This window comes from Trachypithecus francoisi, unplaced genomic scaffold, assembly GCF_009764315.1.
Source record: "Trachypithecus francoisi isolate TF-2019V2 unplaced genomic scaffold, Tfra_2.0 Contig00168, whole genome shotgun sequence".
Taxonomy (NCBI): Eukaryota; Metazoa; Chordata; class Mammalia; order Primates; family Cercopithecidae; genus Trachypithecus; species Trachypithecus francoisi.
The window spans coordinates 291,670-363,758 of NW_022680498.1; the positions used below are offsets into that span (position 1 = coordinate 291,670).

General features: G+C 44.3%; 1 pseudogene and 6 gene segments (V, D, J or C); all 7 read right to left on the reverse strand.

Moving 5' to 3' along the window:
* Window positions 1-16,411: 16,411 nt before the first annotated feature.
* On the reverse strand, window positions 16,412-17,075 carry LOC117074494. The segment is given in 2 exon segments: window positions 16,412-16,809; window positions 16,920-17,075. Coding segments are annotated over 2 exon segments (429 nt in total).
* A 5,442-nt stretch (window positions 17,076-22,517) lies between these two features.
* LOC117073106 lies at window positions 22,518-23,294 on the reverse strand. The segment is given in 2 exon segments: window positions 22,518-23,059; window positions 23,183-23,294. Coding segments are annotated over 2 exon segments (588 nt in total).
* A 2,537-nt stretch (window positions 23,295-25,831) lies between these two features.
* Window positions 25,832-28,360, reverse strand: LOC117073878. The segment is given in 3 exon segments: window positions 25,832-26,061; window positions 27,722-28,091; window positions 28,202-28,360. Coding segments are annotated over 3 exon segments (623 nt in total).
* Window positions 28,361-33,280: 4,920 nt separating this feature from the next.
* LOC117074612 lies at window positions 33,281-33,826 on the reverse strand. The segment is given in 2 exon segments: window positions 33,281-33,614; window positions 33,724-33,826. Coding segments are annotated over 2 exon segments (345 nt in total).
* Window positions 33,827-44,180: 10,354 nt separating this feature from the next.
* Window positions 44,181-44,883, reverse strand: LOC117074213. The segment is given in 2 exon segments: window positions 44,181-44,608; window positions 44,732-44,883. Coding segments are annotated over 2 exon segments (459 nt in total).
* A 6,759-nt stretch (window positions 44,884-51,642) lies between these two features.
* On the reverse strand, window positions 51,643-52,226 carry LOC117074548. The segment is given in 2 exon segments: window positions 51,643-52,034; window positions 52,122-52,226. Coding segments are annotated over 2 exon segments (426 nt in total).
* Window positions 52,227-53,610: 1,384 nt separating this feature from the next.
* LOC117073163 lies at window positions 53,611-55,243 on the reverse strand (annotated as a pseudogene).
* Between the last annotated feature and the right edge of the window lie 16,846 nt (window positions 55,244-72,089).

Sequence of the window (72,089 nt, forward strand, 5' to 3'; positions counted from 1 at the left end):
TTCAGCTCAGAAAGCCCATCCTTTGAAGATGCTACTGAGATCCCTGCATGAAGGGGGTGTGTCGTGTGGTGCTTTATGCAAATCTTTACCACATTCACCACCTTGAGCACCACCCAGGTTCTCAGCCCTGCGAGCAGCTACACTCTAAGGGGACAGCTCATAGTGGCTGTGTGTTGCCAGAGGAAACAGCTGCTCTAACATTTTACATGACCCAGTGAGCAACTGTGCAGGGTTCATTCAGTTTGAACCCCTTGAGCTTCTTATGATGCAGAAGACCTAGACCACCCCCGGTGGCTTTCCTGGACTGAGCATGTATTGTCAAATAACTATTGATTTATCTTTTTGACACTGCCACTGTAAATTTCCCAGGTCAATTCACACCCATTACTTGTCTATTTTTTGCTCATCCCTATGTGTACTACTTTCTCTTCCTGTTGTTGAAATCCAACCCCAGTGACTATAATTTGAGTTTAGTGTTACATGGTGTTAATTTTTATCTGAATGTCTTGAATGACTAAAGGAATTGTTTTAATGACCCATTGGCTTTTTGACACTATTTATGTTGAGTCTCATATTGGATAAGCAGCTGGCTAAAGTGAGCATTTCCAAGATAATTTATTTTAAAGAATTTATTAAAAAGAAAAAGACCAAATATTTACGGTTGAAGTTTTATTGTCAGTTCAGTGGAAATTCAAGTCAGCCATAAGGATGATCAACAAGGTCTACATAAGCAACCTCATCTCCAACTCACACCCCCAAAAAAACATGCCTGGACACCAAGCTTCGGTGAGCTTTTCTGGCTGGCAATAATTCATGCATAGAATCACACATTGCTGCCAGGAGAATGCAGCATTGTCTATTACTTTACTGGGAGGGGACAACTGGATGCTTGTGCTTGGAATTCTCCTGAACTCTGCCCATGTGCCTCTTCCCTTGAATTATTTTAATCTGCATTCTTTTGTTGTAAAAAATCATATCAACAAACAACACAAGTTTCAGTGAGTGATGTGAGTCCTTCTTGGGAATCATAAGAAGTGAAGTGTTGTTGGGGGAGTCCCTAGCTTACAATTAGCATCAGAATTGACAGTGCTGTTGGGAACTCTTAGATTTTGCAGGTTCTAATGTCACATTATTTTTAACTTCAAAACAGGTTTTATTTGGGAAGAGTTTCTCATTTTGTTAAAGCTGCAAGCAACCTTCTTTCACAAGTGCTCTTCTAGAGATCTAGTAGTTTCAGAGATCTCAGTGTTCAAAGATATATTTCAAAATTAATAACAAAGCCAAACCCACCCCAAAAAGAAATCCCTTTTAGAATGATTTGGAATGTACATTGATTTCTGGTATTCTCAGAAACAAGCTCACCAATTCCTTGGAAAACGGGTGTCATAGAGTCAGTGCCCACCGAAGGAAATGTCTTTAAATAAGTTAGTTACATGGACAAGATTATTCACTCCTTAGAAAATACATCAATGTAAGAAGTCCCAGCTGGCAGGGCATGCAGTACAGCACCAATTTCCCAGAGGGCTTAGTGGATCTTGGGATGATCAGTTGTTGGTTTAAGGCCCACAGAAGAAGAGCAGTCACTGAAAGTGAAGAAAGAATGTCGGCAGGCAGGGAACCTCTTGCAGTCGTACCCAGACTTTTAATTTGCTCAAAGGAGAGGCTGTGTTCCGTAGCATCTTTGGGAGAACATTTGAGACAGTTAAAAGCAACAGCAACAAAAGCCGTACAGTATTATTCCCCAGAAAGTCTGTATCTGAAAAGAAAGAGGGACCCATTTGAGATTCCTATGGAGGACTGTGTTTCCCATCCATTTCTGTCTCTAGCAGGTACAAGACATCAGCCAGAGTGTGCTCTACCACAGCATCCCATCCCATGTCACTCAGGGCGGTAAGTGATATCATTTTGAGGATACTTGAAGCACAGTCCACAGTTAATGAAAACCATGCAGTTCTTGTCCAGTGTGATGGCTGGAAAGTAGACACCCTCAAAAGTATTTTTGTAAGCCACACCTTGATTGATACCTTTTTATAAAATATTATCTCACTACCAGGAGTCTGTTTTAGGTTCTTCTCTGCTTTAGCAACAATGTCTTTTTCCTCAAAATACAAATGGTTCTTGAACTTTACCAGAGCCTTATGTTCATAAGTATTAGGTATGACTTGGCTGTTTCCGTGTCTTCAGAAGGAGTAGTACAAAATTTCAGATGTCTCCCTTCCATAGCTTGAAAAGTAGTGTTTGCCAAGGGACTGGTGAAACTTGAATCTTTTTTGCTCTGCAAAGAATAACTAAATTTACTCATTGTTTAAACAATGTTATTTAGCCAAGTAATTATTCCAAGTGCCTGAATGGTCATCATGCACTCCCCGTATTTATCAATAAATGGTATAATATCTTTATCTTTAGAGAACACTGCCTTTAAACATTCATCCCATGTTTGGGACTACCATGTCAGGTTGGACAAAGCAGTAAAACACACTTCCTTCATGTTTGCTTGCTACTGGAGGAAATAGATACTACTGCTATGATAGCATACATTGCAATGAAAACTGTAGTTGGTCAGAGGTAAACAGGATGAGGTATCTATGCAAGACTTATCAACTGTGAGCCATTTTGTGCAGAAGCAGATGCCCGTCTCCAGCTGGAGGGGCTGCTACCTTGCCACCAGCTTCATCTCCCCTTCTTTGGCCACTTTTGCATTTGTGGCTGCTCCTGGGCTGGGTTGGGCACCCACGGCTAACATCATGGCCACCCCTAGACTTTCTCATATTATTCTGAGTCACCTGTAATGAGGCACCTCTGACTGTCTTAACTTGTTAGGATGCTGCAGGGCTGGCATAAAAGGAAGGGTCTTCTGTGTGCTGTGGGGCTGGAATAAAAGGGAAGCCTGTCTTTCCTTATTGTACCTCAGTCTCATGAGTAGCTGCAATCACCGAGTGTGCCACCCACCCAGCTAATTTTTTTATCTTTTTTTTTTTTTTTAGTAGAGACAGTGTTTCACCACGTTGGCCAGGCTGTTCTCTAACAACTCCTGACCTCAGATGATCCGCCGTCTCAGCCTCCCAAAGTGCTGGGATTATGGGCGCGAATACCATGCCAGCCATATTTTACTTATTCTAATTATAAAATTGGAATTTTTTTTAATGTATAAGACTGTTCATAGTAGTTTTAATCCTGATAGCCAAAAAAAAAAAAAAAAAAAAAAACTGGAAATAATCTACATGTTCCTCAACTGGTGAATGGTTAAACAAGCTTGATACAACTGTACCATGAAACATTACTCAGCAATAAAAAGAAACAAACTATATAATTGATACAACACAACTCAGATATATCTCAAGGAAACTGCTCCGTGAAAAAAACCCAATGTTGAAAGGCTACATAATATATGATTCCATTGTTATAATACTCTTTTATTGCCATAAGTTATTGGGAAGATGGTATTTGGTTACATGTGTAAGTTCTTTAGTGGTGATTTGTGAGACCCCAGTGCACCCATCACCAAGCAGTATACACTGCACCATGTTTGTTGTCTTTTACTCCTCGCCGCTCTCCTATTCTTCCCCCAAGGCCCCAAAGTCCACTGTGTCATTCTAATGCCTTTACGTTCTCATAGCTCAGCTCCCACATATCAGTGGAAACATACGATGCTTGGTCTTCCATTCCTGAGTTACCTCACTTAGAATACAGAATAGTCTCCAGTCTCATGCAGGTCGCTGCAAATGCTGTTAATTCATTCATTTTTATGGCTAAGTACTATTCCATAATATATACATACCACAGTTTCTTTATCCACTCATTGATGGGCATTTGGGTTGGTTCCATGATTTTGCAATTGTGCTGCTACACACATGCGTGTGCAAGTATCTTTCTCAAATAATGACTTCTTTTCCTCTGGGTAGATACCCAGTAGTGGCATTGCTGGATCAAATGTTAGTTCTACTTTTAGTTCTTTAAGGAATCTCCATGCTGTTTTCCATAGTGGCTGTACAAGTTTACATTCTCACCAGCAGCGTAGATGTGTTCCCTGACAGCCACATCCACAGTAACATCTACTGTTTTTTGATTCTCCAATTATGGCAGTTCTCGCAGGAGTGAGGTGGTATCCCATTGTGGTTTTGATTTTTATTTCCCTGATCATTGGTGATATTGAACATTTTTTTCAGTTTGTTGGTCATTTGAATATCTTTTTTGAGAATTGTCTATTCATGTCCTTAGCCCACTTTTTGATGAGATTGTTTTTTTCTTACTGGTTTGTTTGAGTGCATTGTAGATTCTGGATATTAGTCCTTGGTCAGATGTATAGATTGTGAAGATTTTCTCCCATGCTGTGGGTTGTCTGTTTATTCTTCTGACTGTTCCTTTTGCCATGCAAAAGCTTTTTGGTTTAATTAGGTCCCAGCTCTTTGTATTTGTTTTTATTGCATTTGATTTTGGGTTTTTGGTCATGAAATCCTTGCCTAAGCTAATGTCTAGAAGCATTTTTCCAATGTTATCTTCTAGAATTTTTATAGTTTCAGGGGTCTTATGTTTAAGTCTTTAATCAATCATAAGTTGATTTTTGTGTAAGGTGAGAGATGAGGATCCAGTTTCATTCTCCTACATATGGCTAGCTAATTACCCCAGCACCATTTGTTGAAAAGGGTGTCCTTTCCCCATTTTATGTTTTTGCTTGCTTTGTCGAAGATCAGTTGGCTATAAGTATTCAGGTTTATTTCTGGGTTCTCTATTCTGTTCCATAGGTATATGTGCCTATTTTTATACCAGTACCACACTGTTCTGGTGACTATGGCCTTATAGTATAGTTTGAAAGTAGTGTGTGATGACTCCAGATTTGTTCTTTTTGCTTTGTCTTGCTTCGGCTCTGCGGGTTCTTTTTTTTTTTTTTTTTTTTTGGTTTCATGTGAATTTTAGAATTGTTTTTTCTAACTCTGTGAAGAATGATGGTGGTATTTTGATAGAGATTGCAGTGAATTTGTAGATTGCTTTTAACAGTATGGTCATTTTCACAATACTGATTCTATCCATCTATGAGCATGGAATTTGGTTCCATTTGTTTGTGTCGTCTAGGATTTCTTTCAGCACTGTTTTGTAGTTTTCCTTGTAGAGGTCTTTCAACTCCTTTGTTAGGTATATTCCTAAGTATTTTATTATTTATTTATTTTTTTGCAGCTATTGTAAACGGAGATGAGTTCTTAATTTGATTCTCCAATTGGTCGCTGTTGGTGTATAAAGAGCTACTGATTTGTGTACCTTAATCTTGTATCCGGAAACTTTGCTGAATTCCTTTATCAGTTCTAGGAGCTTTCTGGAGGAGTCCTTAGGGTTTTCTAGATAAACGATCATATTATCAGCAAACAGGGACAGTTACACTTCCGCTTTACTAATTTGGATGCCCTTGATTTCTTTCTCTTGTCTGATTGCTCTGGCTAGGACTTCCAGTACTATGTTGAAGAGAAGTGGTGAGAGTGGGCATTTTTGTCTTGTTCCCATTCTCAGAGGGAATGCTTTTGACTTTTCCCCATTCAGTATTATGTTGGCTGTGGGTTTGTCATAGATGGCTTTTATTACATTAAGCAAAGACCCTTGTATGCTGATTTTGCTGTGGGTTTTAATCATAAAGCAATGATGAATTGTGTCAAATGCTTTTTCTTCATCTATTTAGATTTTTGTTTTTAATTCTGTTATCTGGTGTATCACATTTATTGACTTGCTTATGTTAAACCATCCCTGAAACCCACTTGACCCTGGTGGATTATCTTTTTGATATGTTGTTGGGTTTGGCTAGCTAGTATTTTCTTAAAGATTTTATCATCTATGTTCATCAAGGATATTGGTCTGTAGTTTTCTTTATTGGTTGTGTCCTTTCCTGGTTTTGGTATTAGGGTGATGCTGGCTTCATAGAATGAATTAGGGAAGGTTCCTTCTTTTCCTATCTTGCGGAATAGTGCCACAAAGATTGGCACCAATTCTTCTTTGAATGTCTGGTAGAATTCTGCTGTGAATCCGTCTGGTCCTGAATTTTTCTTGCTGTTGTTGTTCTTGGTAATTTTTAAATTACTATTTCAATCTCACTGCTTGTTATTGGTCTGTTCAGGGTATCTAATTTTTCCTGATTTAAGCTGGGAGGATTGTATTTTTTCAGGAATTTATCCATCTCTTCTAGGTTTTCTAGTGTTCACAGTAGCCTTGAATGATATTTTGTATTTCAGTGGTGTTAGTTTTACTATCACCTATTTTGTTTCTCAGTGAGGTTATATGGATTTTCTGTCTTCTTTTCTTGGTTACTCTTGCTAATGGTTTATCAATTTTATTTATCTTTTCAAAGAACCAGCTTTTTGTTTCATTTACCTTTTGTATTGTTTTGGCTTCAATTGCATTTAGCTCTGTTCTGATCTTGGTTATTTCCTTTCTTCTGCTCTGTTTGGGTTTGGTTGTTCTTGTTTCTCTAGTTCCTTGAGGTATGACCTTAGATTGCGCTCTTTCAGACTTTTTGATGTAAGTGTTTAGGGCTATGAACTGTCCTCTTAGCACCACTTTAGCTGTATCCCAGAGGTTTTGATAGGTTGTGTCATTATTGTTGTTCAGTTTAAAGCATTTTAAAATTTTTATCTTGATTTCATTTTTGACCCAGTGCTCATTCAGGAGCAGGTTACTTAATTTTCATGTGTTTGTATGGTTTTGAAGGTTCTTTTCAGAGTTGATTTCTAGTTTTTCCACTGTGGTCTGAGAGAGTACTTGATATAATTTCAATTTTCATAAATTTATTGAGACTCATTTTATGGCCTGTCATATGGTCTATCCTGGAGAAAGTTTTGTGTGCTGTTGAATAGAATGTGTATTCTGTGGTTATTGGATAAAATGTTCTATATATATCTGTTAAGTCCATTTGTTTCAATGTATAGTTTAAATCCATTGTTTCTTTGTTGACTTTCTGTCTTGATGACCTGTCTAGTGCTATCAGTGGAGAATTGAAGTCCCCCAATATTATTGTGTTGCTGTCTATCTCATTTCTTAGGTCTATTGGTAATCATTTTATCAATTTTGGAGCTCCAGTGCTAGGTGCACTTGTGTTAGCATTGTGATATCATCCTGTTGGAAAAGGCCTTTTACCATTAAATAATGTCCCTTTTTGTCTCTTTTAATCACTGTTGCTTTAAAGTTTGTTTTGTCTGACATATGAATAGCTACTCCTGCTCGCTTTTGGTGTCCACTTGCCTGAAATGCCTTTTACCACCCCTTTAAGTTTATGTGAGTGTTTATGTGTTAGGTGAGTCTCCTGAAGGCAGCAGCTAGTTGGTTGGTGAGTTCTTATCCATTCTGCTTTTCTGTATCTTTTAAGTGGAGCATTAAAGCCATGTACATTCAATGTTTGTATTGAAATGTGAGGTACCCTTGCATTCATTATGTTCTTTGTCGCCTGCATACTTTGTCTTTTCTTTGTTTTTCTTTTTTGCATTTTGCTTTTAACTTGTAATTTTGCCGTATAGGGTCTGTGTGATTTATGCTGTAAAGAGATTCTGTTTTGATGTTTTCAGGATTTGTTTCAAGATTTAGAGCTCCTTTTAGCAGTTCCTTTGCTGGTAGCTGGGTAATGACAAATACTCTCAGCATTTGTTTGTCTGAAAATTGCTATATCTTTCCTTCATATATGATGCTTAGTTTCACTGGATACAAAATTGTTGGCTGACAATTGTTTTGTTTAAGGAGGCTGAAGATAGGGCCCCAATCCCTTCTAGCCTGTGGGGTTTTTGCTGAGAAACCTGTTAATCTAACAGGTTTTCCTTTATAGGTTACCTGGTGCTTCTGCCTCACAGCTTTTAAGATTCTTTCCTTCATCTTAATTTTGGGTAACCTGATGACAATGTGCCCAGTTGAAGATCTTTTTGCGATGAATTTCCCAGGTGTTCTTTGTGCTTCTTGTATTTGCATGTGTAGGTCTCTAGCAAGGCCAGGGAAGTTTTCCTTGATTACTCCCCCAAATATGTTTTCCAAGCTTTTAGAATTGTCTTCTTTTTCAGAAACACTGATTATTCTTAGGTTTGGTTGTTTAACGTAATCTCAAACTTCTTGGAGACTTTTTTCACATTTTCTTAATCTTTTTCTTTGTCTTTCTTGGGTTGGATTAATTCAAAGACCTTGTCTTCAAGCTCTTAATTTCTTTTTTTTTACTTTTCAATTCTATTGCTGAAACTTTTCAGAGCATTTCTCATTTCTAAAAGTGTGTACAGAGTTTCATGGATTCTTGATTGTTTTTTCTTTAAGCGATCTATTTTCTTGAATATTTCTCCCTTTACTTCTTGTATCATTTTTTTTGGATTTCTTTGCATTGGACTTCGCCTTTCTCTGATCCCTCCCTGATTAGCTCAATAACTAACCTCTTGAATTCTTTTTCAGGTACATTAGAGATTTCTTCTTGGTTTGGATCCATTTCTGGTGAACTAGTGAGTGTGTTGTGGGTGGGGTGTGGGGGGCGGTGTTGATGAGCCTTGTTTTGTCACATTACCAGGGTTGGTTTTCTGGTTATTTCTCATTTTGGTAGGCTCTGTCAGAGGAAAAGTCTAGCGCTAAAGGCTGTTCAGACTTTTTTGTTCCGTGGGGTGTTCCCTTGATGTAGTACTCTCCCCCTTTTCCTGTGGATGTGTCTTCCTGTAAGCTGAACTGCAGTGATTGTTGTTTCTCTTCTGGATCTAGCCACCCAGCAAGTATACCCGGCTGATACTGGGGGTTTCTGCACAGAGTCCTGTGATGTGAACTATCTATGAGTCTCTCAGCCATGGATACTAGTGCCTGTTCTGGTGGAGGCGGCGGAGGGTGCAATCGACTCTGTGATGGTTCTTAGCTTTTGTGGTTTAATGCTCTATTTTGTGCTGGTTGGCCCCCTGCCAGGAGATGGTGCTTTCTTGAAAGCATCAGCTGTAGTATTGTGGAGAGGGACAGGTGGTGGGTGGGGCCCTAGAACTCCCAAGATTATGTTCTTTATCTTCTGCTACTACAGTGGGTAGGGAAGGACCATCGGATGGGGGCGGGGCTAGGCGTGTCTGACCTCAGACTCTCCTCAGGAGGGTCTTGCTGCAGCTGCTGTGAAGGATGGGGGTGAGATTCCCAGGTCCCCGGAGTTGTATACTTAGGAGGGCTCCTTACGGTTGCCTCTGCTGAATCATGCAAGTTGTCAGGGAAGCAGGGGAAAGCCAGCCATCACAGGTCTTACCCAGCTCCATGCAAACCAAAGGGCCGGTCTCACTCCCACTGTGCCCCTGACAATAGCCCTGAGTCTGTTTCCAGCCTGAGGGCGAGTAGGGCTTGAAAACTTGCCTGAGGCTTTCTGCTTCCCAGCTGTGAAAGAAAAAGGCTTTAGTTTTTTTTTCCTGCTGTGAAATCTGCAAGCCGGATTCGTGCCCTACCCCAGGTTCCACCAGGAGGTCTCTCACTCCACTCAAATTGTTGCAAAGTTCAGCTAGGAAGTCCTCCTTGTGGAGTTTTACCTGCTGCTCCTCTGCCCTCCCTCCTGATGCTGCCAGGCAGGAATGGGTTGCTTGGGGATTCAGCAAGTCCCCAGGGCCTCTCTGCTACCTCCTACACCCGTGTATTTCACTGAGCTTGGCTGTCTAACTTAACTCCGCTCCAGGTAAAGTTGAGAACTTCTCCCGCAAACAGACCTTCAGATTCTCCAGTAGGGGTGTGTGTTTGGCAGAGGAGGGTCTCCCTTTCCCACTTCCGCAGTTGAGGCACTCACAGTATTTGGGGTGTCTCCCAGGTCCTGTGGGTGCAGTTCCCTTCCTTCAGAGGGTCTGTGGGTCCTCCTGAATTGTTTTCTTAGTTTCATTTTGGGTGATTTCCTGTTTGGTTGTTTAAGTACAGAAATATAAGTGACTTTCCTTCCTTTTTATTTTTTATATTTTATTTTTGGTAGAGGCAGGTTCTTGCTTCATTGCTCATGCTGTTCTTGACCTGTTGACCCCAAGCAATTCTCCCACCTCAGCCTCCCTGGTGTCAGGATTATAGGCATCAGCCACCATGTCTAGCCATGAGATGTTCTTAAATCATTCTTTCAGAATTATTTTCTGGGTCTTTTAATGGCATTCTACATATGACATTATGTCATCTGAAAGCAGAGATAATTTTATACTTTTATTTCTAGTTTTTATTCTGTTTATTTCTTTTTCTAGGCTAAATGCTCTGCCTAGGTCTTCCAATAATATTTGCAATTGAAGATGTGAAAGTGTGCATCTTTGGTTTGTTCCTGATATTACAGAAAATACCTTTGGTTATTCAGATTTTATATGATGTTAGCTATGGGAGTTTCATAGATGGTCTTTACTATGTTGAGGTAGTTTCCTTCTATTTATAGTTCATCGAGTGCTTTTGTCATGAAAGGGTGTGGACTTCTGTGAAATAATTTTTCTGTAGTCAGGGTCTTACTGCTTTGCATCCGGATGAGCCACTCTGCGCTACACCAACCCATACCATGTCTATTACATGACTGGTTTTAGAGAGGAAGGGATACCTTGTGTACTCCATAGGCCACTACACCAGACTCACAACAGTAGTAACCTGCATGAGTGGGGAAGGGAACAGAAGAGGCCCTCTGTAGATGCTGACTGGGATGGAGGTATCTCTGCCACCCTGGACTCAGACATGGGCAACGTGTTTAGGGACAAGAGGGGAATGGGCCAGAATCAGAAGCAATAGAATTAGGGGACTGGCTCAGGCTCCTGTGGGTAATTTGGGGTGACAGTTATAGGGAGTCACCCCATTTGTCCCAGAGTTGGTGGCTGTGTTGATGAATCTCTCAAAAAAGTCAGTTCCTTTCTCACTGTGACCACCACCTGCTGATAGCCTCTCTTCCTTTAGATTGATCAGGCCTCAATCAGGCATTAATCCTTTATGCCCCCCAAATGTAGGAGACCAGTTGGACTTCTATGAATGGCCCCAAAGTTTCTATTAATGGCTTTTAGATGAAAGCAAAGGAGTGAAAGTGTTCTTTCATGCAGATCAGCCCCCTCCCCATATCTCCCAAGCCCTTAGTAGAACCTCACCCCAGACAGTCACCTGAATACATTTCCCAGGTGGGGTGGAAAAGGCAGGCTGGCTGCAGCCAGCTTTCCTGTGAGGACACAGCGGCTGATCCAGTGAGCAGATGAAACAAGGTCACAGCAGGGGCTGGCTTCCCAGCTGTCCTCATCTGCAGACTGCTCCAGGACAAACCCGAGGCACCCAGTGCTACCTCAGTGCCAGACCCATGGAGTCCCTCAGTTTCTCCATACCTTTGTCTATTTCCTTTTTCACCACAGATAGAACTGTGGGAGCACTTGTTAAGATGCATCTGCACGTATTGCTGTGAACACAATTCCTGTACCGTGATATGCCTGTCTGGTCCACTTTGCTAATTTTAGTAAAGTCCTGGGATCTTGGCCTCCCTGAAGGAGATTCCCTGACAAACATCAGAGCCCTGAAGTTTCATCTGTCATTGGACAGAAGGAGAGCCAGTCTGAGCTCTGCTAATTTTACATGTTATTTATGCCCTCCTGGCTGAAGCCATTCTGTGTGGGGACTGAAGAGCCCCATTGCATCTAGTTGTGACAGGACATGAGGTCCCAGGTCCAGACCTCAGGCTGTAGCAATTTCTGGGAAGGCCCTGAGTCTGCAAACTTAAAGGATAATGGAAAGAATTAGGGAAGTGAGTAGGGATCATTGATTGGGGATCATATCACATGTGTTTAGTGCCAACTGACATGCTCACTTGAGGGTAGCTGTCTTAGAGAAGCTCTGTCTTTGAGGTTAAGCACCTAGACCTGGCATCAAGAAGGGCAGGCCTGTCCCAGCTCTGCCTCTTTCAAGCTGTGAACCCTGTGTGGAGTTTCCAGATAAAATGCAGGGCACCCAGTTGTTTGTATTTCAGTTGAGCAATATTGTGTGGGAGATACACATCCTGATTCTTTATCATTGTTTTTACTGAATTCAAATGTAACTGTCCTCCAGTGTTTATATCAGGGTGGTGCTCAAGTCCTTGTGGGTTTTGCCATTACTTTTATTTGTAAAACCTGCAATTACTTGTGCACCAATTTAATATTTGATAAATTTTAGAATCTTACCTCCAGGCTACAAGCACTACCTCTTCACTCAGGGCCTACTGCCTGAAAAGCAATAATAAAGCTTGTCTGGATTAAATGAGGTCACACCCTCAGGAATTAAAAAGCTGTTGACTGATAGTAAGATTGCAGTTATTCTAAATCTTAATGCAACTGATCAAAAGCTCTGGCATACAGCAACAGTGGTGCCAAGAGGAAAGTTTATAGCATTAAATACCTACATCAAAAAGTCTGAAAGAGCACAAATAGACAATCTAAGGTCACACTTCACAGAACTGGAGAAACCACAACAATCCAAACCCAAACCCAGGAAAAGAAAAGAAATAACGAAGATCAGAGCAGAACTAAATGAAATCAAAATAAAAAAAATACAAAAGATAAATGAAACAAAAAGCTGGTTCTTTGAAAAGATAAATAAAATTGGCAGACCATTAGCGAGATTAACCAAGAAAAGAAAAGAGAAGATCCACATAAGCTCAATTAGAAATGAAATAGGAGATATTACTATTGATACCACAGAAATACAAAAGATTATTTAAGGCTACTATGAACTCCTTTATGTACATAAACTAGAATTTTAAAGGAGATAGATGAACTCCTGGAAATATACAACACTGTTAGGTTAAACCAGGAAGATGTAGAAACTCTAAATGGACCAATAACAAGTTGCTAGATTGAAATGGTAATTTAAAAAATTGCAAAGAACAAAAAATCCAGGACCAGGTGGATTCACAGCTGAATTCTATTAGATGTTCAAAGAAGAACTGGTACCAATCCTATTGACACTAACAGGATAGAGAAAAAGGGAATCCTTTCTAAATCATTCTGTGAAGCTAGTATCACTCTAATACCAAAACCAGGGAGGACATCACAGAAAAATAAACTGCAGACCAATATTTCTGATGTACCTAGATGCAAAAATCCTCAACAAAACACTAGCTACCCAAATCCAACAGCTGTCATAAAGACAATCCACCATGATCAAGTTGCTTTTATACCAGAAATGCAGAGATGGTTTAACATCCACAAGTTGATAAATGTGATGCACCACATAAACAGAATTAAAACCCAAAGTCACATGATTATCTCAATAGATGCAGAAAAGGCATCTGACAAAATCCAGCATCCTTTATGATTCAAACCCTCAGCAAAATCAGCATAGAAGGGACCATACCTTATGGCAACAAAAGCCATCTATGGCAAACCCACAGTCAACATTATACTCAATGGGGGAAAGTTAAAATCATTTCCCCTGAGAAATGGAACAAGAAAAGGATGCCCACTTTCTCCACTTCTATTCAACATAGTACTGGAAGTCTTAACCGGAGCAATCAGAAAAGAGAAAGAAATCAGGGGTATCCAAATTGATAAGAAGGAAGTCAAACTGTCACTGTTTGCTGATAATATGATTGTATACCTAGAAAACCCTGAAGACTCACCCTGAAGAACTAGTGAAGTAATTCAGCAAGTTTTTGGATACAAAATTAAGGGACACAAATCAGTAGCAGTGCTATAGAACAACAGCAACCAAGCTGAGAATCAAAGCAAGAACTCAACCCCTTTTGCAATAGCTGCCAAAACAAAACAAAACAAACAAACAAACAAAAAACTTAGAAATATACCTAACCAAGAAAGTGAAAGACCTCTACAAGGAAAACTGCAAAACACTGCTGAAAGAAATCACAGATGACACAAATGGAAATACATTTTATGCTCACAGATGTATAGAATGAATATTGTGAAAATGACCATACCACCAAAACAATCTACAAGTTTAATGCAATTTCCATCAAAATACATCCATCATCCTTCACAGAGCTTCATAGAACTAAAATTCTTATGGAACCAAGAAAGAGCCCACATAGCCAAAACAAGTCTATGCAAAAATAACAAATCTGAAAGCATCACATTACCTGACTTCAAACTATACTATAAAGCCATAATGATCAAAACAGCATGATACTGGTATAAAAATAGGCACATAGACAAATGTAACAGAATAGAGAATGCAGAAATGAAGCAAAATAATTAGAGCCAACTGATCTTTGACAAAGCAAACAAAAACATAAAGTGGGAAAAGGAGATGCTATTCAACAAATGGTGCTGAAATAATAGACAAGCCACATGTAGAAGAATGAAAATGGATCCTCATCTCTCATCTTATACAAAACTAACACAAGATTGGTAAAAGACTTAAATCTAAGACCTGAAACCTTAGAAATTCTAGAAGATAACATTGAAAAAAAACCCTCTAGACATTAGCTTAAGCAAACACTTTATAACCGAGAATCCAACATCAAATGCATTAAAAACAAAAATAGATGGGACTGAATTAAATGAAATAGCTTCTGCAGAGCAAAATAAACAATCAGCAGAGTTAACTGACAACCCACAGAGTGAAAGAAAATCTTCACAATCTATACATCTAATTAAGTATTAATATCCAGAATCTGCAAAGAACTCAAACTAATCAGCAATAAAAAAACAAATGATCCCATCAAAAAGTGGGCTAAGGCCATGAATAGACAATTCTCAAAAGAAGATATGGCTAACAAGCATATGGAAAAAATGCTCAAGATCACTAATGATTAGAGAAATGAAAATCAAAGCCACAATGCAATACCACCTTACTCCCTCAAGAATGGGCATAATAAAAAATTTAAAACAACTGATGTTGGCATGGATGTGGTGAAAAGGGAACACTTTTACACTATTGCTGGGAATGTAAACTAGTACAACCACTATGGAAAAGAGTGTGGAGGTTCATTAAAGAACTAAAAGCAGATCTACCATTTGATCCAGCAATCTCACTACTAGGGATCTACCAAGGGGAAAAGAAGTCATTACATGAAAAAGATAGTTGAACACTCATGTTTATAGCAGCACACTTGCAATTGCAAAAACATAGAACCAACCCAAATGCCCATCAATCAACAAGTGGATAAAGCAAATGTGATATATATATATACACAGACATACATACTGTGGACTACTACTCAGCCATAAAAAGGAATGAAATAATGGCATTAACAGAAACCTGGATGGAATTGGAGACTATTATTGTAAGTGAATTAACTCAGAAATGAAAAAGCAAACATCATATGTTTTCACTCGTAAATGGGAGCTAAGCTATGAGGACACAAAGACATAAGAATGACACAACGGACTTTAGGGACTCAGGAGAAAGGGTGGGATGGGGTGAGGGATAAAAGACTACACATTGGGTGCAGTGTTCCCTGCTTGGGTGATGAGGGTACCAAAATCCCAGAAATCACCACTAAAAAACTTATTTATGTAGCAAAACACCATCTGTTCCCCAAAAACCTATTGAAATAAAAAATTTAAAAAACACTAAAAGCCTTAAAAGCCAAAATAAAATAATAAATATAAAAACGTAAAAAAGATGAGAAACTCTCCCATTATAGAGAGAATCAGAGGCAAGAGATGAAGAAGCAGGAATCCAGACAAGCCCTCACTGACTCCTGTCACCTTAGATGAACATCACCCGTAGAGTTTGATTTGACGGACAACAAATTTAAACATTAAAATAAATAAGTAAATAAACAGAATCAGAAAAAAAAAGTCCTAGGACCCTCCAAGGTTGTAATGAGCCCTCTGCAGAATAGGATGCAATTCAGCAACAACAGGGAGAATCTCAAAAGAAGCGTGCAGAGTGAAAGAAGCTCGAACAAATGGGAAGATAGTGTTTGATAACACTAGTGAGTTTCAGAAAATGGAAACCATACAGTAGTGGCAAAGGCAGATTCCTGGCTGCCCAGGCGGGCATTCGGGGAGCAAAGGAGAAGACAAAGTGTCCTGAAGAGCTGCTGTGGTTGGTCACAGGTTGTATAGCTCAGGGGTGGTGATATTTTCAACGATCCAGAAAAATGTCAAAATGGGCCTAATTTAAGGCTATAAATTCAGCTGGTTTACTAGATGTGCATTTTTCCTTCATAAAAGGAGTTTTGTTAAGAAAACCAATAGGCTCAAGAGAAAAGAAATACAGGGACTCACAATGAGGAGCAGGGAGAGGAAGACACAGCCCCGGAAACTCCTGGAATTGGGGGAAGGAGAATAATGAATACATGGGTTCCCCATCAGAGGTGGGTCTGAGATGACACAACTGGACCTGCCACCTGAGCCCAGGACTTCAGTGTAGAGACGCTGTGTCCCAAGTTAAGGGAGAGGGACATTCTGTTTCCTGGATTCCCTGTTTCTGACTCTGAGGACAGAAGGGGAGGAGGAGCCTCCACTCCCAGGCAGGGCTTTGGATGCCCCTGGGACCATGAAGGAAGCAGCAGCCACAGAAGCCACATACCAGGCCTGAACAGCAGCTACCGTGCCCTCACCCTCCTGGAAGAGGAGGAAGTGGGTTCTTGTCTCAGTTCCCTCCTGGCCTGGAGCACTGTGTGAGCACTCAGGCTGCTGTCATAGGACTGGCAGTAATAATCAGCCTCATCCTCAGTCTGGAGCCCAGTGATGGCCAGGGAGGCTGAGGTACCAGACTTGAAGCCAGAGAATCGGTCAGAAATCCCTGAGGGTCGCTTATTATTGTCATAGATGAGGAGTTTGGGGGCTGTTCCTGGGAGCTGCTGATACCAGTGTACATCATAACCTCCAATGTTGGAGCTGCTCCCAGTGCAGGAGATGGTGACCTTCTGCCCGGGCGCCCCAGACACTGAGGGCGGCTGTGTCAGCACAGACTGGGCCCAGGAGCCTGGAAGTGGGAGAGACACAGGAATCATGATTCTGCTTCTAGAGACAAGAGGAGAAACCAGTCATTCACGGACTTCCCAGGGCCCCTCCCCTGGACCTGTATCCAGTCACCTGTGCAGTGAATGAGAAGGGTGAGGAGGAGAGGAGACCAGGCCATGCTGGAGACTGTCCTGAGTGCTGCCTCCTGTGCCCACAGCTGAAGTAGAGCTTTCCAAATCTCTCCCTGCCCCTCTTCATACTCTGAGAGTGGGAGGGTCCATCCATGCAAATCAGGCCCCCAGCTTTCTAATCCCACCCTGGGTCCTGGTCAGGCCTCTATGCCTGAGGATGTCAGGGGGTGGCAGAGGTGGGGTTGTGTGTTCCCAGGGGGTGGGGAAGACGCAGCTGTGAGCCCTGAGCAGAGGACACTAGACAGCGCAGGTGGCTGATTCTGCTCTGATCACCCCACTCTTCTCAGGAATGGTCCCCAAGCGCCCCCTGGTGTCCAGACCAAGACAAACCATTGTATGACAAGGTGACCAGAACCTCCAGAGACACTGCTGCCTCCCCGCTGTTCTGTCCACTGACCCTTCTCAGGGCCAGGCCAGGTGGTGCTTGTGTCTTCTGCCTGTGACCTCAGGGCAGTTCTCCCACTTTACTGGGCTCCTCACAAGTGAATCTGTCTGTGGCGCTCTCACTGTTTATTGTACTCAGGTGGTGACTACACAATGTCCTCATACGTCAGATTCAGACCCACACCAGGACCAACTTTGATGGACTCACTTTCCCACGTGTGGGGACACCGTGTCCTCTCATGTGGTCCTCCCTGTGGCCAGAGCTCTCCTTCCTCTGTGGATCCCGCAGCACTGAGTAGGAGGGTAGCTCTTCCCTCTAGGATGCCCAGGGCACATTCCCAGAGGGTTATTCTGGTCAATCTTCATTCTCTACTTCCCCAGAATTGCAGTCATAGTCATCTGGATCTTGTGACTGGGCTGAGCCGTGCCTCACACACAGGACAAGGCTGCCCATGACCCCCTCCCTGCCCAGGAATGCTCTTTCTGGTGGATGCCCCATCAGCTCTTAGGGTGAGGACAGAGTGAGGAGCAGGTCCACAGCTACCTCTTCCAGTTCAGCCCCATCCTGGGACCAGTATAATGTGGCCCATGTGATAAGAGGTAGGTCTCTGTCAAATAGTTACTGAGCATAGAGCGCAGGGTTAGAAATGCCATGTTGATCTAGGCAGCCTAATCCCTACCTTGTGCAGCTGCCCTGATGAAAACACAGGCATAGGAGGAGCACAGGAGTCCTCAATTCCACCCCCTTAATCCCTGGGGCAGAGACCAGAGAAGTCCCTGCTGCACTCCAGGGTCTGAGAAGAGACCTCGACTTGGTGGGATCACAGGGGAAGAAGGAAGAAGGGAGTACAGGAGAACCAAGGGCATATGGGCATGACCTGAAGATTCCTGGGGTTCAGGTGAAGATGTAGGGAAGTCCACCAAGTAGATACAGGTAAATAACATCAGATAAACAACAGGATCTAGGAGAAGTGTGTTCCCAGGAAAGAGCAATTGTGATTGAGAAAGACACCCTGGCAGGCCAATTCTTCAGAAATCCAAGAAGATGCACTTTTGTTCCCCAAGTCCAGGAGCTTGTTCACTGGATGAGCCTGATCTGCTGGGGCTACTGGAGAGGAAGGCAGGGAGGAGCCACGTAGGAGAGTCATGGAGATAGGGAGAACGTGGGCAGAAAAAGAGGAGACTCCACGTTGGGAGAGCCTGGATGGGAGGGGTGCGGTGGGAATGTCCACATGTACAGGTATATTTCTGGATATTTCATACAAATGGGATCATGTTAATTTTTAGATTGCTGTGAGAGAAGAAAACAAATTCAAATTATCTTGCTATTTTTCTAAAAGACAGTGCATCTTCAGCAAAGAAAATTTGCTTCACAGGTGCTATCCTGGTGGATAAGCACTGTGTTTTTAAAAGGCTTTTTTACATTTCTTTTACCATCATACTGCTTTTTTTTTTCCAGAAATATGTATACCAATTAAAATTGTTGACATAAGTTAATACTACATTCTTGTGAAAGTTATGCACTTAACTTTTTGACACATATACTCTCGACCTTTCAGAGGTTATTCATTGAGAAGACCAAGAACATTCACTACCTAATGTATTCACGCTGTTGTTTCTGAGGAGTAAACTCTTTCTTTTTTTTTTTGAGACGGAGTCTCGCTCTGTCACCCAGGCTTCAGTGCAGTGGCCGGATCTTAGCTCACTGCAAGCTCCGCCTCCTGGGTTTACGCCATTCTGCTGCCTCAGCCTCCTAGTAAACTCTTGAATCTCTGGAATTAATTTTCTTAGATCTTGGAGTAACTCCTAAGAGGTAATGAAACTTTTCTTGCTAACTCTCTATTTATTTAAGAACCCTCCCATCTCTCTTTTTTGTGACAATGGGCTATAGATACATGGTTGGCATCATTAGCTGCTGAGTGGAAATGAGCCATGACAGGGAATGAGAACAGAAGTGTGAATATAGAATTTTGGAAATCAAATAGCTCTAGACCTGAGAAAACAACATGAAATTACTTAATAGAGACAGCACTTTCTAGAAGGACACTGAGAAGGAGAATCTAAGGTTTAAGTAAACTAGGAGAGTTCAGTTATGGCTTTAATAGTTGGCTTTGGCCGGGCGTGGTGGCTCAAGCCTGTAATCCCAGCACTTTGGGAGGCTGAGACGGGCGGGTCACAAGGTCAGGAGATCGAGACCATCCTGGCTAACACGGTGAAACCCCGTCTCTACTAAAAAAATACAAAAAAAAAACTAGCCGGGCGAGGTGGCGGGTGCCTGTAGTCCCAGCTACTTGGGAGGCTGAGGCAGGAGAATGGCGTGAACCCGGGAGGCGGAGCTTGTAGTGAGCTGAGATCCGCCACTGCCTCCAGCCTGGGCGACAGAGCGAGACTCCGTCTCAAAAAAAAAAAAAAAAAAAAAATAGTTGGCTTTGTGTCCTAAAGGGGCAGGGTCACGGCTGAGTCAAAGCCAGGTTGCTGCTGATCCCAGACCCTGGGACCAGGACTGAGGGAAGACTCTCAGCAGTGACATGGTTGACCTGGTGGAGCAGCGCCTTGAGATGAGAGCAGAAGGAGGCACCCTGTGCAGTGTGTGGACAGAGGGGGAGGTGCAGGTGCTGTCCCCTGAGTCTGGTCCTCACTTGAAAGAGGGGCAGATGGAGGACCAGTGCTGAGGTGATGGTGATCAGTGGCTTCTAGTGTGGCTTCTTGAACTTCTTTCCCTTTCTTTTTTCTCCTCTGTCCTAGGAGGCCAACATGAGGGCGTTTATCTGCTTCTTGTCTCTCCTGAAGCTGCCTGATTCTCCTATCAATGCCTCCTTGATGAGCATGGATGTGTCTTGGCTCGAAATTGATCTGTGAAAAGAATATCAGAAAGGCCAGAGAGCCCAAGATGGACTTTTGTGGGTCAGCAACTCTCTTGCTTATGTCTCTGCCCAGCTGTCAGTTTTCACAAGACAACACCCATCACGAGCTAAAGATGAGGCTGGAGGGTGCAGTGATTCACACAGTGGGGCTACTTAGGCAGAGCTCCTGGTCTTTTTCCTTTTACTGTCATGTCTGGACCCCAGATCTCCCAGTCATGAGTCAGCATGTAAGTGTCCCCAGCTGCAATGTTAGGGACAGGCAGTGTGTGACCCAAACCCATAAGATAAGCTGCCTGGTCACCATGACACTGTCATGGGAGATGGCATGAATGATTTAGTCCGATTGTTTTGAAGGCTGAGATTCCTCACCAGTGGGTCAGGGAGGGCAGATCTTTCTCATTCGGGAACTTTTTTGTAGTGGGGATGTCATATGTAAAACTGGAGTCATTTTGTTTCCAAATAGGAATTCAGCCAGGGGACAGGAGAGGTTATGGAGAACTAACATCTTACATATCTCAGAGATAAGTTTTCATCTCCCTGTTGCCATGTGGAGAGGAGAAAGGCCTGTGATGACTTTGAACAAGGCTGGGGAGCTGTTGTCTAAGTTTCCATCGTGACAATGAGCTCCAGCCTTCCTGCAGCCCCCTTGCACTTGAAGGACCCCCCAGCAGTGTGATCACTGCGCCCCACTCAGGTGATAAGGCCCGCCTTGTGGTCTCCCCTCCCCTAGGCTTCAGTCCCTCCTCCCCAGATACCGGTGCTGAATCTGACCACTCTCTCCCGGTGACCAGAGCTGGTCCCATGGCCTTCACACTGCCTACCTCCTTGACCATCTTCACTGAAGCATCTGGAGTTTTCCTCACAAACTTACCTCAGATTCTGTGTCCTCCTTGTCCAACCACCTAATGGCTCCTCTACCCTCCCCCACCCAAGCTGTCTTCTCCTCACTATGCAATGTCACCTTATCACCTCAATATTTTAACTTGATTCTCTTTTCCACAAGTTGGTGTCAGCTAGAATATTCTAGGATTATCTATCAGCCTTCATCAATTTTGGTGTCAGTGCTGGGCTCTGCTACGAGGGCATAAGTCTTAAATGTCAGAGTCTGGGAGCTTCGGTACAATCAAATTCCCTGAAAGCCCCCAATTCTTTTGGCCTGAGAGTGAGGCTCAGTCTCCCCTCCATGCATGAGTGGGCAAGAATCCTCTAAGAATTCTTATCTGAGGAAAGGAACCTCTTCAAAGACTGTATTTTATCCTATTCTTACCCAAACTGGAACACACAAAAAAATGAGTAGATGGCTCAGGAGATCTGGTCCACCATCTGAGCCTCAGTTTATGCCACCCTTCCTCACTTTAGTAAGAGGGTCCTCATTTTTTGGTGTGGGGGGCATGGAGTCTCGCACTGTTCCCCAGGCTGGGGTGCAGTGGCACGATCTCGGCTCACTGCAACCTCCACCTCCCAGTTTCATGCCATTCTCCTGCCTCAGCTTCCTGAGTAACTGGGACTACAGGCGCCCACCACCACGCCTGGCTAATTTTTTGTATTTTTAGTGGAGATGGGGTTCCACCATGTTAGCCAGGATGGTGTTGATCTCCTGACCTCGTGATCCGACTGCCTTGGCCTCACAAAGTGCTGGGATTACACAAGTGAGCCACCGTACCCAGCCAGGTCCTAACTATTTTGTGGTCTCAGACACCTCCATCACCTCCCACCATCATCTGGGAAGAATGCCTCACTCTGCTGCCTAGTATAATGCCTGGGCCTCTCCTCGCCCTCTGTGGCTGCCTCCTCTTTATTTCTGTGGAAGGAGGAAGCCAGGGGGTGGCTGGGAGAAAGGAGAGAGGGGAGCCTTGGGTAGGCTTCTGATTTCTGACTCTTTCTTCTCTTCATTAGGGCATGGAGAGGTGATGTGCAGTTTGCAATGGGTGAGGTTGGTTCCCTCTAACCCTGTCCTGGGCACATAAAAAGAAATGTTTCTACAGATTCAGAGACAGCGCTTACAGAGTTTGGAAACAATGCCTGCGATGGAGGCCCTGGGCTGAGCAAGGTTTTCAGGTAGCCTTGAGCCCTCACCTGGCCATAGCTACAGTGAGGAGAGCAATGGGAGGAGGGTGAGAGGAGGAGTCCAGGTCTTGGGGAGAAGCTCTGCTCCCTCAGGCCTCTAGTGAAGTGAAAGGCCCACACCTCCTCACCCCCTCCCCACACCATGGGCAGGCACAGGAAGGTCCGTGAAGACACAGCTGGACCTGCCACCTAGGCCCAGGATTTCAGTGCAGGGACCCTGTGCCTCAAACTGTGGGAGCAGGATATTCTGTTTCCTGGAGGCCCTGTTCCTGACTCTGAGGACAAAGGTGGGGGAGCTTCCACTCCTTGGCAGGGCCCTGGCTGCCCCTAGGCCCATGGGGGAAGCTACAGCAGCAGAAGCTACAGGTCAGGCGTGAGCAGCAGCTGCAGGCACTCACCCTCCTGGAAGATGAGGAAGGGCGTTCTTGTCTCAGTTTCCCCTGGGCCTGGAGCACTGTGTGAGCACTCAGGCTGCTGTCATAAGACTGGCAGTAATAATCAGCCTCATCCCCAGGCTGGAGCCCAGTGATGGCCAGGGAGGCTGAGGTACCAGATTTGGAGCCAGAGAATTGGTCAGAAACCCCTGAGGGTCGCTTACTACTGTCATAGATGAGCAGTTTGGGGGCCGTTCCTGGGAGCTGCTGGTACCACTGCACATCATAACTCCCAATGTTGGAGCTGCTCCCAGTGCACGAGATGGTGACCCTCTGCCCAGGGGCCGCAGACACTGAGGGCGGCTGCATCAGCACAGACTGGGCCCAGGACCCTGGAAGTGGGAGAGACACAGGAATCATGATTCTGCTTCTAGAGACAAGAGAAGAAACCAGTCCATGAAACCAGTCATTCATGGACTGGCTAGGGCCCCTCCCCTGGACCTGTATCCAGTCACCTATGCAGTGAGCCAGGAGAGTGAGGAGGAGAGGAGACCAGGCCATGCTGGAGACTGTCCTGAGTGCTGCCTCCTGTGCCCACAGCTGAAGCAGAGTTTCCCCAAATCTCTCCCTGCCTCTCTTCATACCCTGAGAGTGGGAGGGTCCATCCATGCAAATCAGACCCCAAGCTTTCTAATCCCACCCTGAGTCCTGAGTCAGGTCCCTATGCCTGAGGATGTCAGGGGGTGACAGGGGCGGGGCTGTGTGGTCCCAGTGGGTGGGGAGGACGCAGCTGTGAGCCCTGAGCAGAGGACACCAGGCAGGGCAGCTGGCTGGTTCTGCTCTGATCACCCCCAGTCTTCTCAGGAATGGTCCCCAAGGACCTCCTGGTGTCCAGACCAAGACAAACCATTGTATGACAAGGTGACCAGAACCTCCAGAGACACCGCTGCTTCCCTGCTGTTCTGTCCACTGACCCTGCTCAGGGCCAGGCTAGGTGGTGCTCGTGTCTTCTCCCTGTGACCTCAGGGCAGTTCTCCCACTTTACTGGACTTCTCAGGAGAGTGAAACTGTCTGCAACACGCTCACTGTTTATTATAGAAGACTCAGGTGGTGACTACACAATGTCCTCATAGGACAGAATCAAACCCAGACCAAGGATCGACTTTCATGGATCACTTTCCCACATGTGGGGACACTGGGTCCTCTCATCTCATGTGGTCCTCCCTGGTGGCCAGAGCTCTCCTTCCTCTGTGGCTCCTGCAGCACTGAGTAGGAGGGAAGCTCTTCCCTCTAGGATGCCCAGGGCACATTCCCAGAGGGTTATTCTGGTCAATCTTCACTCTCTGCTTCCCCAGAATTGCAGTCATAGTCATCTGGATCTTGTGACCGGCTGAGCCGTGCCTCACATACAGGACAAGGCTGCCCATGACCCGCTCCCTGCCCAGGAATGCTCTTTCTGGTGGATGCCCCATCAGTTCTTAGGGTGAGGGCAGAGTGAGGAGCAGGTCCACAGCTACCTCTCCCAGGTCAGCACCATCCTGGGTCCAGTATAACGTGGCCCATGTGATAAGAGCTAGATTTCTGTCAAATAGTTTTGAGCACGTATCTTTTGCAGAGCATAGAGCCCTGGGTTGGAAAGGCCATGTTGATCTAGGCAGACTAATCCCTACCTTGTGCAGCTATGCTGATGAAAACACAGGCATAGGAGGGGCACTGGAGTCCTCTCTTCCACCCCCTTAATCCCTGGGGCAGAGATCAGAGAAGTCCCTGCTGCACTCCAGGGTCTGAGAAGAGAGCTTGACTAGGTGTGATCACAGGGGAAGAAGGAAGAAGGGACTACAGGAGAACAAAGGGAATGTGGACATGACCTGAAGGTTTCTGGGGTTCAGGTGAAGATGTAGGGACGTCCACCAAGTAGATACAGATGAATAACATTAGATAAATAACAGGATCTAGGAGAAGTGGACTCCCAAGAAGGAGTGACTGTGATTGAGAAAGACACCCTGGCAGGGCAAGTCCTCAGAAATCCAAGAAGATGCACTTTTGTTCCCCAAGTCCAGGAGCTTGTTCACTGGTTGGCCCTGATCTGCTGGGGCTACTGGAGAGGAAGACAGGGAGGAGCCACGTGTCAGCAGGAGAGAGGTGGAGAGGGGGAGAACATGGGCAGAAAAAGAGGAGATTCCACTTTAGGAGAGCCTAGATGGGAGGTATGCAATGGGAATGTCCACATGTAGGGGTATATTTCTAGATATTTCATATAAATGGGATCATGTTAACTTTCAGAGTGTTGTGAGAGAAGAAGACAAATTTAAACTATCTTGCTATTTTCTAAAGGACAGTGTATCTTCAGCAAAAAAAAAATTTGCTTCACAGGTGCTATCCTGGTGGACTATAATCACTGTGGTTTTAAAAGGCTTTTTACATTTCTTTTACCATCATACTGCTTTTTTTTCAGAAATATATATACCAATTAAAATTGTTGACATAAATTAATACTACATTATTATGAGAGTTACGCACTTACCTTTTTGACACATATACTCTGGACCTTTCAGAGGTTATTCATTGAGAAGACCAAGAACATTCACTACCTGATGTATTCATGCTGTTGTTTCTGAGGAGTAAACTCTTGAAGCTCTGGAATTAATTTTCTTGGCTCTTGGAGTAATTCCTAAGAGGTAATGAAACTTTTCTTGCTAACCTTCCATTTATTTAAGAACCCACCCATCTCTCTTTTTTGTGACAATGGGCAGTAGATACATGGTTGGCATCATTAGCTGCTGAGTGGAAAATGAGCCATGACGGGAAATGAGAACATAAGTGTAAGTATAGAATTTTGGAAATCAAATGGCTCTAGACCTGAGGAAATAACATGTTATTATTTAGTATAGACAGCACTTTCTAGAAGGACACTGAGAAGGAGAATCCAAAGTTTGGGTAAACTAGGAAGTTCAGTTATGACTTTAATAGTTTAATCGGCTTTGTGTCCTGAAGGGGCAGGGTCAAAGCTGAGTCAACACCAGGTTGCCGTTGATCCCTGACCCTGGGACCAGGACCAAGGGAAGACTCTCGGCAGTGACAAAGGTGACCTCGTGGAGCAGCTGCTTTGAGATGAGAGCAGAAGGAGGCTCCCTATGCAGTGCAGGGACAGAGGGGGAGGTGCAGGTGCTGTCCCCGAGTCTGGTCCTCTCTTGAAAGAGGGATAGATGGAGGACCAGTGCTGAAGTGATGGTGATCAGTGACATCTAGTGTGGCTTCTTGAGCTTCTTTCCCCTTTGTTTCTCCTCTGAACTTAGGAGGTCAACCTGAGGGTGTTTATCTTCTTCTTGTCTCTCCTGATTCCCCTATCAATGCCTCCTTGATGGGCATGGATGTGTCTTGGCCTGGAATTCATCTGTGAAAAGAATATCAGAAAAGTCAGAGAGCCCAAGATGGAGTTTTTTGAGACAGAGACATTCTTCCCTGTGTCTCACCCCAGCTGTCAGTTTTCACAAGACAACACCCATCACGAACTAAAGATGAGGGTGGAGGGTGCAGTGATTCACACAGTAGGGCTACTTAGGCAGAGCTCCTGGTCTTTTTCCTTTTACTGTCATGTCTGGACCCCAGATCTCCCAGCCATGGGTTCAGCATGTTAAGTGTCCCCAGCTGCAATGTTAGGGACAGGCAGTTTGTGGCTGGTCAGATAGTCTCCCTGGTCACCATGATGCTGTCATGGGAGATGGCATGAATGATTTAGTCTGGTTGTCTTGAAGGCTGAGATTCCTCACCAGTGGGTCAGGGAGGGGAGATCTTTCTCATTCTGGAACTAAAAAGTGAAGATGTCTTACATAAAACTGGAGAGTCATTTTGTATCCAAATAGGAATTCAGCCAGGGGACAGGAGAGGTTATGGAGAACTAACATCTTACATATCTCAGAGATAAGTTTTCCTCTGCCTGTTGCCATGTGGAGAGGAGAAAGGCCTGTGATGATTTTGAACAAGGCTGGGAAGCTGTTGTCTAAGTTTTCATTGTGACAATGACCTCCAGCCTTCCTGCAGCCCCCTTGTGCTTGAAGGACCCCTCAGCAGTGTGATCACTGCGCCCCACTCGGGTCCTAAGGCCCGCCTTGCGCTCTCCCCTCACCCAGGCTTCAGTCCCTCCTCCCCAGACACGGGTGCTGAATCTGACCACTCTCTCCCAGTGGCCCCATCTGGTCCCATGGCCTTCATACTTCCTACCCCCTTGTTCATCTTCTCTGAAACATCTGGAATTGTCCTCAAAAACTTACCTCAGATCCTGTGTCCTCCTTGTCCAACCCTCTAATGGCTCCTCTACCCTCCCCCACCCAAGCTCACACCTCCTCACTGTACGATGCCATCTTATTGCATCCATATTTTTACTTGTCTTTTCCACAAGTCGGTGTCAGCTAGAATATTCTAGGCTTATCTATTAGCCTTGATCCATTTTGGTATCAGTGCTGGGCTCCGTTAAGAGGGCATAAGTCTTAGATGGCAGAGTCTGGGAACTTCAGTACAATCAAATTCCCTTGAAATCCCGCAATTCTTTTGGCCTGAGAGTGAGACTCAGCCTCCCCTCAAAGCCTGAGTGGGCAATGGTTTTCTAAGTATTCTTATCTGATGCCCTGAGCTGAGCAAGGTCCTCAAGTATCCCTGAGCCCTCACCTGGCCATAGCTACAGTGAGGAGAATGATGGGTGGAGGGTGAGGGAAGGAGTCAAGGTCTTGGGGAGCACCTCTGCTCCCTCAGGCCTCTAGTAAAGCTCAAAGGCCCACACCTCCTCACCCCCTCCTCACACCATGGGTAGGCACAGGAAGGTCTGTGAAGACACAGCTGGATCTGCCACCTCAGCTCAGGATTTCAGTGCAGAGACCCTGTGCCCCAAGCTGCAGCAGCTGGATATTCTGTTTCCTGGAGGCCCTGATCCTAACTGTGAGGACAAAAGTGTGGGAGCCTCCACTCCTAGGCAGGGCCCTGGCTCCCCCTAGGCCCATGGGGAAGCTGCAGCAGCAGAAGCTACAGGTCAGGCATGAGCAGCAGGTGCAGGCACTCACCCTCCTGGAAGAGGAGGAAGGGGGTTCTTGTCTCAGTTCCCTATTGGCCTGGAGCACTGTGGGACCATTCAGACTGCTATCCCATGTTCCGCAGTAATAATAACCTCATCCTCAGACTGGAGTCCAGTGATGGTCAGGGAGGCTGAGGTACCAGACTTGGAGCCAGAGAATCGGTCAGAAACCCCTGAGGGTCGCTTATTATTGTCATAGATGAGGAGTTTGGGGGCCGTTCCTGGGAGCTGCTGGTACCAGTATACATAATAACCCGCCCCGATGTTGGAGCTGCTCCCAGTGCAGGAGATGGTGACCCTCTGCCCGGGGGTCCCAGACACTGAGGGCGGCTGTGTCAGCACACACTGGGCCCAGGACCCTGGAAGTGGGAGAGACACAGGCATCATGATTCTGCTTCTAGAGACAACAGGAGAAACCAATCATCAATAGGCTTCCCAGGGCCCCTCCCCTGGACCTGTATCCAGTCACCTGTGCAGTGAACCAGCAGAGTGAGAAGGAGAGACCAGGCCATGCTGGAGACTGTCCTGAGTGCTGCCTCCTGTGCCCACAGCTGAAGTAGAGCTTCCCCAAATCTCTCCCTGCCCCTCTTCATACTCTGAGAGTGAGAGGGTTCATCCATGCAAATCAGACCCCCAGCTTTCTAATTCCACCCTGGGCCCTGGGTCAGGCCCCTATGCCCTGAGGATGTCAGGGGATGGCAGGGATGGGGCTATGTGGTATCAAGGGGTGTAAAGGACACAGTTTTGAGCCCTGAGCAGAGGACATTAGGGAGGGCAGGTGGCTGGTTCTGCTCTGATCACCCCACCCTTCTCAGGAATGGTCTCCAAGCGCCCCCTGGTGTCCAGACCAAGACAAACCATTATAAGACAAGGTGACCAGAACCTCCAGAGACACCTCTGCCTCCCCGCTGTTCTGTCCAATGCCCCAGCTCAGGGCCAGGCCAGGAGGTGCTTGTATCTTCTCCCTGTGACCTCAGGGCAGTTCTCCCACTTTACTGGGCTCCTCACAAGTGAATCTGTCTGTGGCGCTCTCACTGTTTGTTGTACTCAGGTGGTGACTACACAATGTCCTCATACGTCAGATTCAGACCCACACCAGGGACCAACTTTGATGGACTCACTTTCCCACGTGTGGGGACACCGTGTCCTCTCATGTGGTCCTCCCTGGTGGCCAGAGCTCTCCTTCCTCTGTGGCTCCCGCAGCACTGAGTAGGAGGGTAGCTCTTCCCTCTAGGATGCCCAGGGCACATTCCCAGAGGGTTATTCTGGTCAATCTTCATTCTCTACTTCCCCAGAATTGCAGTCATAGTCATCTGGATCTTGTGACCGCGCTGAGCCGTGCCTCACACACAGGACAAGGCTGCCCATGACCCCCTCCCTGCCCAGGAATGCTCTTTCTGGTGGATGCCCCATCAGCTCTTAGGGTGAGGACAGAGTGAGGAGCAGGTCCACAGCTACCTCTCCCAGTTCAGCCCCACCCTGGGTCCAGCATAATGTGGCCCATGTGATAAAAGGTAGGTCTCTCTCAAATAGTTACTGAACACGTATCTTTTGCTGAGCATAGAGCGCAGGGTTAGAAATGCCATGTTGATCTAGGCAGCCTAATCCCTACCTTGTGCAGCTAACCCTGATGAAAACACAGGCATAGGAGGGGCACTGGAGTCCTCAATTCCACCCCCTTAATCCCTGGGGCAGAGACCAGAGAAGTCCCTGCTGCACTCCAGGGTCTGAGAAGAGACCTCGACTTGGTGGGATCACAGGGGAAGAAGGAAGAAGGGAGTACAGGAGAACCAAGGGCATATGGGCATGACCTGAAGATTCCTGGGGTTCAGGTGAAGATGTAGGGAAGTCCACCAAGTAGATACAGGTAAATAACATCAGATAAACAACAGGATCTAGGAGAAGTGTGTTCCCAGGAAAGAGCAATTGTGATTGAGAAAGACACCCTGGCAGGCCAATTCTTCAGAAATCCAAGAAGATGCACTTTTGTTCCCCAAGTCCAGGAGCTTGTTCACTGGATGGGCGTGATCTGCTGGGGCTACTGGAGAGGAAGGCAGAGAGGAGCCACGTGTCAGTAGGAGAGTCATGGAGATAGGGAGAACGTGGGCAGAAAAAGAGGAGACTCCACGTTGGGAGAGCCTGGATGGGAGGGGTGCGATGGGAATGTCCACATGTACAGGTATATTTCTAGATATTTCATATAAATGGGATCATGTTAATTTTTAGATTGCTGTGAGAGAAGAAGACAAATTCAAACTATCTTGCTATTTTTCTAAAAGACAGTGCATCTTCAGCAAAGAAAATTTGCTTCACAGGTGCTATCCTGGTGGACTATAAGCACTGTGTTTTTAAAAGGCTTTTTTACATTTCTTTTGCCATTATACTGCTTTTTTTCAGAAATATATATATGAATTAAAATTGTTGACATAAGTTAATACTACATTCTTATGAAAGTTATGCACTTAACTTTTTGAAACATATACTCTGGACCTTTCAGAGGTTATTCGTTGAGAAGACCAAGAACATTCACTACCTAATGTATTCATGCTGTCGTTTCTGAGGAGTAAATTCTTGAATCTCTGGAATTAATTTTCTGAGATCTTGGAGTAATTCCTAAGAGGTAATGACACTTTTCTTTCCTAACCCTGTATTTGTCTAAGGAACCCTCCCATCTCTCTTTTTTGTGACAATGGGCTGTAGATACATGGCTGGCATCATTAGCTGCTGAGTGGAAAATGAGCCATGACAGGTAATGAGAACAGAAGAGTGAGTATAGAATTTTGGAAATCAAATAGCTCTAGACCTGAGAAAACAACATGAAATTTTTAAATAGAGATGGCACTTTCTAGAAGGACAGTGAGAAGGAGAATCTAAGGTTTGAATAATCTAGGAGAGTTCAATTATGCCTTTAATAGTTGGCTTTGTGTCCTGAAGGGGCAGGGTCACAGCTGAATCAAAGCCAGGTTGCTGCTGATCCCAGACCCTGTGACCAGGACCAAGGGGAGACTCTCAGCAGTGACACAGCTGGCCTGGCAAAGCAGCGCCTTGAGATGAGATCAGAAGGAGGCACCCTAAGGAGTGCATGGGGAGAGGGGTAGGTCCAGATGCTGTCCCGTGAATCTGGTCCTTACTTGAAAGAGGAGCAGATGGATGACAGGGGCCACGGTGATGGTGATCAGTGGGTGCTAGTGTGGCTTCTTGAACTTCTTTCCCTTTCTTTTTTCTCCTCTGTGCTTAGGAGGCCAACAGGAGGGTGTTTATCTGCTTCTTGTCTCTCCTGAGGTTACCTGATTCTCCTGTCAATGCCTCTTTGATGAGAATGGATGTGTCTTGGCCCAGTATTGATCTGTGAATAGAATATCAGAAAGGCCAGAGAGCCCAAGGTGGAGATTTGTGAGTCAGAGACTCTCCTGCTTGTGTCCCAGCCCAGCTGTCAGTTTTCACAAGCCAACACCCACCACAAACTGAAGATGAGGCTCGAGGGTGCAGCGATTCACACAGTGGGGCTACTTAGGCAGAGCTCCTGGTCTTTTTCCTTTTACTGTCATATCTGGACCCCAGATCTCCCAGCCATGAGTTTAGCATGTAAGTGTCCCCAGCCACAATGTTGGGGACAGGCAGTGTGTGACCGAAACCCATAAGATAAGCTGCCTGGTCACCATGACGCTGTCATGGGAGAGGGCATGAATGATTTAGTCCGTTGGTCCTGCAGGTTGAGATTCCTCACCAGTGGGTCAGGGAGGGCAGATCTTTCTCATTCGGGAACTTTTTTGTAGTGAGGATGTCATATGTAAAACTGGAGAGTCATTTTGTTTCCAAGTAGGAATTCAGCCAGGGGACAGGAGAGGTTATGGAGAACTAACATCTCATATATCTCAGAGTTAAGTTTTCCTCCCATTGCCATGTAGAGAGGAGAAAGGCCTGTGATACCTTTGAACAAGGCTGGGGAGCTGTTGTCTAAGTTTCCATTGTGACAATGAGCTCCAGTCTTCCTGCAGCCCCCTTGCACTTGAAGGACCCCCCAGCAGTGTGATCACTGCGCCCCCCTCAGGTCCTAAGGCCCGCCTTGCACTCTCCCTTCACCCAGGCTTCAGTCCCTCCTCCCCAGATACCGGAGCTGAATCTGCCCACTCTCTCCTGGTGACCAGAGCTGGTCCCACGGCCTTCACACCGCCTACCTCCTTGTCCATCTTCACTGAAGCATCTGGAGTTTTCCTCACAAACTTACCTCAGATTCTGTGTCCTCCTTGTCCAACCCTCTAATGGCTCCTCTACCCTCCCCCACCCAACCTCTCTTCTCCTCACTGTGGGATGCCACCTTATTACTTCAATATTTTAACTTGATTCTGTTTTCCACAAGTTGGTGTCAGCTAGAATATTCTGGGATTATCTATCAGCCTTCATCCATTTTGGTGTCAGTGCTGGGCTCTGCTCCGAGGGCATAAGTCTTAAATGTCAGAGTCTGGGAGCTTCAGTACAATCAAATTCCCTGAAAGCCCCCGATTCTATTGGCCTGAGAGTGTGGCTCAGCCTCCCTTCAATGCCTGAGTGGGCAAGAATCCTCAACAAATTCTTATCTGAGGAAAGGAACCTCTTCAGACTTTTAAAAAATTATATTCTTACCCAAACTGGAACACAAGAAAAAATGAGTAGATGGCTCAGGAGATCTGGTCCACCATCTGAGCCTCAGTTTATGCCCCTCCTCCTCACTTTAGCAAGAGTGTCCTCACTATTTTCTGGTTCCAGACACGTCCACCACCTCCCTCCATCATCTGAAGGACTGGCTTGAGCTGCTGCCTAGTATAATGTCTGCACCTCCCCATGCCCTCTGTGGCTGTCTCCTCTTTTTTTCTGTGGAAGGAGGAAGCCAGGGGGTGGCTGGGAGAGAGAAGAGAGGGGAGCCCTGAGTAGATTCCTGATTTCTAACTGTTTCTTCTCCTCATTGTGGCACTGAGAGGTGAGGAGCAATTTGCAAGGGGTGGGGTTGGTGCCCTCTAACCCTGTCCTGGGCACATAGAAATAAATGTTTTCTACAGATTCAGAGACCGCCCTTACAGAGTTTGGAAACAATGCCCGGGATGGAGGCCCTGCACTGAACAAGGTCCTCAGGTAGCCCTAAGCCTTCACCTGGCCATAGCTATAGTGATCAGAGTGATGGGAGGAGGGTGACGGAAGGAGTCCAGGTCTTGTGGAGCACCTCTACACCCTCAGGTCTCTAGTGAAGCTCAAAGGCCCACACCTCCTCACCCCTCCCCCGACCATGGGCAGGTACAGGGAGGTCTGTGAAGACACAGCTGAACCTGCCACCTTGGCCCATGATATCAGTACAGAGACCCTGTGTCCCAAGCTGCGGGAAGAGGATATTCTGTTTCTTGGGGTCCCTGTCCCTGACTCTGAGGACAAAAGTGGGGGAGCCTCCACTCCTAGGCATGGCCATGGCTGTCTCTAGGCCCATGGGGGAGCTGCAGCAGCAGAAGCTACAGGTCAGGCGTGAGCAGCAGCTGCAAGCACTCACCCTCCTGGCAGAGGAGGAAGGGGGTTCTTGTCTCAGTTCCCCATTGGCCTGGAGCACCGTGTGAGCACTCAGGCTGTTATCCATGCTGAGCAGTAATAATCAGCCTCATCTCCAGTCTGGAGCCCAGTGATGCCCAGGGAGGCTGAAGTGCCAGACTTGGAGCCAGAGAATCGGTCAGAAATCCCTGAGGGTCGCTTATTACTTTCATAGATGAGGAGTTTGGGGGCTGTTCCTGGGAGCTGCTGGTACCAGGATACATAACTTCTCCCGATGTTGGAGCTGCTTCCAGAGCAGGAGATGGTGATCTTCTGCCCTGGGTCCGCAGACACTGAGGGCAGCTGCGTCAGCACACACTGGGCCCAGGACCCTGGAAGTGGGAGAGACACAGACATGGTGATTCTTGGTCTAGAGAGAGAAGGAGAAAGCAGGGCCTCATGGGCTTCCAGGACCCCTCCCCCGACCCTGTGTCTGGGCACCTGTGCAGTGAATGAGAAGGGTGAAGAGGAGAGGGGACCAGGTCATGATGAAGATTGTCCCGAGTCCTGCCTTCTGTGCTCACAGCTGAAGCAGAGCTTCCCCAAATCTCTCCCTGCCCCTCTTTATACTCTGAGAGAAGGAGGGTCCATCCATGCAAATCAGACCCTCCAGCTTTCTGATCCCACCCTGGGCCCTGGGTCAAGCTCCTCTGCCTGAGAATGTCAGGGAGTGGCAGGGGTGGGGCCGTGTGGTCCCAGGGGGTGGAGAGTTCACATCTATGAGCCCTAAGCATAGGGTACCAAGCAGGACAGGTGGTTGGTCCTGCTCTCATCACGCCCAGTCTTCTCAGGAATGGTACGCTGGCCCCCCCTTCGTGTTCATTGTGCGACATTGTACACCACCATTGTATGACAAAGTGACCAGAGCCTCTCAGAGACACCCCTCCCTCCCTGTTGTTCTGTCCATGGCCCTCTCCATCAGGTCCAGGTCAGGCAGCTCCCTGAGTCTTTTTTTCGTCACCTCAGGGCAGACTTCAAATTCTACTGGGTTCCTCAGGGGTGAATCTGTCCATGGCTCCCTGGCTATTCACTGTATAGGACTCAGGTGGTGACTACACAAAGTCCTCTTATGTCAGAATGAAATCGAGAGCCCTGACCAGCCCCATGGACTCATTTCCTCACCTGTGGGGTCACCGGGTTCTCTGTTCTCGTGTCACTCCTCCCTGGTGGCCAGAGCTCTCCTTTCTCTGTGGATTCTGCAGTGCTGGGTAGTCAGCAGCTCTTCCCTCTAGGATGGCCGGGACACATTCTCAAAGGGTTATGCTGGTAAATGTTTGTTCCCTATCTACTTTTCCACACTTGCAGTCATAGTCATCTGGGTTCTGTGACCAGGGATCTCACCCAGGAGTCTCTTCTCCATCACTGAATGCCAGTCTGCAGGAGATCCTGGCAAATGACTTTGCAGTGTTTCGCTTAAGAGCATAAAAGCAAATATGCTCAGTATTTGAAGATGGGAAGAATGAAAACTCTAACTTGTTTTGACCGGAGTCTGTATGCTGGTAAGTAGCCTTTAGGATCAACCATTCTAACTAGGATGTTTAGGAAATAATATGGCTCAAATTCAGTAATGAGTGTTTTGGGCATGTCTTAAAGATGATAGAAATTATTCATCTTTGTTTTGTAATGAAATCTAGAATATGACACATTAAAAACAATAAACTGAAGGAAAAAGATAATCTTGTTCATTAAAATGAAACAGACTGTATATATGACTACAGGAGTGCTGGCATGATACATTTTGGACTCAACAAATCTTTGTTTGTGGAATCCCATGTGGTTGGAGAACAGCAGGATAGTTATGTTATTTACTCTGGTGAATCTATCACCAGGCAGTTGTAGTACCATGAGGTTTTAAATGCACCATTTAAACAATGAACTAAGCTGGGTGTGGTGGCTCATGCCTGTCATCCCAGCACTTTAGGAGGCTGAGGTGAGTGGATCACTTGAGGTCAGGAGTTTGAGACCAGCCTGGTCAACATGATGAAACCCCATCTTGGGCCAGGTGCAGTGGCTCATGCCTGTAATCTCAGCACTTTGGGGGGCAAAGGTGGGCAGATCACAAGATCAAGGCATCAAAACCATCCTGGCCAACATGGTGAAACCGAATCTCTATTAAAAATACGATAATTAGCTGGTCATGGTGGCTGGTGCCTATAGTCCCAAGCTACTTGGGAGGCTGAGGCAGGACAATTGCTTGAATCCGGGAGATGGAGGTTGCAGTGTACCGAGATTGCACCACTGCACTTCTGCCTGGCAACAGAGGGAGACTACGTCTAAAAAACAAAAAAAAAGAAAAAAGAAACCCCATGTCTAGTAAAAACACAAAAACTAGCCAGGCATGGTGGTGCATGCCTGTAGTCCCAGCTGCTTGGGAGGCTGAGGCAGGAGAATTGCTTGAACCTGGAAGTTGCAGGTTGCAATGAATCAAGATTGTGCCACTGCACTCCAGCCTGGGTGACAGAGCAAGATTCCATCTCAAAAACAACAAAGCAGCAAACAAACAAAAATACAGAATGAAATAGTGATATCTAATGTAGACATTTAAATCAAATCAGCCAAGACATGTAACTGAAATAAAGTATATTCTGTATTTTAGGATTGCATTTCATGGGTGTCATTCTTTGAAATGTTCCCATTTATTGTAAACCATGTTATTTTAAATATTTTTATAGCTTTTGAAAAATGTTTGTTGTGTTTACATAACACAGCAGGCATATTAAATTTTATTTCTTTTAAAGTAGAAAGGAATTGTAACTGGGCTTGCACTTCCTATTTTTTGTCACTGCCTCCTCTGTGATGATGCATAGACGTTCACGGTGAATTTTGTTTATCTTTTTCTCCCACCTTCAAGAACAGAGCTTCCCTCAGGCTGAGCAGTGTCTCCCATAGAGGACAATGCTGCCCATGGCCGCCTTTCTGCCAAGGGATGTTCTCCCTGGTGGACGTCCCATGAGTTCTTAGCCTGAAAGCAGAGAGAGGAACATTTCTACTGCTGCCTCTCCCAGTTCAGCCCCATCCCGGCTTCAGTATAATGAGGCCAGTGTGATGAAATGTAGGTTTTCTCAAATAGTTACTGAGCACCTACCTTGTGCTGGGCACAGAGCTCAATGTTGGGAACGCCATGTTGATCTAGACAGCCTCATCCCTGCCTCATGAAGCTGACCCTGATGGCAAGACAGGGGTGGGAGCGGCAATGAGGACCTCCCATTCTCCTCATTCATAATTGAAGCAAAGAGACCAGAGTGGCCCCTGCTGCACTCAGGGGTCTCAGAAGGGATGACTTGGTGGGATCGCAGGAGAACAGAAAACAAGACATTTCAGGACAACTGAGGAAATATTGACATGGCTTGAAGATTCCTGGGGTTCCGGTGAAGATGTCGAGAAGTCCACAGAGTAGACCTAGATGGAGTAACACAGAGATGAATAACGGGATCCAGCAAAAGTGGACGCCCGGGAACAGAGGGATTGTGATCCAGAAAGAGACCCTGGCAGGGCAAGTCCTCAGAAGCCCAACAAGATGCACTTTTGTTCCCCAAGCCCAAGAGCTTGTTCCCCTCGTGGGCCCAATCTGTGGGGGGTACTGGAAAGGAAGGCAGGGAGGAGCCATGTGTCAGCAGGCAGATGTGTGGAGAGGAGCAGAATGTGGGTAGAGAGATTCCACTTTGGGAGAGGATGCATGGGTGGTGTTAGATGGGAATGTCCAAATGTACAGTTATTTTTCTTGATATTTGATATAAATGGGGTGATTTTAATTTGTAGATTGTGAGATGAGAACACAAATTCATAGCTACATTGCTATTATTCTAAAAGACAGTGTGTCCTCAACACAAAAAATTTCCTTCACAGGTTCTATCCTGGTGGACTATAAGCACTGAGTTTTTAAAATGCTTTTTTACATTTATTTACCAGCATACTGTTTGTTTCCAAAATATATAAGCTTATTAAAATTTTTGACATACGTGAATACTACGTTTTTGTGAAAGTCATATGCTTACCTTTTTGAAATGTATTCTCTGATCATTTCTGAGGTTATCTATTGACAAGGCCAAGAAGATTCAGCACCTAATGCATTGCTGCTGTTGTTTTTGAGTTATAAACTCTTGAAGCTCTGGAATGAATTTTCTTGGATCCTGAAGTGATTCCTAAGAGTTACTACAACTTTTCTTTGCTAACCCTGTATTTATCTAAGGAACCCTCTCCTCCCCATTTTTCATGACAATGGGCTATAGACACATGGTTGGCATCATTAGCTGCTGAGTGGAAAATGAGCCATGACAGGGAATGACAACATGAGACTGAGTATAGAATTTTGGAAATCAAGTGGCTCCAGACCTGAGGAAATGCCATGATATTATTGATTAGAGACAGAACTTCCTAGAAGGATACTGAGAAGGAGAATTTAAGATTTAAGTAAACCACTAGAGTTCACTTAGAGCCCTGATAATTCACTTTTTGTCCTGAAGGGACAGGCTCACAGCGGAGTTATAGCCAGGCTGATCCTGATCTGAACCCCTGTGACCAGGACCCTGTGAAGACTCTCAGCAGTGGCACAGGTAACCTGAGGGGGCAGCAGTCTTGGGATGAGCACAGAAGGAGGCACCTCACGGTCTGAACAGATGAAGACGTGTTTCTCTAGGCCTCTGAGTCTGGTCTTCACTGAGAGAGAGGCAGATGGAGAACAGGTGCCCAGGTGATGGTGGGCAGTGACCACTTATATTTCTTCTTGAATTCCTTTCATTTCCTTAACTCCTCTGGGCTTAAGAGCTCAACATGAGGGTGTTTATCTGCTTTCTGTCTCTCATGAGACTACCTGATTCTCAGATCGCTGCCCCCTGTATGGACTTGGGCTGTGTCCTGGCCTGAAATTGATCCATGAAAGGAATGTCAGAAAGGTCAGGGAGCCCAAGATGAAGCATTGTGAGATGGGGACAGACAGGCCCATGTTACTGCCCAGGTTCCAGCCTCGATGAGACAGCACCCATCATGAATGTAGGATGAAGGTGGAGGGCAGAGTGATGCACACAGGTGGCCACATAGGGAAGACTCCTGATCTATTCCTCTCTTTTCTGTACCATAGATCACTCAGTCATAAACTTAGCCTATAATCATCCCCAACTGCAATGCCAGGGACAGGCAGTGTATGGCTGAAATTAATCAGAGAGCACCCCCCAGTCACCATGGTGGTGTCAGGGGAGATGGCATGAGGGATCTAGTCCAGCCCTCCTGATGTCCGGGATTCCTGGCCAGTGGGTCAGGGAGGGCAGATCTTGCTGATTCTGGAAGGTTTTCTCTGAGGATGTAATGCTGGGCACTGGGGAGTCACTTGTTTCCAAATACAAATTCATCCAGGTGACAGGACAGGTCATGGGAAGGGACTTCTCATGTATCTCAGAGGGAGATTCGCCCTGTTGCCATCTGGAGAGGAAAAGGTCCCCCCAGCAGTAGGCTCCAGGTCCACATCTTTCTCTCACCCAGGCTTCAGTTCCTCCTCCCCAGAAACTTGTGCTGAAGGGGTGGAGGCTAAACAGAGAAGACACATTACTGGGAAAACAGAAGGTTTTCCTCCCACCTCCCCACTGGCTCACAGCACTGCATAATCTTGGATGCTTGTGTCTCAAGATGCGCATAAGAATCAGCTTCCTTACTGTCTGGAGCCCAGAGGTGCTCAGGGAGGCCATGATGCCCAACCTGGGGTCCAAGAACTGGGCTGGGACCTGTGCTGACCGATGACTGCTGTCATAGATGAGGAGTTTGGGGACACTGCTGGTACCAGGACACAGATCTACACCCAGCCTTGCTTCTGCTTCCTGTGTGATAGATGGTGGCAATTTGCTGCACCCACATGAACACTTCCCACCACTGGGTCAGCATAGACTGGACCAGAACCTTGACATCTGGACTAACACAGGGTGAGAGAGGTGGGTCAGTGGAGAGGGCAGCATGCAGGGTCCTCGTTCCATTCACCCACAGCCCTGATGCCCTATCCCTATCCCTAGTCACCTGTGCAGTGGATGAGAAGGGGGAGAAAGGGAGGACCTGAGGCCATGGTGAGGACCCCCACACAGTTCTGCATCCTGATGACCCTCAGCTGGGCCTGAGCTCCCCCAGTCGCTATTATTTCCTCCAACATCCCAGGATGAAAGAGGGCCTCTTCATGCTCACCAGCCTCCTCCCCTGGGCTGCCCAAGTCCCACCCTAGGCCCTGACTCTGACCCCTGCCTAGAAAGCTGAGCCTGGGATGGGGTGGACCTGGGTGGGGCTGTTCTGTGTCTTCCTGAGGACCTGTAAGGACACAGCTTCTGGTCCCCGTGAGCAGGGGCAGAGGGCTCCAGCTTAGGCCTAGAGGTTGGCTCCCAACTGGGATCCACAGCACAGGCCTCAGAGAGAGCCCACAGCACCCTCTGCTGGCTGAAGCCCACACAGGCCCGAGAATCTGGCTTTCTCCACTGTCCACTTTGTCCTCTCCCTATAGGATGGAGCTGGGCAGTGTCCATGTCACTAAGCATCTGAGTCTCAGGTCTCCACACAGCCCTCGTGCCCTGGACTCACCTGCCCAGCTCACTGTGTGCTTTACAAGACAGTCCTGAAGCTCATCCTCCCTGAGGAACCTCCCTTGGAGACCACAGAGCAGGAAGACCAGCAGGGACAGGGCGGTGCTTACCACCAAGACACCAGGAGCTGCTCCCTGTCTTCCCTCCCTGGCTGACCAGAGTCTGCTCCCAGATGACTGGGACCTGCCCTCAGACCCAGCCTCTGCCTCTGTGCCTTCCCCTTTCTCTCAGGCCCTCACTGACAGATTGCAGACTGGTAGATAAGTAGGTAGGTAGGTAGGTAGGTACGTGAAAATATTTGCCCATCTGAGGAATAAATTCTAGAATAATGTAAACACCAAGTGCAATTAATTAATTGTTTTGTAGCCCCTACCCCTCCCCAGCAACCCTGGCACATCCTGGCCTTGGTGCTCTCCCAGAATCAGACTCTTTATGGCTTTGGTCTGTCCCAAGCATCTCTCTACCAGTCTGACCTCCAGATTGGGTGTTCTCAGTTCCTCAAGCCCCTCAAGCACTCTGGCCTCCAGTATCTAAGCTTCCATCTCCTAGTAGCAATGGAGTGACTTTGTATTAATCCTGTTTCATCTTCCCAACACCTTTACTAAGTGGGTATTTTCATCATTATCTCCATTTTTCAAGTGAGGAAATAAAGGAGGAAAACTTGGGTTGCTCAAAGCCACATGGCCAGTAAATGCCAGGACGCAAACTCAAATGATTGTTTATTTGTTTAGAGATGAAGTGTCATTCACCCAGGCTGGAGTGCAGTGGCATGATCACAGCTCACTGTAACTTCAAACTCCTGGAAGTAAGTGATCCTCCTGTCTGAGCCTTCCAAAACTTTGGGACTACAGGTGCACACCAACATGTCTGACTTAAAACCCAAGTCTTAAGATTCAAGATCTAATACTCATTCTGCTTCGTATCATAAAACCTACTCTCTTTCTACATTTAGGATTAAGCCCCAGGATTATTTCATCTAGGCCTTTCTAGACTTATCTATCAGCCGTCTTCCATTTTGGTGTCAGTGCTGGGCTTGGCTAAGGGTGCTTATGTCTTAGATGCCAGAGTCTGGGAACTTCAATCCTGTCCAATTCCCTTGAAAGCCGCAAAGTCTTTTGGCCTGAGAGCGAGGCTCAGTCTCCCCTCAACTCCTGAGTCAATCCTCTAAGGATTCTTGGCTGAAGAAAAAAACCTCCTCAAAGACTTTTTTGTCCTATTCTTACCCAAGGTGCAACAGAAGAAAAAATGAGTAGATGGCTCAGGAGATCTGGTTCATTATCTAGGCCTCCGTTTTTGCTACCCCTCTTCACTTGAGTAAGAGTGTCTACGCTATTCCCTGGTCCCAGACACCTCCACCACCTCCTCACACCATCCGGGGTGACTGCCTGGCTCTGCTGCCTTGGATATTGCTTAGCACTCCCCTTGCCCTCTGCGGCCACCTCCTCTTTATTTCTGTGGATAGAAGAAGCCAGGTGGTGGCTGGGAGAGAGGAGAGAGGGGAGCCCTGGGTACATTCCTGATTTCTAACTCTTTCTTCTCTTCACTGGGGCCCTGAGAGCTGATGAGCAGCTTGCAAGAAATGGGATCAGTGTCCTGTAACCTTGTCCTGAGCGTGTAGAAATCTATGTTTCTATAGTTTTAGAGACAGCCCTTACAGAGTTTGGAGACAATGCCTGGGATGGAGGCCCTGGACTGTGCCGGGTCCTCAAGTAGCCCTGAGCCCTCCCCTGACTGTAGCTGCAGTGAGGAGAGTGATGGCAGAAGGGTGAAGTAAGGACTCCAGGTCTTGGGGAGCACCTCTGCTCTTTCAGGTCCCTAGAGGAGCTCAAATGCCCACAATTGCTCACCCACTGCCTACACAATGGGCAGACACTTTTTTGTAAATCTTGTTTTTCATACTCAGCTGTATATGCCCTACTCTGGGCACGGAAGGTGAACGTGCTCCTGGGGGCTGGTGCTGAGAAAGTGACTTCAGGGAAGAAACCTGGACACCCAGAAGCTCTGGAAGAGACAGTAGCTGGGACTGGGAGCATTGGACAGAGGCCACTGATCATAGTTTTTTTGATGTCATCCTCTTCAGGGACCTTCTAGAACAGACCCAAGCCCCTGTGCGTCTGTGTCTCCAGGGCCCAGATCCTTCCACATCTTCTATTTGTCACCGCTCTGGGCCTTGGGCCTCCTCCTCATGAGGCTCTCAAAGATGATCTCTTCTTCAGGCTGCACCCTCCTTACCACATCTGACCCCACACCTTTTGCCTCATTCCCCCGTAAACCATCCCCTGCTAACTTTAAATAGCTTGTTTTGCATCATCCTCAGATTGCAGCCTCCATAAGCATATTATTGCAGAAAGCCCACATTGCAGAGAGCTCAGCCCCTTTTCAGGACGGCTGTGTCTGGGCCACCCAAGGCTGAGCATCTCCCTTGTGTCCCTTCTACATCAGCCATAAGCCAAGACAGAGCCAGAGCTTTCAGAATGCTGATTCCATGTTTCCTTAAGTATCAGACTTCCACTCTCACATATGGGTCTCTGGATCACACAGTCAGGATTCTCCTTTCTTGTCATCTCTCAACCAACCTCAGAGGTCACGAAATGGCTACTATGCCTGCACCAAAAGGGGAAGACACCTATAGGGCCAGGCTGAGGACACCTGGGTCTCTGGGTCACACAGGCTGGATTCTTTTCTTGTCACCCCCACCTCATCCACACCATATGTGGCCTGCTCCTTTTGCTTCTAGAAACAAATTGGGCTGGGCGCGGTGGCTCAAGCCTGTAATCCCAGTACTTTGGGAGGCCGAAGTGGGCGGATCACGAGGTCAGGAGATCGAGACCATCCTGGCTAACCCGGTGAACCCCGTCTCTACTAAAAAAATACAAAAAACTAGCCGGGCAAGGTGGCGGGTGCCTGTAGTCCCAGCTACTCGGGAGGCTGAGGCAGGAGAATGGCGTGAACCCGGGAGGCGGAGCTTGCAGTGAGCTGAGATCCGGCCACTGCACTCCAGCCCGGCGACAGAGTGAGACTCCGTCTCAAAAAAAAAAAAAAAAGAAAGAAACAAATTGATTCTGTTTGCATTGGAGCACCTGTAAGCAAACGCGTTCTTTTCATTGAACCGATGCTCCCCTTTCAGTAACACAAGTGCAAAGCAGAAGCCTTAGCGTGAACTGGAGTTGGCAGCAGGCAGGGATAAAAGAGGGATGGGAAGACAGGAGGAGTTGGGGGGCAAACCTTTCTCTCACTTCTCCATGGATCAGGAGCTTTTGGTGAGATGGAGTCTGGATGCAGCTGTGGGATGCTTATAATCACATTTGTCCTCAGCCTGGAACCCAGAGCTGGTCAAGGAGGCAATGTGGATGAACCCAGAGCAGGAGAATCAGGCTGGGACCCCTGTAAGTCCATCACTGTTGTCCTGGGTCACAAATATAGGGGCTGCCTCTGGGAGCCTCAGTAGCCATTTCCATGGGACTGCCCAATGTTTCTGCTGCTCCCCATGCAGGAATTTAACATCGAGATGGGGGCCTCCTCAGGGGTTTCATGGGAAGGAGTCACTTGAAGCAAATATTGGCAGTTTCTGTATCCAGATGTTGCACCAACTAGACCCTGACTCAGTGAAAAGCTCTAATGGTGTAAGAGAAGACATGTGAACATGGTTATGCCCCAAGGGATCAGGAAACCCTCCCTCAACAGTCCCCATGATTCTGAGTGGGATGAGCTGGAGGAAAGTCACATCCATGGGACCTCCTTCTACCAACGGCCCAGGAGCAGCCTCAGCTTTGTCTAAGCCATGATGGTATCTGCCACCCCCCCAACCATTTACTCACTCATGTCCTACAAAGAGTTTTGCTGCCCTCAGATCCAGTTACCCCCACACCTCATCAGCTTTCCTGACATTGAAACTGAAAATGCAGGTACCCAGGACTGGGACAGGCCAGTTTTATGGGGAATTCCGCCCTGACCTGTGTCCTCCTGAAGAATTTTACATTTTCATGCTTTGCTCCTGGGACACAGTGAACCGTGGACAGCTCTGAGCACAGACTACTGGAAACGGAAGGGCAAGTCTCTGGTTTGAACCCTGGAAAAGCAGAATCCATGAGGCAGGAGACTGTTTACCTGCTAGAATGTTCCCAAGTTCTGACTACAATATGAGCCAGAAAAGGCTCATTTTGCTTCTTTCAGCAGAAAAAGGCCCAGCTCCTCAGGCACTGGTTTGAGCACATCTAGACAATCAGCCAACATTTTAGTGTCATCAGGTGGCTTGGTTTTGTTTTTGTTTTACTGAGATTTCAGAAACAATGAATGGGAAATTGAGAGAAAAGCCTGTTACCACAAGAAAGTAATTCCAAATACAGTTTCTAAACAGAAAAGTTATTTTGTCAATTTGAAAGTTGTCACAGAACAAGAGTGAGAGCAGGGTGAGGTTTTTGTTCCACTTCCCCATGTGTGTGTGTCACTGTGAGAAGCGCTGCTGTACGACACGGCACAGTAATAGTCAGCCTCATCTTCAGACTGGAGCCCAGAGATCAGTAAAATCCCTGTATTGGCCGAAGCATCTTTGGATCCAGAGAAGCGGCTGGGGACTCCAGAGCCCTGGCCCTTATCTGAGTCTGAGTAGTAGTACAGAAGGTACTGGGGAGGACTCCCTGGCTTCTGCTGGTACCAGTTTATGCTGTAACTACCAACAGGGATGCCACTGCCCAAGGTGCAGGTGAGTCTGGCTGATGCTCCAGGAGACGCTGAGAGGGAAGTTGGCTGGGTCAGCACAGGCTGGGAGAGGGAACCTGGAAACACAGGCATTAATGGGTGATATGGCAGAAAGCAGGCTAAACTTGTTCAGGGATTTTTACCAGAAGAGTCACAATTAGGCTAGGGTGCTGGCCCTGGTCTCTGAGGCCTTTTCCTACCTGTGCAGTGAGAAAGGAGCAGGAGGAGGAGAGGAGTCCAAGCCATGGTGGACACAGCCTCTTTCCCCGCAGTGGGGCTGGGCTGCCCCAGGCCTCCTTTTCTTCCCACCCTCTGCAGAGGAGGGGCTGCTCATGCAAATGTGTTTCCACCCAGGGACTGCCCAGCCTCTCCCTGAGCCCTGGGGATGCAGCTCAGCTCACTCTGCAGACTGAGCAGGAGGAAGGTTTGCTTTTCTTCTTGCAAGGCCCTGGGAGGAAGCACCTGTTGTGACCATACACAGGTCCCTGCTCAGGGAACCCTGCCAGGCCAGAGGGGACACAGCTGCTGAGTCCCCATCGGTGAACACAGGGCCCAGTCCCAAGGGCTGGATTTCTCTGAGTGAATGGTCCTTACTGAGCAGCCATGTAGCAAGAACAGGGCAGCTCCACAACACCCAATGCTGGTCCCAGGACACAGACTTTCCCATGGCTCAGAGACTTCATAATCCAGCTGGTCTCTGCAGCTCTCCAGTCACTGATAGTGTTCACATATCCGTGGTCTGATTCCTAGACACTGCTTCTTTTTTAAAAGAGCCAGGGACTCTTTTAAAGGATGGTGAAAATGAGAATTTTCCAGGAAAACTAAAGGATCCATGATATGTTGAAGGCAGCAATTCAGCAAAAGTTATATATACAATGGTTTCATGTGTTTTATGGAGATTTGACTCAATTTATTAATGTAGGAAAATTAATAGATTTGGTAGACTTACCTTTATCAGTGAGCAGTGTGACAAATTTCTCTATTTTATGAAGTTAGCCATTATCTCCCTAAGTAAAACTTGTCATTGTCTACACAGTTGTGTTACATTTTTTGGTCAAGAATTTGTCCTAGATGTTATACAATTTGTTGGTATTGTGATGTGCCACATGTATTTTTTGATGGGATGTTTTCAGTTTATTAGAAAGGTCAGTATGTATTTTTCCCTCAACGTTCTCTTGCAAGTGAGAAGACAAAGGCAGCGACCATCAATTCTCAAAGTAACCACGTCTACTGTTGTGCTAACTGTGCAAACGGCCCCTGGATTTCTAGACTCATAAGGTGCTTTAGTGAAAAATCTAGAATCAGGATCACTCACTTCCCTCAGACACTCTCTCCTCAGGGCATTCAGAGAGATCCTGCTCTTTCAGATGGGGCAGGGAGGGCACTCCCTGACTTAAACCCCTTCAGTACCTCCTCATTTTTATAAAACCTGAGCCCTGGGGCCTCCGCAGCCTGCCCTTCACACTGTGGCCCCTGCACACCCCCACAGCCCAACTCACATCCCCTCCTCTTACTTCTAGGGCTCCAGACTCACTCGCTTCTCTGTCCTGGGAAATCCTAAGCTCCTGTCTTTTCCACATTCTCCACACCAGCTTCTCCTCTGCCTGTTTGGAGAAGATGGGCATCTACTTGAAGTCACAGTGTAAGCTTACATTTTGTCCACATTGTACACCTGTTAAAAGCAGAACGTAAACATCTCATCACAAACAAGGGTATTTCCAACACTGGTTAGCATGGAAATTTTTGAGTCACAAAACATACTGATAATTTTCTGATGAATTGTTTGTACCCTTCAGCCAACTTTGACCATCATCAATGTGGTTTATGTTGTTTAACTTTTCAACACCTGTTTCCCATCAACTTACCCCCTTGCTAGGTGATTTCTACAACAGATCAAAGAAAAGGTATTTTATCATTGGTACACAAATCGACAAATATATACATTTGAAATGTTCCCTAATTTTTGCGCATTAAAGCAACAGATTTCAAGGATTCTCACATTAATTGATTTGTTTTTTGATCATCCATATCTAAAGTTAATTTATTGTAATAAGTGGGAAATTGAAGGAAGCACAATGAATGTTAAGATTTGCAGATGCAGGACTCACAGCATTGCATATTGGAATATAGTAAATTCCAGATGGGCACCTACATTCCTAATTATTTATTGACTTTACCCAGTCCTCCTAGTGCAGAAATATCTCTTCTGTGGACACAGAGCTCATAAACCCATCATTCTTCCTTCAAAAATTTCCTCAACAAAGCCTATTATGGGACTTCTGGTTGATGAGTTTAATGTTTGAATTACATTGATCACATGGCTGATTTGAAGCTCTGTAATGAATATTGTGTTGAAGGATTGCTAATGTAAAGTTTCTCAGTTACCAGACATTTTCCCAACTCACACATATTCTGCAGTTTATTTGCTCTCAAGGGATTTCTGTCCCCCAAATTTGCTTTATGATCTACTGGCTTCCTGTGGTTTCTTTAAGCAGGACTGGGAAAGCCCATCATGCCCTCTCCACTCTCTACACATGAACCCATGGGATCCAGCATCTATGGATTCATGGGAATCAGACCGTAAATGAGTGAAAAGAGGCCGTGATGGGCAGCTGCAGAGACCAGCTGGGCTCTCAAGTCCCTGGGCCATGGGGAGATATGTGTGATATATTTGTATTTTCATATTCATATCCTTCTCCTGCTAACCAAATCTGAAGGAAAATGTTCTCGCTTAATATCTTCTGTTGAATGAACTTTGAATCCCAAACACAAAATTTCCAGAATTTTTTGAAAAAATTATTATCTTGACCTCAGATTTGTACCTCTTCCTGGCCTTCCAATGTGGGTGAACTCACATATTTAGCAAACATGTTTTGAGTCTGTCCTTAGTGCCAGGCAGTGTTATGGGCTCTGTAGCTACAGCAATGACAAGACAGAAAATAGCAGCAACTACAATGAACAATCTCATGGAGCTGAAATCTCAGCAGCGGAAACACAGAGAATAGAGTCACTAGCTGTAAAGAAATATCTTCATGTGGCTGATCCCACCCTGACCAGTTAGTCACCCTGGGATTTAAAGCCCGTTGCTGACAACTGAGAGACCTGCATTTCTATAATTCTGAAGAATGGATTGACTTCTGCAGAACTTGATGGTTTTGTTTGACTATGTGTGTTATAAATAATCCCGTGTAAACAGAATGTGGTCATTCATCTTGGCCTCACAAATGGCTGGGATCTTACTGTAGGTCAGAGGTCAAACAGAACATTCCCATCCTTCAGAGGAATTCTTCATGGTAACTAGACAGCTGAGTGTGAGGAGACAGCTTTGTCATCACATCACCTCCCCACTGCTCTGTTTGTGATGGATAAAGAGTAGCAGAGACGGCCAGGTGCGGTGGCTCAAGCCTGTAATCCCAGCACTTTGGGAGGCCGAGACGGGTGGATCACGAGGTCAGGAGTTCGAGACCATCCTGGCTAACACGGTGAAACCCTGTCTCTACTAAAAAAAAAAAAAAAATACAAAAAAAAGCTAGCCAGGCGAGGTGGCTGGCGCCTGTAGTCCCAGCTACTTGGGAGGCTGAGGCAGGAGAATGGCCTGAACCTGGGAGGCGGAGCTTGCAGTGAGCTGAGATCCGGCCACTGCACTCCAGCCCGGGCGACAGAGCGAGACTCCGTCTCAAAAAAAAAAAAAAAAAGAGTAGCAGAGACACCACAACCCTGGAAGCCTGCCCTGGGAAGGTGGCAGGGAAGAAGGAAGGTAAAGAGAAGGGTGAATAAGGATGCCTGGGTGGGGGCTGGACCTCCTTTCCTTGCCCAGACACAGAATCCTGCCTTTCCACTGCTCTCTAGCTTTTTCACTGACCTTTACCCACCCCACCGCCCATCACTGAGGAGGCCACAAGCACCCTGCCCCATAATGACAGCTTGGGAGCCTTTTGCCTGTGCTGGGCCTCAGTCCTCAGACTCTTGCGCCCGCACAGACTGCAAATCAGTATGCTCCCAAATCAGTGACTTCAGCACTGACACCTCAGCTCTCATGGTTTCTGACAGAGCTCTGGGAGGTTTCATCGTGAGCTTTAACAGCAGCAGCCCCTTGGATGTGTAGGGGATCATCCCATGTGCTCTACGATGCTCTGTCCTGACCCTTGGGGCTTTTGCTCAATAGAAAGTAACCAGGTCTCTTTTCAAGTGTGAAAAGTGATCATTCACGTTAATCTTATTGAATAACAGGGAAGGGCAGCAATGAGTCCTGAGTCCTGTGAGCTTTCCAGAGAGAAGAGGAGTGTGACACACTCGATCACAGCTACAGGCTGTTGTCAGGTTTCCATCACAAGGACACACTCAGGGCCTCAACCATTCGCCTCTTTCCTCTAGTCCTTCTCACCATGGTGTGGGTCACACACATTTGTCCCTGCTCAGCTGCCACATTACTTGCCAGAGACCTCATCTCTCTTGTGTACAAAGCCACCATGTCCTAACTGGACCATCTGCCTTCACTCTGTCCCCTCCTTTTTCATCTTCCTTAGAGAAGCTGGACTTTTCCTCCTGAATCTCAAACCAGAGTCTGTGTCTTCCTTGCTTCCAGCCTCCTAACGGCTTCTTGTTCCTTACCATCTTCTGGCCCATGTCAACCCTTGTATACCTCACCATACACCCTATTCCTGTTGACTTGCTGGCTCTCAATCTTCTGTGAGGTATTATCCCTGTAAAGACAGGAACCCTGTCTGTCTTGTAAATTCTGTATCCTGAGCCCTCTCCTGAGCCTGGCACATAGTAGGTGTTTAGTAGACAACAAGGATGAACAGACCTTTGCATTAGTGCACATACCTGAGGCTGACCCAGCTGGATTCTGTCCCTTCTTACCCTGACTCCTCTCGGGTCTGTCCCCAGGGCAGTCTGTTCCTGGAATCAAAGACTTTCCGATTTTTTTGAGGCAGTCTGACAATGCTGTTGCTAAGGGCCTCCTCTGAGGGCTGGCTCTGAGAGAACAAAGCTGTATTGTCTAGATCACTGTCCCTGAACTGAGTCTTGGACCCTGGTTAGTGGCAGCACCAAGAAACCTCCACACAAATGGTAAACAGACCAGCTGTCCTGGTTGTGGGTGGTACTGTTGGGAGGTCATGCTCCTAGGAGACCTGGCATGTTCTTATCTCACTTCCCCAGACTGCAGCACTGTTTGGACCTCCGGGGGCTGTCTGAAGCCAATGGGAGTGATCAGCCTTGTCCTCAGCCTAAAGCCCAGAGATGCTTAGGAAGGCCTCCTTGCAAGACTGGGAGCCTGAGCATCCTTCCTGGATCCCTGCAGTCAGATATTTACTTCTATGAATCAGCAGTTTGGAGGCACTTCCTGGTCATTGTTGGTGTCAGGTCACAATTCCAAAAACCTTATTGGTGCTGCTTGCAGTGCAGGAGATGGTGGCTGGTTTAGCCACAGAGAGACGGTGCAGGCTACCAAATGAGCCCTGATTGCCCAGTACTGTGAGAGTCAGGAGAGAGACACAGGGTGAGGGAGGCACCTCAGTGAGTCAGGGGAGCAAAGCAGAGCCCTGGTCCTCCCAGTGCCAGTCCCTGACTCCCTGTCTCCAGCTACCTGTGCAGCTGCTGAGGAGGGTGAGGAGGAGGGGGTGCAGGCCATGGTGGAGATGTTTCTAGAGCTCTGCTTCCTGAGCCACACAGATTAGGGGGAACAACACCTCTTCCCTGGCCTTTCTTGGAGGAGGGGACTTAATGCGAATCTATCCTGACCCCTGGCTGTGCCCCTCACATAAGATGCTGAGTCTGGTTATTCTTTTCGAGGAGCGGGTGGTTGGAAGTTGGGAGAGTGTGGCCCCATCACTGTCCAGGAAACCTGGAAGAACACAGCTGCTAAACCCAATGAACAGTAAAGGGAAACAAGGAGACAAGTGTCTGATTTGCAAGCTGAGGTCAGCCAGGAACTCACTTCCCAGGCTGCCAGAAACCCATGGGTCTCTCTTCGTATTTAATTCCTCACTAGATCAGCACATGAGGGAGAATGCTGGAGCTTGGGAAGAATCAGTTAGCCTATTTGTGTGGTTCACTGGGTATATTGGAAATGCAAAAATCCCCTGGAATCAGGAGAAAGTGCTGGCTGAGATAAAAACATAAAAAGGTAAATATAAGAGAATTAGCCAACTTTGAGCTTCTTCAGAACTAAGGGTATCGGAGCGTTTGAGAAGCACGCTTCTAATACACGCACGAAGACATTGTATATAGTTTGGGATATAAATTGTTCCTCATGCCTCAATCTCTTATGCTCCAACTAATATGAACAGGAAAGTTTTATTTCTCTATTTTGTGCATTGGGAAGTCAGGAATAATGTTCTCAAGGCTTTCCACTGAAAAGCACAGGCATTTTCTCTGACCTCACAAAACCCACAGAAATGACCAGGAGTGTTTTCATAATAACATCATATAACATCATTGACTAGCAAACAATTGGAATTATGTAAAAACTAGAATACTTCACTGGTAGTCAGTTAAAAATACAAGGAGCAATTATTAAAATATTTTATCCTTTTAAACAAATGGAACACTACTTACATTAACTTTAAATGACAAGGGCATCAAGGTGTATAAAACCAGATCAAACAAGGTTTGATCACCATTGTGCAAATATTAAAAACAGAAATTTAAAAAATGCATCCAAATGAAGAAAGGTCCTTATTCTGATTGCTTGGGATAAGGTCGCTTAGCAGAGAACTTGGTGATTTTAATACTTTTTGATTTTAGGCATAAAAGGAATGTATTGATAATTGATAATAGGCATGTATTGCTTTGAGAGTAACTCGATAAAATAAACTTTAATAATATCCACGTAGAGAGTTTATTCTCTTTGTTCTTAGCTCAGAAGGTCCATCATTTGAAGAAGCTTCTTTCTGGAGGAAATGAATTTAGACTCAGCCTTTAGATCTGATCCTGCTGTTTGTTTTTTTGTTTTTAATATAAAACAATTAACTTTTGCTTTCTCTGATTCAATTCCTGCAAATCACTCTCACATTCCCTCCACTTCAGGGCACAAGAAGGGATAGAAATCAATTCAGACCCTTTCCTTCCCCTTTCTATGGCTGCTCCCCATGTAGGCTGTCTTGGGAGCTGGCGTGTCTGATCATGTGATCTCCACGTCACAAGGACCCAGGGAGGTTTTTGTCTTGGTTCCTCTTATGAGTCTGTCACTGTGCTGAGCACCACTATAGTACAGTGAGCAGTAATAGTCAGCCTCGTCCTCAGGCTGTGCACCTGACAGTGTCAGGGCAGCTTTGCCCCCAAGGATGGAGCCTGAGAACCGGGCAGGGGTCCAGGAGTGTTTGCTGCTTGTAGCATAAATCAGTGCCCTGGGGGCTTGTCCAGGTTTCTGCTGGAACCAGTTTGGATAGTGACCACTGGTGACTGCTCCAGTGCTGGAAGCACAGGTGAGAGTGACTGTCACTCCTGGGGACACAGTCCGTGAGGGCTCCTGAGTCACTACAGCCTGAGAATTGGACCCTGAAACAAAAAACAGACACATGTTAGGAATTAGAAGGGGAGACACAAGGATCCCTCCAAAGGCTGGTATTTGAAATCTCTCTTAACCTGGGCAGCAAGTGAGGAGGAACTGGAGCAGGAGCAGAGTCCAGGCCATGGCGCTGATATTGGAAGAGACCCCTGGCTCCAGAGCTGGGGCTGGATTCTGATGGCTCTTTATCTCCTATTGAGCTCTCCACAGGGAGGGGGTGTGTTGTGTGCTGCTGTATGCAAATCTTTACTGCCTTTATCACCACCTAGGTGCAAGTCCTGAGAGCAGCTACACTGTGAGGGGCCAGCCCAGGGTGGCTGTGTGCTGTGGATTTGCCCTGTGGGAGGAAGCAGCTGCTCTAACATTTATATGAGTCAGTGAGCAACTGTGCAGGGTTCATTTAGTTTGACTCTCTTGAGCCTCTTACAATCCAAGAGACCCCGACCGCCCCCTGGTGGCTCTCCTGGACTGAAAATGCGTGGTCTTTCACATGTTCAACAAATAACTATTGATTTATCTTTGGACATCGCCACAATATTTTCCAGGGCAATTCACGCCCATTACTTGTCTATTCTTCGCTCATTCCTATTTGTTCTACTTTCTCTTGCTGTTGCTGAAATCCTGCCCCGTGACTACAATTCGACTTTAGTGCTACATGGTGTTCATTGTTATCTGAATGTTTGAATGACTAAACAATTGTTTTAATGACATAACTGACTTTTTGAAACTATTTGTGTTGAGCATTATATTAAGTGAACAGGTGGTTTAAGTGAGAATTTTTTAAATAATTTACTTTAGAGAATTTTTAAAAAGAAAATGACCAAAGGTGGAAGGTTGAAATTTCATTGTCAATTCAGTGGAAACTCAAGTGAGCCATGAGGATGATCATCAAGGTTTACATAACAATCCCACTCTCACCCACCCCATCACTCAAAAGTCCTCTGGACACCAAGCCAGGGTGAGCTTTGCTGGTTGGCAACGCTTCCTACATAGAATCACACATTGTTGCCAGCAGAATGGAGCATTGTCTATTACTCCACTGGGAGAGGACAACTGGATGCTTGTACTTGGAATTCTCCTGAACTCTGCCCATGTGCCTCTTCCCTTGAATTATTTTAATCTGTATTATTTTCCTGTAGAAAAATTATATTAATGAATGTCACAGTTTTCAGTGATTTATGTGAGTCCTTCTACAGAACCACAAGAAGTGAAGGGCTGTTGGGAGCTCTTGTCTTACAATCAGCTTCAGAATTGAGAGTGCTCTTGGGGATCTTCAGACCTCCCAGGTTCCAATCTCACATTGTTCTTTTTTTTAACTTCAAAACAAGTTTTATTTGGGAAGAGTTTCCCATTTTGTCAAAGCTGCAAGCAAGCTTCTTTCACAATTACACTTCTAGAGATCTAGTAGTTTCAGAGATGTCAGTGTTCAAAGGTATGTTTTAAAATCAATAACAAAACCAAACCCACACCAAAAGGCAATCACTTTTTGGTTGGTCTCAAAGGGACGGTCACCAATTTCAGTTGTTCTCAGAAACAGGCTCACCACTTCCTTGGAAAACAGCATGGAATCAGTGCCCACAGAGGAAATGTCTTTAAACATGTTAGTTATTTGGACAAGATTATTTGCTTCTTAGAAAATACAATAAGATAAACAGTCCCAGCTGGCAAAGTGTGCAGCATGGCACCAGTTTTACAGAGGGATTACAAGATCCTGGGATCAGTAGCTTTTGGCTGATGGCACAGAATATAAGAGCAGTCACCAGAAGTGGAAGAAGAATGATGACGAACAGGGAGTCTCTCACAGTCTTATTCATCCTTTTAACTTGCTAAATGGATATGCTATGTTCTGCAGCATCTTGAGAGAATGTTTGAGAGAGTTCAAACAACAACAAAAGCCATCCAGTATTATTCCCCAGAAAGTCCATATTTGAAAAGAAAGAGAGACCTGTTCAGGGTTCCCATGGAGGACTGTGCCTCCCATTCACTTCTGTCTCCAGGAGATACAAGACATCAGCCAGAGTGTGCTCTACCACAGTGTCCCAGCCCATGTCACTCATAGGGGAATAAGTGAGATCCTTTGGAAGACACTTGCAGCACAGTCCAAAGTTAATGCAAACCATGCAGCTGTTTTCCAGTGAGATGACTGGAAATCAACTCCCTCAAAAATACCTTTTAAGCAACATCTTAATTGACACAACTTTTATAAAATATTATTTTACTGTGCAGAATCTGTTTCAGGTTCTTCTGTGCTTTATCTAAAATGTCTTTTTCCTCAGAATACAAATAATTCTTGTACTTTATCAAACCCTCATCTTTGTAAGTATCAGGCAATAACTTGGCTGTCTTTGTGTCTTCAGAAAGATTAATATAAATCCCAATAACTCTCCCTGCCCAAAGCTAGAAGAGTACTGTTTGTCTGTGGACTGGTGGAACTTAATTCCCTTTTGCTCCTCCAAGAGTAGCTAAATTTATCATAACCTAAGGGAGATTGATATTTACCTTAAGGCTGAGACCAACCCAGTCAGGCAGTGGTGTCTGGTGACAGCTCATCCATGGTGATTTCAAAGTACCAGGTCCCTTTCTATGCCCCATGAGAGGCCTTACAGAGTAGTCCTTCTTTCCAACCACAGTCAGCCAGCTGGCCATTGGAGATCTTTACCTGGGGAGCTCAATCAAGTTAGGCTAACAAAACCTGTTCATAGAGGCAGTCACTGTGGAGGTCTCCAGGAATAAGTTCTCCTGCCTGGAAGTCTTCAACCTTCTGAGGACCAAGAGTGTGTGGATCAGGCTCAGTTAGAATATAGCAGTAGCCATCTTTGTTAAATGCGTGTTCTAAAAGGTGTAAGGGGGAAGGCACTGAGCAGAAAGCAAAGGGTCCCTCTGGGCCTTCTTGATGTTCTCTGAGATCTCATCCTGCTGTTAGCACTAAGCTCCTCTTCCTCTTTTCTGCTGCTTCCTGTTCAGTTCCCCCATTCAGATTCCTACTCGTAGACAGGGCATTGCTTTGCTTTTGGTTGTCATAAATAGGATCTGTGTTACCAAGGTCCTGATCCAAAAGTCCACATCTTGGGCAATCTTCTTTCAGGTCTTTACTCCCTGGATCCAGGTGTTTCTTTACCAAGAATAAATCTCCTTCTTTCCTCATTGTTTTAACAATGTTATTCAGCCTAGTCATTTCCCCAGGTGTCTGAATGGTCATCATGCACTCCCATTATTTATCCAGAAATGGTAAAATATTCATCCTGTGTTGGAGACTGCCATGCCAGGTTGACCAAAGCACTGAGGGACATTTCCTTCATGTTTGCTTGCTTCTGGATGAAATATACCACTATCATTGACATATCTTTGCCAGATATATCAACTATGAACCATTTTCATAGGACAGCGGATGACCGTCTCCAGCTGTAGAGGCTGCTACCACTGCCACCAGCTTCATCTCCACTTCTTTGGCTATTGTTGCACTAGTGGCAGCTCCTGGACTGGGTCAGGCACTCACTGCTACCATCATGGTGACCCCCAGACTTTCTCATGTTATTTTGTGTCACCTGCAATGAAGCACCTTCAACTCTATTGGTCTGTTAAGATGCTGTGGGGCTTGCACAGAAGGAAGGGTGTCCTGGAGACTCAGGCACACTCTCCTAGTCCTGTTTGCTTTTATTGTTCTTGGAAGTAGAGAAACTGCACTGAATAAAAATCTTTTTCTTTTTGACTGTGTTAAATTATTCAAACACAAAATACACAAAATACAACATTTTAACCATTTTCAAGTGTATGCTTCAGTGTCATTAAGTAAATTCACATTGTTGTATAAGCATAGTACCACGATTTATCTCCAGGTATTTTTCATCTTCCCAAACCAAAATTTCATACCTGGAAAACATCATTCTACTTTTTGCCTCTATGCATTTCACTATGCTAGATACCCCATAGAGGGACAAGCAAACAACCTTTATCCTTTGAAACCAGCTTATTTCTGCTGGCATCATGTCTTTAGGGTTCATCCATGCCATTGCATGGGTCCGAACTTTCTGTTTAAGGCTGAATAATATTGCCTTGTGTGTGCATACTATATCTCGTTTATCCAATGGATGACACTTGGGCTGCCTCCACCTTTTAGCTCTTGTGAATAATGCTGCTATGAACAAGGGTGTATAATTATCTCTTTGAGATCCCGCTTTCAATCTTTGAGGCACATTCCCAGAAGTGCAAATTCTGATAAAATGGTAATTCTGTGTTTAGTATTCTGAGAAACTGTCACTGAGGCCTCCACAGTGGGTGCATTATTTGATGGTCCCTTCAGCAATGCATAACAGTTATAATTTCTATACATCTTTGCTAGAACCTGTTGTTTTCTATTATTTTGGTAAAGCCATCTTAATGGGTGTGGGCCCTAATTTTGTTTTGGGTTGTTTTCTGTCTGCTCAAATATTGAAATGTAAGAGATTTATTTTCTCTCTCTCTTTCTTTCTTTCTTTCTTTCTCCTTCTTCCTTTCTGTCTGTCTTTCCTTGCTTTATTCTTTCTTTCTTCTCTCTCTCTTTCTTTTTGTAGAGACAGGGTCTTGCTTTGTTCAATATGGAACGTCTTTCTTTCTTTCTTTCTGTTTGTTACCCAGGCTGGTCTTGAGCTCTTGACCCCAGGCTATCCTTCCACCTCAGTCTCTCAAAGAAAGTGCTAGGAGTATATGCATGAGTCACCATGCCCAGCCACAAGATAATTTTACATGGTGATGAAATGAAAACAGAGTGTAAATTATCTCCTAGCACATCATTTATTTCCATTCCATTCCATATTCCATCCATTCCATTCCATTCCATGTTCCATTCCATTCCATTCAATTCCATTCCAAATTCCATTCCATTTCATATTCCATTCCATTCCATATACCGATCCATTCCATTCCATATTCCGTTTCATTCTATTCCATATTCCGTTCCATTCCATTTCATATACCATTGCATTCCATTCCATTCCATATTCCATTCCATTCCTATTCCTATTCCATTCCATTCCATTCTATTCCATTCAATTCCATTCTCCTTATTCCTTCCATTCCTTTCCATTCCATTTTATTCTATTCCATATTCCATTCCATTCCATTCCATATTCCGTTTAATTCAATTCCTTTGCATTCCTTATTTCACTTCATTCCATGTTCCATTCCATTCCCTTCCATTCCATATTCCATTCGATTTTATTCCATATTCAATTACATTACATATTCCATTCCTTTCCATTTTCCATTCCATTCCATTCCATGTTCCATTCCATTCCATATTCCATTCCATTCCAAATTCCATTCCATTTCGTACTCCATTAAATTCCATATTCCATTCCCTTCCTTATTCAATTCCATTCCAAATTCCATTAGATTCCACTCCATATTCCATTCCTTTCCATTCCGTTCCATTTCACTCCGTTCAATATTCCATTCCAATCCATTTTCTATTCCATTCCTTTGCATTCCATTCTATATTCCATTCCATATTCCATTGCATTCCATACTATTCCATTCCATTCCATACTATTCCATTCCATTCCATTCCACATTCCATTTCATTCCATTCCATTCATATTCCATTCAATTCCATATTCCATTTTATTCCATATTCCATTCCATTCCATATTCCATTTTATTCCATATTCCATTCCATTCCATTCCATATTCCATTCCATTCAATTCCACATTTCGTTCCATTCCATTCCATATTCCTTTCCATTCCATTCCATTCCATATTTCTTTCCATTCAATTCCATTCTTTTCCTCATTTCATTACATTCCATATTCCATTCAATTTAATTCCATTCCATTCCATTTTATTCCATATTCCTTTGCAGTCCATTCCACTCCATTCCATTCCATATTCTTTTCCATTGCATTCCATATTCCATTTTATTCCATTCCATATTCCATTCCATTTCATATTCCATTCCACTTTTTATTCCATTCCATTCCATTCCACATTTCATTCCATTCCATTTTATTCCATTCCATTCCATTCCATTCCACATTCCATTCCATTCCATTTCCATCCATTCCATATTCCATTCCATTCCCTTCCATATTGTATTCCATTTCATTCCATTCCTTATTGCATTCCATTCCTTATTGCATTCCATTCCATATTCCATTCCATTCCATATTCCATTCCATTCCATATTCCATTCCATTCCATATTCCATTCCATTCCATTCCTTCTTCCATTTCTTTCAATATTCCATTCCATTCCATTCCCTTCCCTTCCATTCCGTTCCATTTCATATTCCATTCCATATTCCATTACATTACATTATCCATTTCTTTTCATATTCCATTCCATTCCATATTCCATTCCATTCCATTTTCCATTCCATTTGGTATTACATTACATTCCGTATTCCTTTCCATTCCATTCCATATTGCATATGATTCCATATTTCATTTCATTCCAAATTTTATCCCATTCCATTCCATTCGATTTCATTCCGTTCCATATTCCATTGCATTCCATGTTCCATTCCATTCCATATTCCATTCCATTCCATATTCCATTCCATATCATATTCCATTCCATTTTGTATTCCATTCCATTCCATATTCCATTCCATTCCATTCCATCCCACTCCATATTCCATTCCATTCCATATTCTATTCCATTACAAATTCCATTCCATTCCGTTCCATTTCCTTCTGTTCCATATTCCATTCCCTTCCATATTCCATTCCATTCCTTTCCATTCCATTTCATATTCCATTCCTATCCATTACATTCCATATTCCATTCCATTTCATTCCTTTTTGTATTCCATTCCATTCCATTTCATATGCTGTTCCATTCCATATTCCATTTTATTCCATTCCATTCCATTCCATATTCCGTTCAATTCCATATTCCTTTCCATTCCATTCCTTTCACTTCCTTTCCATTTTATATTTCATTCTGTTCCGCTATGTTCCGTTTCCTCCCATTCCATCCCATATCCCATTCCATTCTATAGTCCATTTTATATTCCCTTCCATTCCATAATCCATTTCATTCCATTTCATTCCATTCCATTCCTCTCAATATTCCATTCCATTCCATATTCCACCCATTTCCATTCCATTCCATTCCTTATTCCATTCCATTCTATTCCTTTCCGTATTCCATTTCCTTTGATTCCATACTCCATTCCATTCCATTCCATTGCATTCCTTATTCCATTTAATTCCATATTCCATTCCACATTTCATTCCATTCCATTCCATTCCATTTCATCCGGTTCCATATTCCATTCCATTCCATATTCCATTCCATTCCATTCCATTCCATATTCCATTCCATTCCATTCCATGTTCCATTCCACTCCGTATTCAATTCAATTCCATTCCACGTCATTATCCATTCCATTCCACGTTCCATTCCATTCCATATTCCATTCCATTCCATATTCCATTCAATTCCATTCCATTCCATATTCCATTCCATTCCATATTGTATTCCATTCCATATTCCATTCTATTCCATATTCCAATCCATTCCATTCCATTCCATATTCCATTCCATTCCATATTCCATCCCATTGCATTCCTTGTTTCATCTCTTACCATATTCCATTGCATTCCCTTACATTCCTTTTCCTTCCATTACATTTCATATTCTGTTCAACTGCGTTACATTCCGTTCTGTTCCGTTTCATTCCATTACATATTTCATTCCATTCTACATTCCATTCCACGTTCCATTTCATTCCATATTCCATTGAATTCCATTTCATTCCATTTCCTTCCATATTCCATTCCATTCCATTCCGTTCCGTTCCATATTACATTCCATTCCATATCCCATTCCATTCCTTATTACATTCCATTCCATATCCCATTCCATTCCATTCCATAGTCCATTACATTCCATTTCATTCCATTCCATTCCACTCCATATTCCATTCTATTCCATTCCATTCCATTCCAGTTTGCATTCCCTTCCATTCCAGTCCGTAATCCATTCCATTCCATATTCCATTCCATTTCATTCTATATTTTTTTCCATTCCATTCCCTTCCATATTCCATTCCATTCCATTCAATTCCATAGTTTATTCCATTCCCTTCCGTTCCATTCCATTCCACTCCATATTCCATTCTATTCCATTCCGTTCCATTCCATATTCCATTTCATTCCATTGTATATTCGATTCCATTCCAAATTCCGTTCCATTCCATATTCCATTCCCTTCCGTATTCCATTCCTTTCCATATTCCATTCCATTTTATTGCATTCTATATTGCATTCCATTTCATATTTCATTCCATTCCATTGCATTCCACAATATATTCAATTCCATTCCATTTCATATTCCATTCCATTCCATTCTCTTCCATACCATTCTATTCCACATTCCATTCCATTCCATTCCATTCCATTCCATTCCATTCCATTTCATATTCCATTCGATTTCATATTTCATTGAATTCATTCCATATTCCATTGCATTCCATTCCATTCCATTCCCATCCATTCTGTTTCATATTACTTTTCATTACGTTCCGTTCCATTCCGTTTCATTCCATTCCATATTCCATTCTCTTCTATATTCCATTTCATGTTCCATTCCATTCCATATTCCATTCCATTCCATTCCGTATTCTATTCCATATTCCATTTCATTCAATTCCATTCCATTTCTTTCCATTCCATTCCATTCCTTTTCATATTCCATTCCTTTCCATTCCATTCCATTCCGTTCCATATTCCATTCCATTCCATATTCCATTTTATTCCATATTCCATTCCATTCCATTCCAGATTTGATTCTATTCCATTCCATTATATTCTATATTCCATTGCATTACATATTCGTTTCCATTCCATTCCATATTCCATTGCATTCTATTCCATTCCATTCCATATTCGATTCCATTCCATTTCATATTCCATTTCATTTCATATTTCATTCCATTCCATATTCCGTCCAGTCAATTCCATTACATATTCCATTCCATTCCATTCTATTCCATTCCATGTTCCATTCCATTCCATATACCATTCCATTCCATTCCATTCCATTCCATATTTGATTCCATACCCTAGTCCATTGCATTCCATTACATTCCGTTCCCATCCATTCGATTTCATATTCCGTTCCATTCCATTACGTTTCGTTGTGTTCAGTTTCATTCCATTCCATATTCCATTCAATTCTATGTTCCATTTCATATTCCAATCCATTCCATATTCCATTCCATTTCATGCCATTGCATTCCTTATTCCATTTCATTCCATATTCCATTCCCTTCCATTCCATTCCACATTGCATTGCATTTCATATTCCATTCCATTCCGTATTGCATTCCATTCCACATTCCATTCCACTCCATTCCATTCCTTTCCATTCCATATTCCATTCCATTCCATTCCATTCCATTTCGTTCCATTTCATTCCGTTCCATATTCCATTCCATTCCATATTCCACTCCATTCCATTCCATTCCATTCCATATTCCATTCCATTCTATTCCTTTCCAATCCATTCCATTCCATTCCATATACTGTTCCATTACATTCTATTTTATTCCATTGCATTCCACATTCCATTCCATTCCATATTCCATTCCATTCCATCTTCCATTCCATATTGCATTCCATTCCATATTGCATTCTATTCCATTCCATATTCCATTTCATTCCATTCCATTCCATATTGCATTCCACTCCATATTCCATTCCATTCCTTTCCATTCCATTTCATTATCCATTCCATTCCATTCCATTCCACTCCACATTCCATTCCATTCCATTTCATTATCCACTCCGTTCCATTCCATTACAATACTTATTCCATTCCATTCCATATTCCATTGAATTCCATATTCCAAGCCATTCCATTCCATTCCATTACATATTCCATTCCATTCCATTCCATTCCATATTCCGTTCTATTCCTTTCCAATCCATTCTTTTACATTCCATATTCCATTCCATTCCATATTCCGTTCCATTCCATTCTAGTCCATTACAATCCATGTCATTCCATATTCCATACAATATTCAATTTCATTCCATTCCTTATTCCATTCCAATCCATTCCATTCCATTCCATTCCATTTTCCCATCCATTCCAATCCATATTCCATTTCATTCCATATTCCATTCTATATACCATTCCATTCCTTTCGATTCCATATTACCTTCCATTCCATTTTCCATTGCATTACATTCCATTTCGATCCCTTTCTTTCTAATTCATTTTCCGTTCCATTCCGCTCCGTTCCTTTCCTTTGCGTTCCATTCCATTCCATATTCCATTCCATTCCATATTCTGTTGCATATTCCATTCCATTCCATATTCTGTTCCATATTCCATTCCATTCGATATTCCACTCCATTCCCTTCCAATTCATGGCATTCCATATTCCATTCCATTCCATTCCATTCCATTCCATTCCTTTCCGTTACTTATTCCATTCCATTCCATATTCCATTCTATTCCATATTCCATTCAATTCCATTCCAAATTCCATAAAATTTCATTCCATTCCATTCCATATTCCATTCCATACCATATTACTTTCCATTCCATTCCATTCCCTTCCATTCCATTCCATTTCATTTCATATTTTGTTAGGTTCCATTCCCTTCCATTCTGTTCCATTCCATATTCCATTCCATTCCATTCTATTCCATCCCGTTCCATTCCATTCCATATTCCATTCCATTACATTCCATATACCTTTCCTCTGCATATTCCATTCCATTCCAATCAATTCCATATTCCGTTCTGTTCCATTGCGTTCCGTTCCATTCCATTCCATTCAATTTCCTGTTCCATTGCATTCCATATTCCATTCTGTTCCATTCCATTCCATTCCATTGCATTCCATATTCCATTCCGTTCCATTCCACTCCTTTTTCCATACCCTTCCATGCCATTACATTCCATTCTATTGCATTCCATATTCCATTCGATTCCTTTCCATTCAATATTCCACACCATTCCATATTCCATTCCATTCCATTCCATATTCCATTTCGCTCCATTCCATATTCCTTTCCATTCCATTCTATTCCATTGCTTATTCCATTTCATTTTATATTCCATTCCATTCCATTGTATTCCATATTTCATTCCATTCCATTCCATATTCCATTCCCTTCAATATTCCATTCCATTATGTATTCCATTCCTTTTCATATTCCATTCCATTCCATTCTAATTCCATATTCCATTCCATTCCACATTCCGTTCCATTCTTTTCCATTCCATTCCATTCCATTGTATACTCCATTCCTTTCCATTCCAATTCGTTCCATTCCATTCCATTCCATATTCATTTCCACACTATATTTCATTCCATTTCATATTCCATTCCATTCCATTCCTTTCCATTCCATTCCATTCCATTCCATTCTTTTCCTTTCCATTCCATTCCATTCCATTCCATTCCATTCCATTCCATTCCATTCCATTCCATATTCCTTTCCAATCCATATTCCATTCCATTCCATATTCAATTGCATTCCATTCCCTTCTGTTCCCTTCCATTCCATTTCATATTCCATTGCATTCCATTGCATTGCATTGCATTGCATTGCATTCCATTCCATTCCATTCCTTTTTCCATTCCATTAGTTTCCATTTTATTCCATTCCCTATTCCATTCCATTCCATTCTACTCCATTCCATTCCATATTCCATTCCTTTCCATATTCCATTCCATTCCATTCCATGTTCCATTTTATTCCATTCCATTCTATTCCATTCCATATTCCATTCCATTCCATTCCATTCCACTTGATATTACATTCCATTCCATATTCCATTCCATTCTATTTCATTCCATATTTCATTCCATTCCATTCAGGTCCATATTCCATTCCAGTCCATATTCCATTCCATTTCATTTTATACTATTCCATTCCATTGCATCGCATTCCATTCCTTTCCACATTCCATTCCATTCTGTTCCACATTCCATTCCATTTCATTCCATTCCATTCCATTCCATTCCATATTCCATTCCATTCCATATTCCATTACATTTCGTTCCATATTCCATTCCTTTTCATTCCATATTACATTCCATTCCATGTTCCATTCCATCACATATTCCATTTCATTCCATTCCATTCTATTCCATTCCATTTCATTCCTTTTCAAATTCCATTCCACTACATTCCTTTTCATTCAGTTCTAAATACCATGCCATTCCCTTCCATTCCATTCTATTCCTTTCTATTTTCCAATCCATTCCGTTCCGTAATCCGTTCGATTCCGTATTCTATTCCCTTGCATATTCCTTTCCATTCCGTATTCAATTTCATTCCATATTCCTTTCCATTCCATTCCATTCCCCTTCCATATTCCATTCCATTCCATTCCATATTCCATTCCATTCTTTTATATTCCATTCCATTCCATTATTTTCCATTCCATTCCATTCCATATTCCGTTCCATTCCATTCCACTCCATTCCATTCCATTCCACTCCATTCCATTCCATTCCATCCATTCCATTCCATTCCGTTCTGTTCCATATTCCATTCCATTCCATATTCCATTCCGTATTCCATTCCATTCCATATTCCATTTCATTCCATTCCATTCCATGTTCCATTCCATTCCATATTCCATTGCATTCCATTCCATTCCATTCCCTTCCATTCAATTTCATATTCCTTTCCATTCCGTTCCTTTTTGTTCCATTCCGTTCCTTTCCATTCCATATTCCATTCCATTCTATATTCCATTCCATATTCGTTTCAATTCCATTATCCATTGCAGTCCTTTCCACTCCATTCCATTTCATCACTTTCCATATTCCATTCCAGTCCATTTCATTCCTTGCCATTCTGTTCTGTTCCATATTCCATTTCATTCCATATTCCATTTCATTCCATTCCATATTCCATTCCATTCCATATTCCATTTCATTCCATATTCCATTCCATCCCAGTCCATTCCATTCCATATTCCATTGCTTTCCATTCCATGCCACATTCCATTCGATTCCATACCATATTCCATTCCATTCCATTCCACTCCATTCCGTTCCATATTCCATTCTATTCCATATTCCCTTCTTTTCCACTTTATTTCATTGCATTCCATTCCACATTCCATTCCGTTCCATTCCACATTCCATTCCATTCCATTCTATTCCATATTCCATTCTGTTATCTTCCATATTCCATTCCATTCCATTCCATTCCATATTTCATTTCCTTCCATTCCATATTTCATTCCATTCCATTCCATATTCCATTTCATATTCTGTTCCTTTCCGTTCCTTTTTGTTCCGTTCCGTTCCTTCCCATTCCATTTTTCATTCCATTCTATATTCCATTCCATTCCAGGTCCCATGGCAGTCCATTCCATTCCATTCCATATTCCATTCCATTCCATATTCCATTCATTTCCATATTCCATTCCATTCCATTCCATATTCCATTGTATTCCATTCCATACCATTCCATTCCATATTCCATTCTAAATTCCATGCAATTCCATTCCATAATGCATTCCATTCCATTCCATTCCATATTCCATTCCATTTCATATTCCATTCCATTCAATTACATATTCCATTGCATTCCATTCCATTCCATATTGCATTCCATTCTATTCCGTACCCCTTTACATTCCGTTCCATTCCATTCCATTCCATTCCATATTCCATTCCATTCCATATTCCATTCCATTCCTTTCCATTCCATATTCCCTTCCATTCCATTCCATATTCCATTCCATCCAATTACATTACATTCTATATTTCATTACATTCCATATTCCATGGTATTCCATTCCATTCCGTTCCCTTCCATTCCGTTTCATATTCTGTTCCTTTTCATTCCATTCCGATCCGTTTCATTCCATTCCATATTACATTCCATTCTATATTCCATTCCATATTCCATTTCATTCCATATTCCATTCCATTCCATTCCATTCCATATTCTATTCCATTCCATTGCATTCCATACAATTCCATTCCATTCCATACCATTCCATTCCATTCCATACCATTCCATTCCATTCCTTTCTGTTCCATATTCCATTCCATTCCATATTCGATTCCATTCCATTGCATTCCATACAATTCCATTCCATTCCATACCATTCCATTCCATTCCTTTCTGTTCCATATTCCATTCCATTCCATATTCGATTCCATTCCATTGCATATTCCATTCCATTCCATTCCATATTCCTTACTATTCGATATTCCATTCCATTCCATTCTGTTCCATTCCATTCAATTTTATTAAGTTCCATTCCATTCCATTGCATATTGCATTCCATTCCATTCCATTTCACTCCATATTCCATTCCATTCCATTCCATTCCACTGCATTCCATATTCCATTCCATTCCATATTTCATTTCCTTCCATTCCATATTTCATTCAATTCCATTCCATAATCCATTCCATTCCGTATTCCATTGCATTCCATATTCCACTCCATTCTATTCCACATTCCATTCCATATTCCATTCCATTCCATATTCCTTTCCATTCCATTCCATTCCATTCTATTCTATTCCATTCCATTCCATTCCCTTCGATATTCCTTTCCATTCCATTCCATTCCATTTCATCCGATTCCATATTCCATTCCATTCCATTCCATATTTCATTTCATTCCATATTCCATTGCATTCCATTCTTTATTCCATTTCATTCCATATTTCATTCCAATCCATATTCAATTCCATTCCTTTCCCTATTCCATTCCATTCCTGTCTTTTCATTTTATATTCCATTCGTTTCCATTCCATTCCGTATTCCTTTCCATTCCATATTCCATTCCATTCCATTCCATTCCTTTTCATTCCATTCCATTCTGTTCCATTCCCTTTCCATTCCATTCCATTCCATTCCGTTCCGTTCCATTCAATTCAATTCCATATTCCATTCCATTCCTTATTCGATTCCTTTCCATTCCATTCCATTCCATATTCCATTCCTTTCCATTCCATTCCTTATTCCATTCCATTCCATTACATTACTTTCCATTCTAATCCTTTCCATATTCTATTCCATTCAATTCCATATTCCATTCCATTTCATATTCTCTTCCATTCCATTGTATTCCATATTCCGTTCAATTCCCTAATCCTTTCCATTCCATTCCATATTGCATTCCATTCCATTCCATTCTTATTTCATTCAATTCCATTCCATTGCATTCCATTCCATTTCATATTCCATTCCATCCCACATTCCATTCCATTTCATTCCATATTCCTTTCCATTCCATTCCATTCCATTCCATTCTATTCCATATTCCATTCCATTTCATTCCGTTCCATCCCATTCCATTCCCAATTCTATTCTCTTCCGTATTCCATTGCATTCCATTCCATTCCGTTCCCTTCCATTCCATTTCATGTTCCATTCCATCCTGTTCCGTTCCGTTCATTTCCATTCTATTCCATAATCCATTCCATTCTATATTTCATTCCATTCCATTCCATTGCATTCCATATTCCATTCCATTCCTCTCCATTCGTTTCTATATTCTATTCCATTCCATATTCCATTCCATCCCACATTCCATTCCATTCCATTCCATATTCCATTCCATTCCATTCCACATTCCCTTCCATTCCATTCCATATTCCATTCCATTCCATATTCCATCCCATTCGATTCCATATTCCATTGCCTTCCATTCCATTCCATTCCATTCCATTCCATATTTCATTCCATTGCATTGCATTCCATTCCATTCCATATTCCATTTCATTCCATTCCATATTCCATTCCTTTCCATAATCCATTCCATTCCATATTCCATTCCATTCCGTATTCCATTCCATTCCTTTCCATATTCTATTTCGTTCAATTCTCTTCCTTTCCATATTCCATTCCTTTCCATTCCATATTCCATTCCATTCCATATACCAATCCATTCCATTCCATTTCATATTCCGTTCCATTGCATATTCCATTTCATTCAATTTCCTGTTGCATTCCATATTCCATTCCATTCAATTCCATTCCATTGCTTCCATATTCTATTCCATTCCAACTTCCATTCCATTGCATATTCCGTTCTATTCTATTCCATTCCATTCCGTTCCATTCTTTTCCGTTCCATATTCCTTTCCATTCCATTCTATTCCATTCCATATTCCATTCCATTCCATTCCATTCCTTATTCCATTCCATTCCATTCCATTCCTTTACTTTCCATTTTATTCCATTCCCTATTCCCTTCCATTCCATATTCTTTTCCATTCCATTTCATATTCCATTCCATTCCATAATCCATTCCATTCCATTCCATACTGCATTGCATTCCATTTCATTCTATTCTTATTCCATTCAATTCCATTCCATATTCTTTTCCATTGCATTCTTTTCCATATTCCATTCCATTCCATATTCCATTCCATGCCATATTCCATTCCATTCCATATTCCATTCCATTCCATTCCATATTCCATTCCATTCCATATTCCATCCCATTCAATTCCATATTCCATTGCATTTTTTCCATTCCATTCCATTTCATTCCATTCCATTCAATTCAATTCCATTTCATATTCCATTCCATTCCATTCGATATTCCATTCCATACCATATTCCATTCCATTCCATATTCCATTCTTTTCAATTCCATTCCATTCCATTCCATTTCGTATTCCATTCTATTCAATATTCAGACCTTTGTTTGTCTTCCGATTTTTCCCTAAAATCACTGTTATTCTGTTTATTTTCAAGGTGCACTGATTTTATATTTTTCAAACACCCATGTTTTACAATCAATCTAATTATCAAGTATATATTTAGAGAACAAAAAGCTGGCTTCTTACTTTATACATGTCACCTAGCACAAATCAGATTGATTAAATTTTTAAATGTTATTCATGAAATTGTTAGTTACAGAAGAAATTTAGAATGAGCCATACTTTTAAAAACAAGTCAAGATAGGCCAGGCAAGGTGGCTCACGCCTGGAATCCCAGCACTTTAGGAGGCCGAGGCGGGCAGATCACGAGGTCAGGAGATCGAGACCAGCCTGGCTAACATGGTGAAACTCCGTCTCTACTAAAAATACCAAAAAATTAGAAAGGCGTGGTGGCAGGTGCATATGTATATATATGTAACAAACTTGCACGTTATGCACATGTACCCTAGAACTTAAAGTATAATTAAAAAAAAAAATTCAGAAGCTGAGTCATATCCTCTGCTTATCTCAAATTGGGTCCATCAGGATGCTGAGTGGTGACAGAAACCCAACTTCCAGCTTCACTGAAAGGGACCCTGGAGTGGGGCTGATTCGGTTTGCAGAGTCCGGCGGTGGAGACTCTTCAGGGCAGCCGGCTGGAGGTGCCCTAAGGATAACATTGAGAATCTTCCCTCTCTCAGTTCTGCTTTCTTCTGAGGTGCCTTCTGTGGGTGTGAATAGTGTTCCCCCCAAATCTCATGTCCACCCCGAACCACGGAATGTGACCTCATTTGGAAATAGGGTCTTTGTAGATGGAGTCAGTTATGATGAAATCATACTGGATTAGGGTGCCTCCCAAATCCAATGACTGGTGGGTTTGGTTTTCTTGTTGTTGTTTGTCTGTTTGAGACAAGGTCTTGCTCTGTTGCCCAGACTGGAGTGCAGTGGCATAATTGGTTCACTGCAGCCCCAACCTCCCAGACTCAGGTGATCCTACCACCTCAGCCTCCTGCATAGCTGGGCCTACAAGCGCCCGCCACCACACCTGGCTGATTTTTGTATGTTTCGTGGAGATGGGGTTTCACCATATGGCCCAGGGTGACTAGTATCTTTTACGGGAAGCAGAGGGAGACGTGGACACAGAGGCACACAGCGTAGAAGGTGATGTAGCAATGGAGGCAGACATTGGAGGGACACAGTTACCTGCTAAGGAGCACCAAGAATTTCCAACAGCCATCAGAAACTGGGAGACTCATGAAATAGACTCGCCCTGAGAGCCTCCAGGAGAGTCCAACCCTACCAACACTTTGATTTCAGACTTCTGGCCTCCAGAACAGTGAGGATAAAGTTCTCTCCCAGTTTGTGCTAATTTATTATGGCAGCTCTGGGAAAGAATGCACTTTCATTCACAGGCTGATCCTCACCCAGTGACATCAATGATGGCTTCCAGCTGCACTCAGCTTGCCTCCCGCACATGGGCTCCAGAGGACGGATGCTTTCTTACCTTGTTTTTGTGTTTCCCCAGTGGAGGGACTACCCAGGCTGCAGGGAAGGCCCACTCCTCAACCTGCTCCATCCTCCCTCTCCTCATGGAAGGAAGAGGGGCTTAGTGCATGGAGAGGCAACGTAGCAAGCTTAACCCAAGCTGTTGCTTCCTCTGGCAGCCTCTAGCCTGCAAGGAGGGTGTCTTCTCATCTGCTCTGGGTTGGGCAGGCAGGCTCAGGGGTTGGGGAGGTGGGTGTAACCCATAGGGCAGCACAGAGCCAGGCCTTCTGGACTCACCCTTGTGAAGCCACATCTCCAGGGATCCACTTTGTCAGTGTCAAAGCAGATGTTTTCATCTCTGCTATCTATCTCCTGCACATGTGATAGGACATCCTTTCATAACTGGTCATAAGGAGAGCTCCAACAAGCTAAGCCACTCGTCCGAGGCCACTTAGTGATATTAAATGGCAGAATCAGCCTTGGCACCCCCAGTGTCTGTCTTCATTCCAGGAATTCCTACCCACTCTGCCATCCTGCACACCACCGCGCTGAGGCAGGCTGGAGGCCCTGCAGCACTGAGAATTCTTTTCCCAAAGGTGAGAATGATCCAGTTATCGGGACTGGCTTTTCTCGATCTTTCTTAACAGTTAGCTGAGAACACGTGTGATAGGGGAATTAAGGCCTCGCTGGATCGAACAACAGCTGAACTTTCTTTTCTCCAAGTCCTGCAGGATAAGGGTTTCTTTTCACCATGATTAGCTTAGATCAGTTAGGATCCAGCCCCTGGGATGGTGGACGGGGCCAGCAGAGGAGCATAAGTAACTGGTCAAACTGGGATCCTGTTAGGAAGGAGGTGAGAGAGCTGGCACTGACGGTATTTCTGTGCCATGAGGTGATTGCATAGCACAGATGCTGTGGGCAGAATTACAGTGAAAATGGTGTGGGGATCAAGTTGTTACAACTAGGAGGACAAAAGAAATGGCCAAGCATGTGGGGATTCATTTATTTTATTATATTTTTCCCTAAGAGAGTCTTTGAGTTCCCTCAAAAGAAAAACCTGCCCCTTGTTTGAGGCGAGATAGTCCCTTCCTCCTGCAAGTTGTCTGAGAAGTTGATTAAATCCATCACTCACAGCTGAGAAGAAAGGGTGGGAAACCCTAGAAATGGTTAGGGTCCCTGGGAGACCCTTGAATTTGGAATCTGTTTCATAGCTCTTGGCACAAAAGCAAACAAGAGCCTCTCAGAGATCAAAAGACTTTTATCTTACTCAGTGGAGAAATCTGTTACTTCAGTCACTTATTGTTGGAGCCAAAACTATCCCTGGAATGAGAAAAGAAGGAAGAAATGTGTTGTCCATTTCTGTCTTTATTGCAGATCAGGGTGTTTGGTGTTTAGGTGATTTCTGAGCTTTATATTATTTATTTGGGGAAGGCATGAATTCCTAGCTGCCCATCAGGCCTTCTATTCAAGGCTGTTCAAAATTGCAGTTGAATGTGTTGTGGACAGAAAGCTCCCGTACTCATGTATTCCTCAAGTTTTGATTAAGAGCCTACCATCTGGCATCCGGATAGTGGGAATTCAGTGATATCATGGATGGACAGTGTCCCCCCAAATTCACATCCACCCAGAACCCCAGAGTGTCACTTTAGCTGGAAATAGAGTCATTGCAGATATAATTAGTTGAGTTTCAATGAGGACATACTGGATTCAGGTGGGCTCTAAATCCAGTAAGTGGTATGTTTATAAGGAGAGGAGAGGAGACAGAGACACACAGAAAAGGGATCTTGTGAAGACAGGGGCAGAAATTGGAGCCCGGGACTGCCGGCAGCTACCAGAAGCTGGGAGAGACAGACACAGATGCTCCCTCGTGACCTTAGGGATTGGGCCATATATATGAATCTATGTGCAATTGTGGATTGCAATATGTGGA